This window comes from Monodelphis domestica, chromosome 2 (genome assembly GCF_027887165.1).
Source record: "Monodelphis domestica isolate mMonDom1 chromosome 2, mMonDom1.pri, whole genome shotgun sequence".
NCBI classification, from domain to species: Eukaryota; Metazoa; Chordata; class Mammalia; order Didelphimorphia; family Didelphidae; genus Monodelphis; species Monodelphis domestica.
The window spans coordinates 483,650,952-483,723,040 of NC_077228.1; the positions used below are offsets into that span (position 1 = coordinate 483,650,952).

The window sequence follows — 72,089 nt, forward strand, 5'->3', positions numbered from 1 at the left end:
TAAAAATCTCTGTATTCTATTGCATTTTTTGTTTAAGGTTTAACTTTGTGATTTTAAGTTCATATATTACTGGATTCAATACTCAGTTACACTGAAGGTTGATTGAATTTATTTTGAATGTACTGAGTTTTGAAATTCTGTTGTTTTTCCCCTATAACTGTGCTGAACAAATATTATTGTAAATAAGCCCATATATGAAAAAACAAAACAAAACAGCTTTTTTCTATTTTTGCCTTTGTCACCTAGAGATGGACTTCAGAACTGGTTACAATTGTATAACAACTTTGGAAAATTAATGTGCTAAATATCTCAACTGATTTTAAGGGTTTTTTAAATATGATTTTTGGAAAATTTTTTTTAACAATCTCTGGTTATTTTTGCCTGCCCCTACCACGAGGTAAGGCCAATTGTAGCTGAAGTGAAATGCATTTTATAACCCCCAATCTTTCTGCATTTCTAAATATGTGAATGGAAGTTGGGCAGTTAATCTCAGGGCATTTGTACCCCTAAAAAGCCTCCAAAAAATGGAGCACCCCTTTGTTTATACTCTTCAGCTCACTATTTTACTTCCACCAGAATGATATATAGATTTCTTGATTATGTTCTAAACCCAAAATGAGTTTTACTTTGTTTTAAAAATATGTTTAATTACCAAGGTTGAAAGATTGCTACATTTCTAAAAAACGTGTGACAAATGTCCATCAATTCATAGGTTTTTTAAAAAAATGCCATACAGCAACTTATGTGAAATATGATAGTATGTTTGTTTGCTATTGTAATTAATTGGGCTATTGAGAATTTTGGGGATATTGATATCTACATATTTGTACTACTGTATTTAAAAAAAATGCCTTCACTCACAGTAGATCATGGCCAGATACAAACAGGAAATGGATCTCATTTTTGGTGAGAAAGCCTTGTATTCTATATTTTCTTAGCTGACACAGTGTGTCAATGATTATAAGCTATATTTTTGAATTTTAAAGCTCTTTTATTATTATATTTTTCTTGCATGTGCAATATACTTTTTTAGTTTTTTTCTCTCTTTTTTATATTTCAAGCACATGTCACCAGCCTTGATTTTCTTTAACCTTTTGATTTTGCAGTACTACAAGTTTAAGATACATTTGCCAATGCATAACCCAAAAAAAGCTAGACTATAAAAACGATGCCACTAATTATTTAAATAAATTATGGTACTTTGCTTAATGATTCTGTCTGATTCCAGGACAAGATATACACACAAGAGCTATTGCACAGAGCCAAAGAAAAGCCAATCCAGTATGGATTGATGCACTTCTAGGCCAATACAAAGGACTTGAACCTAGTGTGAAGACTCGAGGTTACTGTGTTTATCATTGCTAGACATAGGCTTTCCTTGTGTCCACACTCACTCTGAAAATACTCACAGATGAGTATCCCCGAAACTTTGGCTCATATAATCTGGTCCCTTTTCTGCCTTTCATAGTGTGGTACTTTTCTGTAGACCTGGCTATTGACTGGGTAAATGCATCATTTTGATTGGGCCCTGATAGAAGGACCTGTTATAGATTTATTTTTCTTTTACTTGAAATTTTTACACATAAGACTTTGATAGTCTATATTTTCATCCAGAAATTTTTTCTTTTCTTTTGGATCTTTCTGATGTTTTTTTTTTAAATTTCTCTTGCCAATTGATTCATATACCTCATACCTCAGCCATGCATCCCTAAGTGATTCTGTATTTGTCAATCACCCTCTTAATGGGGGGAATGTAAAAAATATCATTATTTAAATTGCAAAGTTTAAATTCCTTTTGAGAAGAGTTTTAGGTAAAGAAGATGCTACCTCTCTGAATCCAGAACTGAACTGTTGGAGAAGATACTATGAAGAAGCCTCCAGACCAGCCAGATGCACAAAAATTGAACTTTGGGTGTAGTTGATTGACCATTTATTTGTATGTATACTTTTATGCCAAAGGGGACTGCCCCCTAACTGGCTTTTTGTCAATGCGTTTCAGCAATTATTGGTTTTATTCTTTTTTTCTCTTATCCTCAAATTATTGTAATCTTTAAATTGATTATGTTTTCATGATCCTTTGGAAAAAAATTAATTTTTTTCAAATGCTCAAATGGGGAATGTAAAAAATAGATTCAAACTCTGGACTTCAATTCCCACAAGCCTTTGCTCCACTTCCCCAGAATGCTTTGTAATCTCACACAATTCTGAGGTGGGCGAGATTGAGAAGGGATTTAACCTGATTGCAAAGGCTTTTGAGAGCTCTCTTGGACTTCCGTTTTGGGGCAGACGTGGCTCTTTCCATAATGTAGGTGAGGTCTTGTCTAGGCCTCCCTGGCCTAGGCATGTTTTCTTTATCCTGTATTTTCTTTTAATCCTTAACTTTTAATAAACCTCTAAAAATATAATACTCCTTGTAGAGAGAAACTAATTTCTACCTGCCTCAGTCTCCCCTAAATTTTAACTGTTACACTCTTCTTAATTCTAGTGCCTTCTTTCTTTTAACTATTCCTTACTCATCTTCTGTTGGATATTCAGGGAGAACTGGCACGTCTAATCTGAGGGTTTACTTACTGATGAGGTGCTCATCCCCCTTTGGTGTCTACTTTCACCCAACTCTCAATGGTGACTCCAAGAAGTGTAATGGTGAAAATTTCACCTTTTTAAGATTGATGTAATATTGAACAATGGCCGCCAAGGAATTTACTTATGAAATTTCTAAAATGAAACACTCAAGTCAGAATGGAGTTTATGGAGGTTTAATCACAATGGGAGTAGGGAAAGGAGAGGGAGAGAAGGAGAGAAGAGAAAAGGGAAAGGGGCTACTCAACCTCTGACCAAGGCAGAGGGAGTTTTAGGCCCAAAGGGCCAAGGTGGAAAGAATCAGTCCTTATCTGAAAGGATCTGAAGGAAAGCTGTCTGCGGGCGTCCTCCCTGTCCAAGCTCCTAACACCCACTCGTGTCTAGTTCTCTCCACAGGAAGAGAGCGAATTCCAGAGACTGTTCCCTACCTCACTTCCTGTGTCTCACAAGTGCCAATGGTTGGCTCTAGCTTGGCTTAGGACAGCCCAGGTGGGCAGTTAGTTATTTCTGATTTGTCATTGACTAGCACATGCCCGTGTAGTGTGGGTGTGCACAATTTTTGGGTGCTAAACCAAGATGGAGACTTTTAAAATTCACAGAAGCCATAGCATGTTCAGCAGCCATATCCCAGTAAAACCATCTACAGAATAAGGGGCAACACAATTTGGGGAGTGAGGGTGCAAAGGAGAGTGGGAGAGATCAAAAAGGTTCTCTGAGGAACAAGAATCAACAAGAGCCCCTAAAATGTTTGCATGGCTTCTTGCTTTCTCCCTATTAAATTGTGAAGGTCCTAGACTTGCTCTTAAAAGAAATACCTATTAAAGAATGGGGTGTGCTATTATGCTCTATTTTTAACTGAAGGGTCCAGGTCCTACTCTACCTCCCAGAGTTGTTGGAGATAATATTTGTAAAGTATTTAGTATAGTGCCTTGCACATAGTAGGTGTTATAGATCCCCTTCCCTCTCCCCTCCCCCCAGTCACATTTTCATTTACACAGTGGGGGAAAAAGTCTCAATTCAGCCTGTGGAAATTACTGCTCTGGTTTGCAAACTTGAAGAGATTGAGAGCCATTCTATTGAGATGATATCTGAAGTCTCTTCTAGCTCCAAAATCTTACAATCCTATAAAGGAGGTAATAAAGTGCACAAAGTTTTCATCCTCACTTTCTCTTCCAGAGTCAGTGAAGTCCAGACAAAAATCAGGAAAAAATTGGCACAAGGTTAAACAGGCGGAAATCAGGCTAATCAGAGCCATTACAGACGGAACTATTGAAGTCCAGGCTTGAGATGTGTATGGAGCAGTATCTTTTCTTGGAGCTCCTACTCAGTTTCTGGGAGAATTCCTTTGTGAAGCAAGTGTGCCAAGTGGGAGGGTCAGTCTCCTCCTTGGCTCTTGGAACACAAAGTGTGCCTTGGACAGGCTCCTGCCCCTGCAGGCCCCCACCCAAGCTCTTGGGGAGTCCTGGGAATGACCTTTATTCCAAGAAGTGTAAAAGAGTTTCCGAAAAGCCATAACGGAGCAGACGAAGCTAGAGAAACGGCACCGTTAGCCAGGCTTTAGGGAGTGAGGAAAGTCTACTTAGGCTCTTCTGCCAGCCCTGTCGTTGGCTTTGTCCTTGACCTGGGACAGTCATAGTGGCACTAAGGCTCCTTTCCCCCATATCTGGAGGGAGCCTTGCCGCGCTCATAGGATTTAATGGATGGATGGGAGAAGGCAGGCATCTGTAAGACTGCCACCTACATAGAAGGATTGTCCCCAAAGCCCAATTTCATAACCTTGAAGTGACACACTAGGCTGGGTCAGAGGCAGGGTATCAAAACCCCAGGCTCGGGATGATCGAGCGGCTGTACCGAACCTCTGCTCCAAGATAAATACGAATTTCCCAGCACTCTTCCTCCCACCCACTAAGCCGCAGGCCCTTGAATTTGGGTGGGTCTTCATCCAAGCCAGCAGTCCTTAAATCAGTGAAGGCGAAGAAAGGTGGGAACACACCCTGAGAAGTGAACTCTTTTCTTTCCCAGATGCTCAGAGAAGGTGATCGACTTCCCGGAGGTCACACAGCACCTGGAGTTTAACTAGGGCTTTGAGATCCTCTCCGTCTCTTGATCACCTTTTCCAGTATTCTAGAGAATCTAGAGGAGACAGGGGACCTGGAGTTTGGGAAAGATAGAGGAGGGTGTGGCAAGAAAGGGGCGGTGGGCACTGAAGATGATAGAGCAAAGGGTGTGAAAGAGAAGTTGGCTCCGCCTCTAGAAAGGGAGGCCTGCGGTGGCTCCGCCCCTACCCCTCCGCCCCGCCCTAGGAAGTTCCGCCCCCTAGGAGCGCTCTCTTCCTCGAGGAGTAGATTGGCTGGCGCCCTTGCGTGCACACGTTCCGTCGTGGGGTGGGTTCGGAGGGTTGCGTCGCCTCCGCCCCCCTCCCGGGCCTCACCGCCTCACCGCCGCCGCCGCCGCCGCTGTACGCAGCGCCCCTCCCCCTCACCCCGTGCAGGCCGCAGCCGGGGCCTCCAGTGGATCGCGCGGCCGCTCTAAGTCCCTCGGGAGCCGCTTTAGCTAGAGGCCCTGCTCGTGTCGGGGAGAAGATGGCGGCTTCGCTTCAGCCTAGCCCGTGGAAGCTGCTCGTGGCTGTGCTCGCGTCGGGGCCGCTGCTCCGGCTCCTCCTCCTCTTTCAGACTGTTCTGCTCCTCCTGCCTGCCGCCGCCACCCGGGCGGGCCTCTGTCCCGTGCCCTGCTCCTGCTCTTTCCCGCTGCTCGACTGCAGCTGGAGGAAACCGGACTGGAGGGCGCTCTCAGGCCCTCTGCCTCCCGGTACCACCAGCCTGTGAGTGTGCGGGCCCGGGGCGGGGGATGACGACCAATGAACAGGGGATCTCTATGCAGGGGGTGGGGGGGAAGGGCAGCACCCCCATGGAGAGGAATAGCCCTTATGGAGAGAAGGGGAGAAAAGGAGGCATTCCTACAGAGAAGAGAGGGCACCCCATGGAGAGGTGGGAGGGGGAAAGAGGGAGAACTCCCCATGGAGGGAGAGGAAGGGGATACCTCCGAGGAGAGGGAGGGAAGGGAACATTGCTTCTAGAGAGGAGAGGAGAAAGGGGGCATCTCCTAGAGAGGACGACTGAGAGGACACCCTCATGAAGGGGAGAGAGACACCCCTTGAGAACAAGGGGAGGGGAGCGTCCCAAGGAAAAGGGGGAGGGAACACCCCACTCATGGACTGCAGGGGAAGGACATACCTGAGCATCAGAGAGGGAGTGTCGTGGGGTGTCTAGGGGTCAGAAACTAACAAGACAACAGAAACACCGTGTGGTAGTAGATTTTGAACAATTGCTATTAGAAGCTGAATCCTGAATGGTTGGGGTTCACTTGGTCTTTCCTTCTGCAGCCACTTTCTCTGTTCTGAAAGTTCCAGAGAAAGAAGGGGGGGGGGAATAAATTTGTGGTCGAGGTCGTCTAGAAAACACTTCAACCTCCCTCCACCTCTAAAAAGCATTCCCAGGATTTTGGGTTAGACTGTGACTTTGGAGTGAGTAGTGGGTGTGAAACATCTGATCCCTTGTTCTTTTTTGGTTTCCTGGAATCATAATGCAGAACAAACATCAGGATAGGTGTTAGTCCTATTAGTTATTCCTAAGGTTGTGATAAAAGTATTTTCAATACATTTCCATCCCCTTTCCCTATGTCTTTTATAATTGTATGAAAGAAAATAAAAACCTTAGATGAAACTACTTGACTTTTGGCTATTCTTCACATAAGTATGACAATGGCATCTGGAGAGCTCACTAACCTGACTCAGAGAGGATCAGCATTAGGTATTAAGTGCTGCAATTATGGGCCTTTTAAAATGACTACTAATATTCAGTTATTTCTTTGCCGCTAGTTTTGGTTGAATTCTCATAGTTTACTCTTAGTCAAAGTAGAAAGTTAGGCAGTGATAAAAGTTTCAAATTCTGGGGTTCTAAGAAGCAAAAGATGAGGAGAATCTCTTCTAATAGCAAAATATCCAGTTAAAAGTCCTTGTGGAACTCAGATGTTGCTTGCTGTTAAAGAAAGAAACCAGTGCTTGTTAAATGCTTACTATGTACCTGCCTCTGTGCTGCTAAATAAATAAAGAGAGCTTATGGTCAGTCTCTTCTTTTCTCTTCCCTCCTGCAAATGGAGGAACATTTTTAAATGACCAAATAATAAAGCATCCCCAGTAGTGCTGGTTATTCTGTGTTCTTTGGACATGGAGTGACACTTGTGGCTGATTCAGTGTCTATAGTCTTATGCATATATAGTTTAAAAAAATTATTAGAATGCAGCAAAATCCAAAGTCAGCACATGTTCTTAAGCATTGACTAGAGCTTTCTAAGTATTTATTGTTGATCTAGTGTTGATGTGTTTGCCTCTTCATGACCCCATTTGGGGTTCTTGCGGAAATACTGGAGGGGCTTGCCATTTCCTTCTTTCATTTTGCAGATGAGGAAACTGAGGGAAATATGTTAAGTGTCTTGCCCAGAGGTCACAAAGCTGTCTGAGGCCAGATTTGAACTGGGAAAGATGAGTCTTCCTGATTCCAGACCCAGCAGTATCTACTATGCCACTTAGCTGCCCTGCAAAGATGTTTCTTTCTTCCCTCTCTTCTTCCCTTCCTTTCTCTCCCTTCCCTTTCCTTCTTAGAATTGGTCCTGAATATCAATTCCCAGGCAGAAGACTAGGCAAGGACTAGGAGATTGAGGTTGTGACTTGCCTAGGGTGGAACAGCTAGGAAGTGCCCAAGGTCACATTTTAACCCCAAACCTCCTGTCTTAAAGCCTGGCTCTATCCACTGCACTACCTAGCTGCCCCCTGCAAGGATTTCTTAATATTTTCTGATTATGATGGAATGATATGTGGTCTAGCCTTCAAAGTAGCAAGGTTACATCCAGCCTTAATTGTAACATATGTGTTTCCTTTTAAAAAGTATTGTGTGTGGGGTGTATTTAAAAATAGTTTCATTTGAGCTACACTCTGTATCCAAATTTGGTTTTCATTTCGTGACTTAGTGTTGGCCTGTGGGGTGATAGCTTTTATAGAAATATAATGAAATTGACATTTAGTTATTCAAACCTCTTTGAGAAGAATCTTGCCATAAAAATGGGATTGTAATAAGGTCTTATAGTAGAGTTACACTCTTAGAATATAAAAAAAGTAGATCTTTTAATATATTTTTTAGTACTTGCCAGATATATAACTATTATTAGTCAAATAGATTTTTTTAAAAATTAGAATTTTATTCAATAGATGTATCATGTGTGAATTACAGATGCAATTAGACTTTAGATATTCATTCTTGTAGCCACTAAGAAGAAAAGGCCTTCTAAATTTTGTGACCCTGAACAAAATCTCTCATAAAGAAGTTACTTTTTTTTTTTAAGCAGAGTATTTCAAATAGCGGTCTAGTTTCAGTTTTTCTTGGCCTAGAACCTAAAGTTTTATTTTGCTATAGTAACTGATTACTATTTGTAGAATTAAAAAAATTATATATAAATTTCTATTATTGTTTGTTTCTCTACATTCCTACATAATCGAAAGTTATTTGCATTTTTTTTTACCTTACAATAGTTTGGAATAAGATAGAGACCCTTAAAGGATAATACAATAGAAAGAGCACTGATTTGAGAGTGAAAGGTCCTGGATTCAAAATTCATTTGCGATACTTATTTCCTGTGTGACCCAGAGCCTTCAGTTTACATGGGTAACTTCCCTGGACCTCAATTTCCTCATCTGTAAAATGAGAGTTTGACCAGATAACTTCTCAGTTCCCTTCCAACACTAATCCTATAATTCCCCCCCCCACCCCCCCAAAACCAGGTCAGTTCACCCTTTGTGTAAACTCCATTGATATAGATTGGAAGGTCCTTAGTAGTTTATATTCTTAGAGAGGTGCCTAGCATACTTGAGAGTTTAAGTGATTTACTTGTAGTACATGCATGCTCTTCCTATTTGTTGAACACCTGAGGTTTTGTCAAACACTTTCTTCACCACAGTTCCTGTGTGGTTGATAGAACAGGTATTTTTATTCTCATTTTATAGGTGACTATGGGAAAGAGAGATTGGGACTTGCCCACAATTACACAGCTAATAAATATATAACTGAATTTAGGCATTCTATATACTATGGATTAACCATTTTATAGTAACTGATTTGAATTTATCACTTTCTCTTTTGCCTTGTTTTCACTGTTTGTAGTGAGCTTGGGATTTCATCAGCATCTGATCTCTGCCTTCTTTGCAAATTAAGTACTGGAGAGTTATTCCAGTGTAGTTAGAGGTTAAATTACTTCTTCTGGGGTCACATAGCCAGGACTATCAGAAATAGGATTTGAATCCAGTCTGTCTTTGTATCCATTATATTATTAAATTTCCTCTATCAATTAAATCATAGGACCAGTCCCTGTCACTATCCACTTTGTCATCTATATCAGAGCCATTGTTAATGTTTTCTTAATGAGGTGAACTACAGAATTCTGGGTATGTTTCTAGAGATGATGATCTGAATTCAGATCATTATTAATTGTGTGGAAATTAATATTGAGCTCTCTAAGAACCCTGAGTCATCTTCCATTCACTTCTGTGATATACACAGAACCATATCAATGCACATGACTTAGATTCCCATCTTTAAAAAGCAGGTAATTCAGCAATTCATTCTATTCTATCTTTTGTATGTGTGAGGATAACAGTACTCTCATTTGCAAAATATTTCTGAGGTTTTAGAAGGATAATATGGTAGGGGAACCTGGGCCTTCAGGTTCTATATTCTTTATTTTTCTGAAAATGAACTTTACTCTTCTTGTGCAGAGATACAGGAAATAAAGTTAGTGAATAATAAAGTTTCTTAAGAATGTAGCTTGCTATAACACTTGACATTCAGTTTTCCATTGCAAGATAATCCAGTTGACCTTAAGTTCTGCTTGGGAAAAAATTACTTCAGATTTAACAAATATTTTCTAAGCTTTCATACATTTATTAGGCACTGGGAATAAGCAGTTATATGGCTCATTGGATTGAGAGCAAGGCCTAGAGATGGGAGGTCCTGGGTTCAAATGTGGCCTTAGACATTTGCTAGCTATATGACCCCGGGCAAGTCACTTAACCCCAGTCACCTAGCCCTTATTGGTTCTAAGACAGAAGGTAGGAGTTAAAAAAAAAAGAACAATAAAACAATGTGAAGGAAGGGCTCAAGAAAAGTGCTATGAAAAATTTAAGGAGAAATCATTTAGATAAGATTGACTGAGGAATCTATGAAAGGTCTCAGTTTGATCCAGAGGTCAGTTTACAAAGAAATGGTTGATCATATAGGGAAAACCTGCTGCATGATTAATAAATCATAGTAATTCCTTAATTCTCTATCCCCCCAACCCAGACTTCTTCCACTCTGGCTTATTACTTGTCCTTGTGGCATGTGTCTTTTACATGATCATAGAGCCAAAGCTAAAATGGTCATAGAGCATCAGAAGTCATCTAGTTTAACATCTTCATTTTCTAGACATAGACACTGAGACCCAAGGAGGTAGAATAACTTGCCTTGAGTCATAAAAGAAGAGCTGAGATTTCAAGCCCCCAGACCCTGCTAAAACCAACAAGGACCCTCAAACAAGATTCTGACACAACCTCCCTTTCCTAATTCTTCTAATTCTTTGTAGTTTCCTTCCCTCCTTCTATTAGTTTTTGTTTTATTTTCTACTCTTTGGGGGAAAAGGTTCTGAGGAATAGTAGGTTCTAGTGTCATTCTTTTTTAGGAGGTTTATGTTAAACCTACATTTTATCTCTCATTTTCTATTCTGTCTACCACCATCCAGTCCTTCTTACCTTACCATTCCTCACTTTCTTGTGAGTCCTTGATATTTTCTTGATATAACCTTTCTGAAGAGATTAGGGATGATTAGGGAGAGAATAAGCATTGATTAGTGAATAAAAATATATGAGGAAAGGTATATTAATTGTCAATAATATTAAGGGTAATCATAGGAATAACTTCAGAGAAGCCCTTTTCCTATATTTCTCATCTATTTCTCAAAGATATATAATACAATTCAATTCAGCATACACTAAGTGCGAAACTTGTGGCATCTTAGCATAGTGGATATAGTACCAGTCTTAAAGTAAGGGAGAATTGAGTTATTAATTCCTGCTTCTAAAACATAATAATCGTGTGGCTATTTAATCCTAGGCCATTCCTCTTGAAATGCTTAGGGCAGGAGTTCTTAGCGATTTTTTGTGTGTGTCATGGTTTCCTTTGGCATTCTGGTAAAACCTATGATTCCCTCCCAGAATATCTTTAAATTAATAAAAATAAAATATAGAATGAAAAAATTATAAATTATAGGATTATAAAATTACATCTAAAGTTAGTAAAAGAAAAGACCCCACCCCACCCCATTTAAATCCACAGACCTCTTGGAATGTATCTCTTTGGGGATGATGAGGGGGAGGTAGTCTATGGCCCCAGGTTAAGAGCCTCTTGGTCTAGGAAGGTTTTATACCAGTACATCAAAATTAGAACTATAAGGGGCTCTAAAAGGCATCTTGTTGAATCTCTTTATCTGGAGATGAGAAAAATAAGGCCCAGAGATGGTGATTTCCCTAAAGTCAAACCAGGTAGGAAGTGATGAAGTCAGAATTCAAAGCTAGGTTTTCTCAATCAATTCAGTTCTCTTCCTGTATTGCATTGTTCTCCTCTCAGCAATGAAACCACAGGTCTCCACTTCTTCTTATCAAATTGGCAAAGCATTCTGCTAGACTAGAGGTGATCAGAGGAAACAGTTTCTGAGCTGAACCTTGAAAGTCAAGGATTCTCAGAGACAGAGAGAAAGTGGGAGTGGTTTATGCTTAGTGTGAATGGGGGAGAGGGAAGATGGAGTGTCTGTTTAAAGGGATGGTATTCTAGGTTAAAATGTGAAGTTTATGAAAGTTAGTAGTATTAAGTAAAGCTTGGGAGGGAGGGAGGGAGAGAGAGACAGAGGGAGCCATTGAAGATGTAACTGTCAGCTAAAAGGTTTGAACAGAGGAGAGACTAAAAACAAAGAGAACTAAAGCATTTGGGTTGTCAAATGAGGTAATGAAGGGCTTGAACCATGGTTGTAGCTATGTGAAGAGAGGAATGGGCATGTGTTGGGCCAAATTAGGAAGGAATCTCAGAGATCATCTCATTGACTGTCTCTTCCCCACTTCCTTTTTCCTATTTCTTATTTTACAGATTAAGAAATGAGGTCTAGGGAGAATGAGTGACATGTCTAAGGTCACATAGTAAATTTATGCTTAATTGTTTTAATAAATAGTTGTGCTTTAAAAAACTCAAGATAGAAAATAAGTACTAATCTTCATTTTAGCTATCAATGATTAATAAAATTTAAATCTGTTAGTATTTGCCATGGCCCCCATTGCTGGCTGGTGATACTGTAGAATAAACATAAAAAAAAAAAACCAAACCTACAGGATGTCTTTCAAATGATAAAATGGAAAATCCCAAATTACAAATGTCATATAATGACTTTATTTGTTTTTTCTTCTACCTCAGCCCGAGACTTTGTATCTTCCATGTAGTTCGATGCCTTATTTCTCTTCATCTATTTATAGATCACCATGCCCTTGTGATGAAGTTGACATTCTGAGTGGTAAAAGGTACTTTTGGCTTATTCCTTAAAATCTATTAAGGGTTTCCATACTCTGAACAGGCAACAGAAGTAGTACTATAAATCTGATGGTCAGGTTGTAGAGATTGTTTATGTTCCATTTTTCTGGATGCTCTTGACTTTATTTTTAAATCATTCAAATATGTATACACCTGGTCTATTTTAAACATTAGAGTAAACAAGTGAACTGGTCCAGAAATTTGTGGGTGGCCACTCAAATCTCCAGAGGTTAGTTTTGGTGCTATCCAATTAAGGCAGCTAGATAGTTGCACAGTGGATAGAGCCCTGGGCCTGGAGTCATGAAGATATATGAGTTAATCTCCAGTCTCAGATACTTCCTAGCCGTGTAACTCTAGGCAAGGCACTTAACCTCTGCATACATTTCCTCTACTTTGACAAGAGGATAATAATAGCACCTACTTTCCAGGATTATTGTGAAGATCAAATGAACTAATATATGTAAAGCACTTAGCCTGGTGCTTAGCACATAGTAGGCTTTTATTGCATGCTTAAATAAAGGAAGCCCTTCTTTACTACTCTATTGCTTCCTGATATGCTAGCTAAACTATGTACTTGGTGTCCTACTAATGAGGATATTGACCCTTAGTCCTTGTTCTTGGAAGACTGACCTTGGCTTAGTGTAGAAATGAGGTGAGGAATCAGGAAGAAGTAAAGCCAAGAAAGAGAAACTCAGAGAGGGTAGCTATCACTTTGCTATCCTCTTTCAACTAATGGCTTCTAGCACTAATCCAGAATTCTGTTTCTAGACATGTCCAAGAATCACTTTTCTTACTAATATCACCTTTACTGCATTGAATAAGCATCTGCTTTGGGCCAGATGCTCAATGAGATAAAAAGCCTAGTTGACATGAAGTCCCTGCACTTATGCTTCTGACAGACTTGTAAGAGAATCTCTCCTTTCCTCTTCCCTTCTCTCTCTTTCTTTCCCTTTCACCTTCTTTCCCTCTTTCATTTCCTTCTCCCTGTCTTCCCCTTTTCTCCATGTCCCTTCTTCCCTCCCCTCCCCTTTTTTTTCCTGCCTCTACATTTTTTTCTTAGACTCCTCTCTCTGTCAGGTTTATCTCTGCCTTCTTTCTGTCTTTTCTCTGTGTGTCTCTTCTCTATCTCTTTCTCTGTCTCCCTTTCTCTGCCTCTGCCTCTTTCCCCTTCTCTTTTTCTTTCACACATTTGTAGTGTACTTTAAGGTTTGCAAGGCACTTTACAATTACTGTCTTATTTGATCCTTAAAACAACCCTGGCAAGTAGGTGCTATTGTTTTCAACCGAAGTGGAGGGATTAGAGTGCACAATGAATGAATGTCTGAGACAGGAGTTGAACTCAGACCTTCTTAGGAGTTGTACTCAGACCTTCTTAACTCCCACATCTAGCACTCTGTCCACTGTGCCACCTAGCCATAACTCAGTAATTTCTTAGTGTGTCAGAGAGGGGCATGTGGAGTATAATATGAGATCACTGGCATAAAAAAAATTATTAATAACTTAGAGGATGGGCAAAGGCTTCCTAAAAGGTGACACAGGAGCAATATGAGAAGAAAAAGAAAATTTGAAGAACAGAGTTTTCAGATGGGAAGGGGAGGTAGTAGTATTAAGTTTTATATGAAGTAGTGCCTTACAGGAGATAAGCTTTGAATGCCAGGCTCAGTAGTTTACTACCTTTAAACTAAGAGTTTTCCTCTGTGCTGAATAGAAATCAAGGTAGATTCTCTCATAATGAAGGAGCCTTTCGTTTCTCCCTATGGGAATTTGCTTGGGAGGGGAATCATTGCTATTTGGAATTAATGATTCATTAACCCAGAGCCTCAGACTTAGACCTCCCTATCTCACAAGGATGTTGTGAGAAAAGTTCTCTGTAAACTCCTAAAGTATAAATTCTATTATCATATGGCCTTATCCTCACCCTTTGGCCATACCAGCAGTGTTGGCATTCTAACAAATACTGGTTCATAATGGGTTTATTGTTATCACTGTGTGATTCTGTCCTGTGCCCTCTTGCCTCCCATTATTTACTGTTTACTTTGTTGTTTTATGTGCAGTAGTCCTCCCAGAGAGGATGGGTTGAGTAGCTGCATGAGCCCTTTTCTTTGTCCTCATTCAGGTCATATTCAAGCAGGGATTTCCATAAGGCACCTCTTTAACATGCCCATTTTACAGTTGGTAAGATAACTTGCTTCTTTGACTGAATAAATATCTTGGCAGGTTGCTGCAAGAAAAGTAGCCATTTCTGAGCGTAATTGTTCTTGTTGGAGGAATATGGTATTAGACTTTGCCAGGTAGTACTGTATAGTTGTAAGGAATGACATACTACACAAATAACAGATTTATCAGATGCTTGTCTATGATTAAATCTCTGCCACTCATAATGGGAATAGGAAGATTCCTAGTTTTAACACCTAGCCACTTCTAAAAACCTTTATAGCAAGTGCTTAATTACTGTATCACCAGGTACAAAGCAAGGTGCCTAATAAATATTTTGTAATGATGATTTAAAATGTTAAAGGCCTTCTCTTTCTTCAGATTTATGAGTATCACTATTTGTTCCACAGCTGCAAAACTATCACTTCATTTTTATTTGAAAGATGAAGAGAACTGTTGGTCACTTCGAAGCAAATAGGTATTATAAAATTGTTCTTTATGGTCAGCTAAAAAGGTGAAAGGATGAAAAGAATAATAGATTTCAAACTGGAAGAGACCATAAGAAGCCATTTTACCCAGCTCCCTCATTTTATGGTTAAGGAAACTGAGGCCCAGAGGAGTTAAATAAATGTTTTACACCAGGTTACACAGTAAGTGAGAGGCCCAGGTTTTAAGCCTGAATCTTCTGATTCTGATAATGTCTTCCACATCATGTTGCTGAAGTACAGATCAAATATCCCAAAATTGAAGTGTCTCACTTGATTTATGGAACATCAAAATTGTTGAAATTGAGGTAGCTAGCCTTTTATTCTATCCCTCACTTCTTTTGTTTTCTATTTTTTCAATTAAAATGTAGAAACAAATTTTGGCAATTGCTTTTTGACATTTTGAGACTCAGATTCTGTCCTTCCCTTCCTCCCCAAGTTGACATATAGGTCCATCATAGGTTATACCAGTGCTTTCATGCAATACATATTTCTATGTTCCCCATATCAAGACTGAAGGCATATCACATATACAATTAAAAATCTCATGAAGAATGGCATGCTTTGATCTGCAATCAGATTGGTTGTGGATAGTGTTTTTTGGGGTGAGTCCCTTTGGAACTTTGGAACTTTGCTTTTGTTGAATAATAGTTTAATCCTTCACAGTTGATCACTATACAATATTTCTATTATTGTATACTGTTCTGGTTCTGCTCATGTCACTTTGCTTCAGTTCATGTAAGTCTTTTCAGCATTTTCTGAACTTATCCTGTTAATCATTTCTTGTAGTGTAATAGTTTTCCATTATACAACCATATACTACAGCTTGTTCATCCATTCCTCAGTTGAGGACACCCCTTCGATTCTGATTCTTTGCCACTACAAAAATAACTTGATTTTTTGTACAAGTAGATTCTTTTTCCCTAACTTTGATATCTTTGGGATATAGATGCAATAGTGATATTGCTGGATCAAAGAGTATGCCCGGTTTTATGGCCTGTGGGGTGTGGTTCTTGTTCTCCAGAATGATTGTATCAGTTCACAGTTTATCAACAGTACATTAATGTCCTAATTTGCCCACATCCCCTCCAACATTTATCATTTTCTTTATTGGTCAAAGTAGCCACTTTGATAGGTGTGAAGTGGTATCTCAAGAGTTGTTTTAGTTTGCATTTCTCTAATCAATAGTGATTTAGATCATTTCTGCTTATGACTCGATAGTTTTAATTTTTTCATCTGAGAACTGCCTGTTCATATTCTTTGACCATTTATCAATTGGGAATACTTTGAATATCTACTTACTTTTGAAGTCTGCCTAGTTATTATTTCTTTTTTTTTGTCCAGTGTCATATTTACTCTATCTTAGTTTTTAGTTGTATTTGTTGGCATAATGATTCAGAAAGAAATTTTTGCCGATGGAGAGACCTAATTCTTAAAAAGAAAGATGGTCATTTTCATTGTTCTAATTCAGATTTCATAGAGTCTTGTGGAAAGAAAGAAATTGTCTCCATTTCTTACTTGGCTGTAAAGAGCTGGAATTCAGGAAAGATGCTTAGACAGAATATATAAATTTGTGAGTGATGTGTGTCCCATGGAAGATGATGAGAATTTGGGAGTAGTTAGATGGCTCAATGGATTGAGAGCCAGGCCTACAGATGGGAGATCCTAGGTTTAAATCTGGCCTCAGACACTTCCTAACTGTGTGACCCTGGGCAAGTCACTTCCATTGCCTAGCCTTTACCACTCTTCAACCTTGGAACCAATACATAGTATTGATTCTAAGACAGAAGGTAAGGATTAAAAAAAAAAAAGATGATAAGAATTTCAGTAGTGGGCATGTATAGAAAGAGAAAAAGAGAAGGCTCAGCACTGTGCCTCAGAGAAACAGTGTTTGATAGTAGAGGAGACAAAGATGATGATCTAGCAAAGATGATTTCAGAAGGAGCAGATAGGTTAAGAGAAGCAAAAAAGGGGGCAACTGGGTAGCTCAGTGGATTGAGAACCAGGCTTAGAGACTGGAGGTCCTAGGTTCAATTCTGGCCTCAGATACTTCCCGGCTCTGTGACCCTGGGCAAGTCACTTGACCCCCATTGCCTAGCCCTTACCACTCTTCTGCCTTGGAGCCAATACACAGTATTGATTCCAAGATGGAAGGTAAGGGTTTAAAAAAAAAAAAAGAGAAGCAAAAGAGAGGGTTACTTTAGCAAAGTATACAAGTAATATCAGCTGGGATTAAGGTGGTAGATAGAGGAAGCTTGGGTAGTTAAGAAGATATTGACTTTTGCAGGTTTTTAAGAATATGCTTCCCTTAAAAGAGCTTCTTTGATAGAGTGGTAGAGTTCAATTAATTATTTTAATGAAACAGTAACAATCTGTGACAATTTATCTAATACATTTACCGAGAAAAGGTGGTTCTAAACCACACTACTACAGATCACTAAATTTTTAAAATTAAGCCTTACAATAGAAAGAATGTAATTATGATTTATCAGTAGCAGATCAGTGAATATTTACTTACCTTCTTAAATAATCTTAATCTTAACTACTAAAGATAAAAATAAAACACTAAAAGATCTCAATTATTCCTGGGTATGCTCCATTATGTGAATTTTTTTTTCCAGTGGTAGATCAACATTGTTACAGATGTATTTTTTAAACGATAGACAAGTTAAATGTGGTTTAGAATAGAATAATTTATATTACAGTAATATCACTTAACCTGCAACCTAAGCTACCTGTAACATGGTAACAAGCAAAACAAACAAAAAAACCCAAACTAAAACTACTAACCAATATGTGAAGGATTGCATAAAATCTTTAATAATAGGAGAAATGCAAATCAAAACAATTATAAGATCAGTGTTGTAGTGGTTGTGAAAGGTGCACTAATATATACTGTTGATGGAGTGAGTCTATAGATTGATTCAACCAAACTGAGAAGTAATGTGGAATTATGTCCAAGAAAAAAGGAACTGTAAACTCATAACTTTTGATCAGAGATACCATTGCTAACTAGGCCATATGCACCAAAATATTTGTAGCAGCACTTTTTTAAAAATTGAAAACTTAAAACAGGATAGATGGCTTTTGATTATGGGTACATGAATATACTGCACTATAAGAAATAATGACTGTGAAGAATTTGAAGAAACAGGAAAAATTTGTGAACTGAATGAAGTCCAGTGAAATCAGCCAGTCCAAACAAACAAAATGCACAATGATGACAACAATGTAAATGGAAGAACAATAGTCATCAAAAAGAAACCTAGTGCCTGGTTATTACCATGACTACACATTGTGTCTAAGGAAGAGATGAGGAAATGCACCTTCCTCCCTTCCTTGAAGAGGATTGGAGAGGGGGAGGGGCAAGGAGGCACAGTTGAAGTTCCTGTTGAATTGCTGAAGAGCTTTTCATATTTTTAATTGTTTTTTCAAGGAGTACCTTGCTGTTTAGGGGAATAGGGGCAGGATTTATGTAGATATGAAGATAAAATAAAAGTTAGCAACAGAAACATTAAAAAAAATGAACATATGCTTTATTGATGCCTTTTATTTTTATTATATCATAGTAATTCCTGGAAAGGGGGAAAAACTCTCCCGCCACCCCCAGAATGAACCCTTTCTAACTAAGAAAAATACCCATATAGTGGCCATAGCTGCCACTATACCCCATGCTTTGTTCTTGTAGTCTCCTAGTTCTCTGCTATAAGAAGGGGAGGGCATGTTTCATAATCTCTCCTGGGATAACCTTCATTTGTTTTTCAGTTAGTCAGCTTTCAGCTTCCCTTATTATAATAGTGAATTTTTTATTTGTTGTAATCATTGTGAATCTTGTTCTTTTGTTTCCACTTATTTTGCTATGCATCAGTTCAAATAAATCTGTCCTTGCTTCCCTGAATTCCTCATATTTTTCATTTTTTAACGTTAATTTCATGTGCCACGGTTGTTTTCTTTCGGCGCTTACTCAGTCTTTGGACAGTCACTTCAGTTCTAGTTTTTTGATAACCATAAGGAATACTTACTGCTGTAGTTATTTTGGTTAATATTGGGATCTTATTTTCTAATTCCTTTGGCATTCCTTAGGGCTTATGTACTAATGAATCAAAGGGTATGGAGAATTTAATTCCATTTCTTTTATAATTCCAAATTGACATCCAGGATGGTTGGACCATTTCACAGCCCCACCACCAGTGAATTAAAATTAATGTCTCTAAATTCCCAGTATGTTTACCTTGATTTTTTTCTTTTTTGGTCATCTCCATTAATTATCATGGTGTTAAGGGGAAACCTCAAAGTTATTTTAATTTTCATTTCCCTTAGTAATAGGGATTTGTGCCACTTTTTTTTTTAATATGGTCATGTATAGATTATAGTTCTTTGGAAAATGTCATCTTTTGACCACTCATCTAAGTAATTCTAAATAAAATATGCAAATAGGGAAGTAGATCTTGATATATTTGTGTTAATTCCGTGTTTGTTTGACTTTTATAAGTAATATTTGGTACAAATATTTCCCTCACTCTTATTTAATCATAAACTACACACAGTTACATTTAATTATTTGGTTTCCCAAGCTATGAATTTGAATCAACAAGTTGTAGGGCTACTAGAGTTTAGCACACAGATAGTAGCAGGAAACAACTTTGATGGCCTGATATTGAGAGTAGAGATTGAAAAACTGTTAAAAAAAACAATTGAACAAACTTTTAGAAGTACAGCAGTCTGGGGTTACACATATCCTAATGTTCCCTACAACATTATTATAATACAGCAAGGTTTGATGATTCATAAAATGAATATCTTGGAGTCTTCAAGAAAAGGTCTAATTATGATTAGTTTGTTCCAAGACATCAGGGAAGCTCCAAGTACATTTTAGATAACCTTTTTTTTTCATTTTTTAAATATGAGGTCTAATAAGGTTAGAAAGTTTTAAAAAGCTTTGATTCTTAGAAGTGGATTGGATGGTATTGGAGGGGGGTCTGTTCCAGTTAATTGAGGATTTATTGTAAGAAGTGAGTCCTTGTGTCATTGAGTAGATACCCCTGGTAGTTGTTTTGTAAGTTCTTTTGGGCCAAAAACCTCATTCCCTGTAATGCTGGGTAAGTTATACTTGATTTTATAGATATCTATATCTATTTTTTTTACAAGATTTTGAAAAAAAAGAATGAATTTTGTTAAGTCCCCCCCAAGTAATAGTAGCCCTGTTAATTTTGTAAAAGGGGTTACTTGTTTTTATAATGATTATTATCTCCAAAATCTATGCTGCATAGCACTTGAAACAGAAAAGAGAAGTATTTAATCATTGAAGGTGATTAAAAAATTTACTTTTTTGAGACTATGTCAAAGAAACCCCTCCCTGCTTCTCTCCTGCCTAAGGTCTTTGTAATTACCTTGTGGAACAGTTCTTCCTTTTCTAACCTGTTGTGATTGCTCTGCAGATCCTATAAATTATTTACACTCTGATGGCACTAAATGACTACATTAATGGCACCTCTGGCTCCACAGGATATCAAGAACCTTAATAATTCATCATTTATTACAGCTTTATCCCTGTAGATTAGCATGAGGGGAAGCTTAGTTCACAACACTGAGAAGACTGGCTCTTAAGACTTCTACTTTTCAATTATCTTATCCATAAATATTCAGATATCAGTGGTGTTAGAAGCTGAAAAGATGAGATATTAAGTTGTAATAGTGACTGTTGCAACATTGGATTTTTTGAGATTTAATATAGCAATACTAGGTCATTTCATTAAGTACTTGAATGTTTGATAGTAGCCTATGAAGAGGAAAAAATCTGGAGACAAAAGAATTCTGTTTTCAGGTGGATTCAGAATTTCATTTTTTTAAAAAGAGCTAAACTTGGGTTATGACCTTTACTTTAACTGATTTGAAAGATTATTGAAGACTTGTACCTACTTTTGAGTGTTAAACCATAGCAAACTACTCTGAATTGTTTCTCCTGAAACTTCTAGTTCATATAAATTTGAGCTTGTTGAGGCTAAACATTTTTTTAAATGTGTGGTTTGTTGAGGATTTTTTCCTCCTTTTTCCTAATTGTTACTTTTGCATTAAGTGTGTCAATGTGTTTAATTGTTATGGAAAAGAAATCCTGAGAATAATCCAATTCTCTGGATTTTAGAATTTTGATCAAAAGGCATGGGCAAATTGAAGGAATCTGAAACTTTTAGGTTCTTGGTGTATCACTGGAACTGACCTATCATTTTCTTTATATCTATAGGTATATATTTGATAAATTCTACTAGTTAGTATATGGTAATTCACATAATCTAGTTAGGCTAGAAAGGAGGAATTGAATGTTAGCAGGTACCTGCCTATATCCTGCTACAGGAAGGATGGTTGTTCTAGAGCATGTAAATTACAGACATGTTATGTTTTCTGTTTTGTTGCATATATTATTTTGAAAATAAGGTGGTGGGGGTGGGTGGAAAGGAGTGGTGCAGCTGGATGGCTCAGTGAATTGAGCGCCAGGCCTAGAGATGGGAGGTCCTAGGTTCAAATTTGGTCTTAGACATTTTCTAGCTGTTTGACCTTGGGTAAGTCATTTAATCCCCATTGCCTAGCTCTTACCACTTTTCTGCCTTGCAACCAATACACAGTATTGTTTCTAAAATGGAAGGTATGGGGAAAGAAAAGAAGGAAGGAAGGAAGAGGGAGGGAGGAAAGAAGGAAGGAAAAGATTAGATTGATAAAGAGCCCTAAGTCTTCTCTCAGTACCTTGCCAGAGTATTAGCTGTAGAATAGATGGAAGGAGGTGGGAGTTGGATGAGAAAATCTCCCAAACCGTTTATTATAAGGCAGTAGTCATCTTGCCTTCATGGCTGATGAGACTCCAGTTATGTTTCAGTTCAGAGTATAAGACTTTGTATGAGGGGTTCTCAAGTGTCTGTTAACTTCAAAATAGATATATGTATAGTTTCACAATTGTATTTTACTTTGGTTTCCTTTGCAATCCCTTATATTTTGTACATTTAAAAAGATTCTGAAAAGAAGATCAATAGGCTTTAACAGACTTGGCATATCAAAAAAGTTAAGAACCCCTGCTTTAGATTTGAAAGAAAAGTAATTAGGCCCTTCCCACCTTCTTATCTTCCTTAGCTGTGACATATATCACTTTTCCCTGGGACTAAGTTTAAAGACAATGTTTCTATTAAAGTCTTTTGTTTTTATTGTTTTGTCTATGATGAAAAGTGTTGGTATTTCTTTTTTTTTTTTGTTTTTAAACCCTTACCTTCCACCTTGGAATCAATACTGTGTATTGGTTCCAAGGTAGAAGAGTGGTAAGGGCTAGGCAATGGGGGTCAAGTGACTTGCCCAGGGTCACACAGCCGGGAAGTGGCTGAGGCCAGATTTGAACCTAGGACCTCCTGTCTCTAGACCTGGCTCTCAATCTACTGAGGCACCCAGCTGCCCCTGAGTGTTGGTATTTCTTGTACTTAATAAAAACTAAATTAGTAGTTGACAAGAATTTTAAGAAACTTTTAAATAGAATGGGATAAATGAAGGAAAGTCATTGGTAGCATGGAATGATACTATATTGGGAGTCAGAGGACTTGGGTTTAAATCTTAACTCCACCATTTATCAGTTGTAAGACCTTGTGCAGATCATATCCCCTCATTGCCCTTGTCACTTGAGACCAGTCAAATGAGCAGAGCCATATTTATTGTCATCTAGTATATAGAAAATGCCAAGTGAAACAAAGACTTAGCCAGAAGTAGAAAGGAGGATTGTGTGAACACAATTTAAATAAAAAAGAAAACAGCCAAATCTTTAAGCTTTAGGGAAAAGAATAAGAGGCCTGAGGAGGTAGACATCTAGAACTGGAACACTGTTGGTGTTACCTGTTTGCTTGCCTGAATTCTCAATTAGGAGCAAGGCAGAGAAGGACTAACCTAAATTAGAGCAGTGGTTCACAATTTCTATACTTGTTGAAACTCCATAGAATTAGAGTAAAAACTCATCTCTTTTCACAATTATGTGACATTTCATGTTTTCCTTTTGGCTTGGGGGCAAAAAATCTGATTTAGATTTTTTATGTCGGGCATATTTCATCATCTACATTTGTCCCCACCCTCTTCTCCACCCTTTAATGCCTTTGAGCTGATAACTGTTGCCAGACTTCAGCCTAAAGCAAAGGTGTTAGAATCTTTATAGAAAAAAGGGTGAGGATTTTTGGCATGTCCTTAAGTGATATTAGGGCGTAATTCACATTTGTGAGTGAAAGTTTCCTTGACAGACATAACTGGCTGAAATTGCTTGTTTGGCTGTAATAAAGACATTGTTTAAACCTGCATGCATCTGTCAACAATTCGGTATCACAGTGAGATAAACTCTTCCTTCTCCTCTTGTAGTGATCTGTAATGCTTCACCAGCATGTTCCTATTGCCAGCCATATTGTAGCATCTCTTAAAGCACTTGTGCAGACAGCTTGTGTGGGCTGGATTCCACCTCAGCCTTGTAAAGGTGCCAGAAGAGAACAAGCAGTAAGGGAGTTCCTTAAAGCTTATTGAAATGTTTAGCTCTCTCATTGCAGATTTGTTCAAAACTGGACTGTACTTTAAACCAAAAGTGGACTGTAGAGTTTAGAATTTATTTTTTATTTCATCCATTTTTTTTTACCCATTATTAATGCGATTTGGGCTGAGACGACAGTTGCTATGATGGAACAAAGAAAAGATGGATTTGGAGGCAAAAGATTTGCTTTTGAATCCAGGCTCTGTCACTACCTATGTAAAATGAAGGGATTAGACTCAATTTTGAGTCCTTTTCTATCTCTATATTCCATGATCTTATGAAATGAATTTCCTATTCTGGGTTCTGGAGTATAATTTAGAAATGCCTTCCCTGTAAGAAGATGGATTCATTTTGAACATTGGTAGCTTTGTTCTATGAACTATACCGTTTTCAGGGTTTTACTCCAAAGATGTTTTCCTATAGAATATGTTTTTTTCTTCATTTCATCTTATAAACATTGGATGTAATGTGAATAGAGTTTTCTCTATTACTTTTTATTTTATATTCACCTGACAGTTACACCTTATTCCCCTTTAAAGGACTAAGATGAAAACCGAGTAACTTTGTTTTTTAGGGATCTGAGTCATAATCGGTTGTCTAACTGGAGCATCAGCCTGGATTCAAAGGTGTTACAGGAAGTGTAAGTTATTCTTATTTGTATTTTTGTAACCTAATAAACATTGCCAGTTTGGGGATTGCCAATCCAAATGTGGTAGGGAAAGTAGGATGAGGGTGTGTGAAGGAATTAAAATTTTAAAGCAGTGATTAAACACCAGAATAGTTTGTTTGAATTTGTTATATCATAAAGTCTCTGGGCATTATGCCATTTTATTGTTGCTTTCAAGTTGCAATCAGCAACTGTACTTTTCTTTGAATCACAAGTGAAAAGCTCTGCTTTGTGGTATTAAGTATTACAGTATTTTCGTTATCTAGACCCAAAGAAATGAAAAATTCCCCAATATTATGTAAACATTGAGATGCCAATTATTTGGCATCCAAAAAAAGTGTATGATCTAAAAAGAAAAGGTTTATGTACAGTTATACACCATTTATTGGTGGGTATTGGAGAATGAGGTTTTCCTGTTTTGGTATTTTCTTTTAAACCCTAGAGTCAACACTCTTCCAAGGCAGAAGAGTGTTAATAGCTAGTCAATAGGGGCTAACTAACTTGCCAAGAGTCTCACAGCTAGAAGTGTCTGAGGTCAGATTTGAACCCAGAACCTCCCATCTCCAGGCGTGGCTCTCTATCTGCGAGCCATCTAGCTGCCCCCTGTTTTGGTGTTTTTGATAAATTGGAGTCCCTTCCACCCTCTTTAAGCTTAATTCATTTCAATAAGCATTCATTTATTGACTGCTATGTGCAGAACATTTAAAAACATGCCTAATTCAAGGAGTCCACAGTCTACTTAGATAACTTTTTATGAGTTTTATACTTCCATGTACTGAAAATGATTTAATTTTGTTTTGATTATTGAGAGTCATCATTATGAACATCATTTATTACATTGTGATTCCTCAAGGATTATTGTGTATAAGTTTGGAAAAGAGAGCTGTTTGCCCAGATCTAAAATGGTTCCTAACTACTTTGCTTAGGGGAGTCTTACATATAACTTAGGTATGGGCTTTCTCTTTTTTCTCAGTGTTATATTTTCTCATGACATTTTTTGTTATTCTCAGTTGCCTATATCTTTTAAGCTACTCTTGTTCATCTTATTTTCTGCTTTTAATCCTCTTCACCAAGCTTTATTTCAATTTTAAATAAAATGATAGTAAATGGACTCTTTCACCTATAAAAATGTACAAACATGTTGTTACAAAGAGCTTGGATCATCAGAGGCCTTTTTTTCCTTTAAAAATGTGGACTATTTCAGAAGCTTAGAGAGCATTCAGTGCAGTCCTTGGATTCCCTCTAACACATCCTAAGATAAGATCTATCTTGCCTTTCTCTAAGTAATTCTTATCACAGGAAATTCAAGTCTATATGAGGTAGATTTTTTGATGAAGTGTATGCATACGTAAACACATATTAATCATCTGTAGTATTTCCTAAAATGGATATCATAAACACAGATAATTGGTTTTAGACATGCAGCAAAATTAAGAGAAATATGAATTTACACAATTTTCCCCAGCCTTTTTTCAAGCTTACCATTGTCACAATGATAATAGACTTACAGTCTTAAAATGAGCAGTCATAATTTTTAGTCCTAGTCCAATTTATTTTGAGCTATGAACTTTTTTCTATGTTAGCTAATCATTTAGTCAATCATAAAAATTTATTAAGCACATCACATGTCCTAGAGACTGAACATTTTCCACTTGAAAACTAGAGAAGAAGAAAATCACTAAAGAATCAAATATTTTCCTTTTACTTCCCCAGGAAAATGAATTATAATCAATTAACAGAAATTCCATATTTTGGAGAACCAACTTCTAACATCACTCTTCTCTCATTGTAAGTAAATGCGTAAGGATTTTTCAATTTATCTTTCAAATCTTTTAAAAAAGGTACCATATTATTCCTAATTCTTTTACCTCCAGTGATATAGGTAATACTTAAATGATAGGTGATAGATAACTTCTAGAGTGCTCTTTTTTTGTTTTAAGATTTTTGCATCTATGTTCATTAAGGAGATTGGTCTATAGTTTTCTTTCTCTGTTTTTGGTCTGCCTGGCTTTGGAATCAGTACCATATTTGTGTCATAAAAAGAATTTGGTAACATAGAGTGCCATTTTTTTTGGTCTTCAGAGTACACAATGTAATTCCAGAAGTTAATGCAGAACAACTCCTGTTTTACCTCTCTCTGGAGACATTGGATCTCAGTTCAAACCAAATCTCAGAAATCAAGACATCCTCATTTCCTAGAATGCAACTGAAATACTTGTAAGTAAAAAAAGAGTTCCACTTTAAAAAATGCCTTTTAAAATATGTGTTTATATAACAACCTATTGCAGTGTTGGCAAACCTTTTAGAGATCGTGTGTCCAAATTGCACCCTCAAGCAGAAAGGGCTGTAGGTTGCAGGCAGGAAGCGGCGGGGCAGGTCCGGAGCCTGTAGCAGCTTTGCGAGGGTAGAAAACCTTGGCCAGAGAGATATGGCTCAAAAAAAAATTTTTTTTTTCTAGGTACTAGATATTAAAACTGAATTTAAGATCAGAAAAGAAATCAGAAGACTGAAAGTTCTTTATCCCTTCGTGGTTGCCAAACTGTAAAGATTAAAATTTAGGGGAGAGAAGGGAATAGGGCTTAAATACCCCTTCTGTTTAGGCTGGGCCAAAAGGCCCAAGCCCTTAGATAGCTGGGGCAAAGAAAAGAGATCAGTCCCTATTACTCACGTGTCCAAAATGGAGAAACAGTCTCAGAGGCCCCCACCTTCAGCTTCCTTCAGAGCAAGCTTCCTCAGAGCCCAGGAACCACACCGACCCAAAAACTCAACAACCACCCCTCGAGTCTCCAGACCCTCCTATCTTTAAGGAAACCATCCAAGTTGCCTCCCCTCAGTCCTCACATCTACCAATCACTCTTCATCAATTTCCCTGTCAATGGAGGCTCTCGCTTAACCCAGGACCGCCCAGAGGTCTCTGGCTTTTGCACATGTCTGTTGAAGGTCATATTTTTCAAATGATTAAATCTTTACTCCTTTGTTCCAGCCCTTTCTAAATCCTGTTAACTTGAGTATGGTAGAGATTGCAATAATTAAATTTTGATCTAGGCTGCAGTCCTTACTCAATCCTATTAGGACTGAATAGGGTGGAGTATCTCCATTGTATCAATTCTAAAATCAATCAAGACTCAAAGAAATTCCTGTTCTATGCTCAAGCATAGGTCAAAGTCCTTTCCATTGTTCAGCAAAGGGTTTCTGTCCTAAAGTAATCTTAAGAAGGGAAGAGAAGGAACCTCCCATGCCAATGGAGTTCCCATTCCAATAGACTATCAGTAAGAAATTTTCCAAGTATGAAATATCCCAATGGTGAAATTTTCAACAATTATAAGTCTAAGGAAATTTGAGGTTTACAATGTGAGCCCCCTTGCATTAGGCTTCTGGGCAGGGGCAGGGCATGTGGAAAATGTCCTTGGACACTGTGGAGAAGGGGAACAGAGCAGCCCCCTCTGGCAAACGGGGGTACAAGTGTCATGGGTTCACCAACATGGACCTATTGTATACTATTTGTATTTTCAAAGATAGATAATAGTATGTATCTATATAATATACATAGAATATATATGTAGTATATAAAATATAGTATATATGCAATTTTAAGTATATTTAGTATATTTACATATAGTATATATTTATTTAGGAAAATATATTGTGTGTGTGTGTGTGTGTATATATATATATATATATGTATGTATGGAGAGGTTTTTATGGTAGAATTCTTGTTTAGTATATATTTTCATTTTGCTTATTTCAGGAACCTGAGTAATAACAGAATAGCCACCTTGGAAGCTGGCTGCTTTGATAATTTGTCCAGTTCTCTAATAGTGGTCAAGTTAAATAGAAACAGAATTAGCATGATTCCGCCCAAGATCTTTAAGTTGCCTCATCTTCAGTTTTTGTAAGTAGTTAATTGAAGAGGTCTTTTTCTTCTACACAACTCTTTTTTTTTTTTTAAAGCAAATTATTCTGAACTGTGCATTAACTTTTGTTCATTTCTCTTAAAGGGAACTTAAAAGAAACAGGATTAAAACTGTGGAAAGCCTTACATTCCAAGGACTTGATTCCTTAAAATCTTTGAAAATGCAGCGAAATGGAATTAGTAGACTTATGGATGGAGCTTTCTTTGGCTTGGTGAACATGGAAGAATTGTAAGTCCACAGCAGGGGAGTATTGACTAGGGCTTCTGACTAGGACATCTAAGGCTCTGGAGTAGAGTCTTTAATTATACAGTTTCTACTAAGGAGTTCTTTGTTCTGATCCCTGAGGCAGTTGATGTACAAAGTTGACATACTTTGTAAAATGTTGTCATTGGATTTTGCTGCTCTACCCATGAGTACTCTATCGAAAGCTTACTAAATTTACTTATTAGGTGAGGAAGATTATCAGAACACATCAAGACTGGGCATAGTTGATAGTTTGGTCACATTTACTTGAACGTTTAGGTTTTGAAGATATGACTCAGTTCCTTAGCCCTCTTGCTATATTGTTCAGTCTTAAATAGATTGTTGAGTTCATTAATAGGTACTCCTAAATTCAGGTATTGTAGGAGTGAGTGAAATGAGAAGTATGTGAAGGGAGTGAAGAAGAGAACACCTTCCAGCACTAAGGCTTGGTAAAGAATTAAGAATCTTTTCATTGACTGTCTTTTCTCTTATAACCTATTTTTTGCTCTCTTTCTCTAATTCTGCAGAGAACTAGAACACAATAACTTAATAGAAGTTAACAAGGGCTGGCTCTATGGCTTGAGGACATTACAACAGCTCTATGTCAGCCAGAATGCTATTGACAGAATCAGCCCTGATGCCTGGGAGTTCTGCCAGCAGCTATCTGAACTGTAAGTGTTAAACTCAATTTCAGTGATGACTTTGCAGTTTATATCAGATTGAAATGAATAATTGCCATAGTTGGTAACAAATGGTAGAAATTCCTAACCTACATGCTAGGAGTTTGAAAGCTCTAGAATAAATGTATCTTGTAAGAATGATGCGAATTATAAAGTTGAACTGAAGTATAATGAATTCCTTACTGTTACCAAAATCTTACTTACAGTGACTTGTCCTATAATCAGTTGACACGCCTGGATGAATCTGCCTTTGTGGGTCTAAGCTTATTGGAGAAGTTGAATTTGGGGGACAACAGGGTCACTCACATTGCTGATGGGGTTTTTAAAGACCTTTCAAATCTTCAGACACTGTAAGTATACTGGTTCAACAAAGTTGGCTTTTGCTTCAATGAAAAAGACTGGAAATAAAAGTAACTAATATGTACTCCCAGTATAATTTTATAGTCCCTTGTGCCTTGCCTAATGCTAAATTTGAAGATCAAACTATAACAAATTTCTCAACACTTTTAGATCACTCAATCAACAAGTATTTGCTGACTATCCACTTTGTGCCTACCATTATGCTAGGCACTACTGAGGTGATATAGTAAGACACATCATTCTTATCCAAAGGGAACTTAGAATCTTCAATCATAGCAATACATTTGAGCTTTTGTCATTTAGAAAGTCATTGACATGAAGTCCTGATTGTTGGTTTGTTAAGAAGATACATTCATTAGAAAAAATTATAGGAGGTTTTGGTGAATTGTCATGTTCTATTAATCTTAATGCATTTTAATGAAATAAAAGTAGTCACAAAAATGTATGACAAAAGGAGAGTGAACAAAGTGATTAATTAGCAGAATTTGTATGATTTTAAAGGACTCTAAATAAGGGACTCTGGTCATCAAATTCCAAATTGACAAATGCTTTAAGACAAGGGGCCCTGCTGATTAATCAGGTTATAAACACTGGTGCTTAGCCATGCATGAGAATGGTAATTTAGATGTTATACAGAGGCTTTTGTCTGAATTTTAAAATAGATGTTTGGCTGATTTTCAAGAGTTTTTTAGTATCTTGTCTCAGAGTAAATAGACTAGCATAGATTGGATTTACTTGTTACAGTCCTTTTAGGAGGGTTGGCAAAATAAAGGAAATCCCAGCTATGCTTGATTTCCAGAATCCTGTATGTTACCAAGGGACTGGGGAGTCTGGGGAAAGGTTCCATGTTCAATCATTCTCTACTACTTTTAGTATTTTTGGAGGGGGGCAGCATAGCTTTAAAAAGGAAAAAAAAAACTGTCCAGAACTATTAAGAGAGAATGGAGATCCTGGTCCTGGGATTGGATTTATCCTGTGGCTTCTTTTATAATTTGGAAAGAAGGGCAGGAGATGAGCATTCTTAAATAAACAGAGTTAGTGGGAGAGAGAAAAAAAGATTCCTATTTAATCCTAAAATTTCGTAAGGTGGGCCATTGACGATTCTAATAATCTGATGTTTGGTTTTTAGGAAAGTTAACTAAACCACATGCCTTTAAAATAGCCTATAAAAGTGGAAATTTTGGGGGTTTCAGCACAAGTAGTCTTGAAGGGATACAAAATTCTAATAGAATATTCACTTGCTGACCTTTTTCATCTAGCACACTCACATGATTGCATTTCCTCTGAGGATGGAATAGTGGATTTAAAAAGACCCATAATTTTCATTTTAAAGAAAATACTTAGGCATTGTTATTCTCATGGGTACATCATCCTTGCTTCCCAGGGGAAGAGTCTAATTGCTTTTGAGCTGTGAAATGCTGTATTGGTATTACTCTTAGTCAGCCTTTCTAAGCTGAGGACCCTGGGGATACACATAGGTCACAAAGAAATCCCATTAGCCAGTAACTAGATTTGTGAGCTATATTCCCTGAACTAGGAAAAACCTACTACTGCTTGCCCAGCAGCTTTGTACTGTTCTCTTCCTATAATCTTTTAATATGTTAACACAATTAGGAACTGTTAGCCAGGAAGATTAACATTCTTAGCATATTGCTTAATTTACTTATCCAGGCTTGCCTATGGAATCTTTTAGCTTGTGACAAACAGCAATCTCTCTCACATGTCTATCTTTCAGATGATCCATTTAACCTCCTTCCTAAGTAACTAATGCACAGGATAGTTTTTATTAGAAATATTCTGTAATTTTTAGGTAAAGGATCACCCTGGAGTAGATACTTGGCATAGCCATGTCAGGATGCTAACCATTAAGCTGCCACGTTAGCTAATGTTAGTGGTAGTCTTTGGCCTCTCCCTAAATGAAAAAAGTGGTTTCATTCTTGCAGAGATTTACGGAACAACGAAATCTCCTGGGCCATAGAAGATGCAAGTGAAGCCTTTGTAGGACTCACCAAGCTCACTAAATTGTATGTATTCATGGTTTTGTGTCTATGCAAAATACGTTTAGCCTCTAAGACTTTCAAAGCTGATGTCCTTTTCCCTTATCCACCTTGAGAAAGTTTAGTCCTGGATTTGCTTTCTTTTTTGGGTCCCTCTTTTTGAAAGATCATTATCTCCTAAAGGTACAGGCACCTATATTAGAGAAGCTACTTGTGCTTGGATTTTTTAAAAAAGGTGCTAAGTAATATGAATTGTAGCAATGGAACAAAAACATTTAACTCCATGAAGTTTTCATCAGTTGTATCTAGTAATTGGGGCTGTTGAATTTATTCTCACACCCGAATGTGAGCTTCTGTGAGATAATGCATGTAAATTTGATTTAACAAGTATATGTTAAGCAAATCTCACTGGTAAGACAAAGATAGGTAAAGCAGGCCGGGCCTTTCTAGCAGCTTGTCTCTGAGGAGTCTGCTTGCCTAGGTATACAGAAGCCAGGATTCCTGAGTTCCTTTCTTAACTTTACTACTTCTTCCCATGTAGTTTTGGAAACTCACTTAACCTCTTAGGTTTCAGTTTCTTCACCTTCACAATGAAGGAGCTGCACTAGACAACTCTGTGGTCCCTTCAGCTCTATATATAGGATCTCCTCTGAGAACTTGGATTTGATGCCAAAGGGGGAAAGACCTAGGAACAAGGAGGACAGCTCAACTCTTGAAAATTGAAAGTTTAAAAAAAATTAATTCTGGCCTTGTTTTATAGGTTAGTTTATTGGATTTTTTTTTTTGCATGGAGAACTTTATTAGGAAGGTTTGTTTGTGTTTCAGAATCTTACAAGGAAACCATATTAAGTCGGTTACAAAGAAGGCATTCATTGGTCTTGAAGCCCTTGAGCATCTGTAAGTAATTTGCATGCATTAGGATCCACTGGATAAATAACCTTTGTTGTTAGCAGACTTTTTTGGGACTACTTAAAATGTTTTGATCCCATTTGTACAAATGATGAGAGGTAAAAAGTGTTTTGTTTCTTTTGGTTGCAGAGACTTAAACAATAATGCTATAATGTCTATCCAAGAAAATGCTTTTGCTCAAACACATCTGAAAGAATTGTAAGTACCTTCTTTCTTTCCTGTCCTCCTCAATCTCCAGTCTTTATTGTCTTTACTATAAGCTTGATCAAAAATGTGTTTAGGTATTGAGAGTATAATAAACTAGACATCCTTTGAGTTAACTTTTAATTATGTCCACCCATGAAAATAGCCAGGCATGGACTTTTTCAGTGCTATTGCCTCAGAGTTTATCTTTTTCTTTGTTTTTTTACTTTCTCTGTTCTCTTTCATCCCACCACTGATCTATGCTCATGGCTTCTGGCTCTAATGGGTGGTATGTAGGCTGTAGTTGGAGTGTGAAGGGAAGGGAATGCATAGCTTTTAGGTGTCTGTTGTGTCCACGCACATGCTAAGCACTTTCCAGATGTGATCTCATTTGATGATGTAGAGCTTTCCACTGATAATATCTGTTTCTAGTAACAGTTCTGGTTCAAACTGATATATTACTTAAAACTGCTATACTTGTGGGGGAAGAAATACAAGGTGATTTTCTTCTATTCAGTCTTTATGATATTGTGCAAATAAGTGCAAGGTTTTTATGGTAATTGATCATGCTTTTTACTTTATTTAATAATGCTACGAAGGCCAGAATTAGCTATTTTTTATCCATACTTAATTAGAAAATAGTTTTCTCCATGTTTTAAAAATGGTCCTCCTTCTGGGTATTGGGAAATACAGATTTCTATTTCTAATATACTTTTTATATGGGCATTCATTAGCAGCCACTCAAAGAAAGTGGGTCACTAGAGCAGAGATTTGACTCTGCTGCTTGTAGTTTGAAGCATTGCTTAGAAACACAGAAAGTAAATAGTTCCACTTGATCCCCAAAATTATATTTGAGTTTCTTAGGGGGAAAAAAAGAAAATCCTCTAAAGGTATATTAACCTTTTGACTCCATACTATTAGTAAAAGTGAATTATTTAATGGGGGGGGAAGCATGAATTAAATACTTTGCTAAGTGTTGGGGATATGCCTTAAAAAATAAGATAGTTCTTGTTCTCAAGGAGCTTATGTTCTTTTTTTTTTTTGCACTGAATGTGATGACTATTGATGGTACACAAGATGGGATTTATGCTCCTCCTCCCCACTATAGGGGTGCTTTGGGGCAGGGATGTGAATGGGGCATGGGATTTCCTAGAATAGGGACATAGGTCATTATGGATAAGGGTTCCCCAGTGGTGGAACTACTCTTTTTTTTGGCTGGGGATGAATATCCATGATTTTCCACTTTACTCCTTGGAGGGCATGTACATCATGAGGTCTACTACATGGTGGCTGCAACCATACTCATTGTCATACCAAGAAATGAGCTTGACAAAATGGTTGTTGAGGGCAATGCCAGTGCTATCATCGAAGGTAGAAGAGTGGGTGTCACTGTTAAAGTCACAGGATACAACCTGATCCTCTGTGTAGCCCAAGATGCCCTTCAACGGTCCCTCTGCAGCTTGCTTCACCATCTTCTTAATATCATATTTGGCAGCTTTCTCTAGGCGGCAAGTTAGATCCACTACAGACACATTGGGAGTAGGAACACCGAAGGCCATGCCTGTGAGCTTCCCATTCAAGGGAGCTTGTGTTCTAACAGGGGATAGGAATTGGACCTCTGATGTCATTGGTACAGGGAACTCTCAGGGGAGGAAACTGCCGGTTCAGGTGTAACTTCTAGTCTTAGAGATTTGCCTCATATTGGGGGAGAGAATGGGGTGTTACTTGCCTAGAGGATAGCCAGCCAGGACAGATTGGAGGTGAGTCTTGAATCCAAGAATAGATTTTTCATTGAACAGTTATTAAGAGTCCACTTAAATTCTACTTTATACTTGTGCTTAATAAATATTTATTTGTTGAGTGATAGAAAGTAGTGTGCTAATAAGAAGTCCCTTGCAGTGAGATAACAAAAATAAGAGAAATAGTTTTCCTTTTACTTGAGCTTATCTCATTGAAAAAACAGTATGTACAAGAAAACAAAGAATATAGTTAATATCTTCTTTTAGCAAAATTACCCCCTAAAAATATTCACTTTGGGCTTGTGAAAAAGATGAAGGAAACCTTTCTATACCTTGGTAGGGAAACAAGCACTAACATTTTGAGCTACGTGCTAATAGGAGCAGTTGTTTAGGCAAATCCTTCTTTTTCAGGCATGCCTAACAAGTTTCTTGTAGGCCAAGAGGCACACCTCCAGTGGCATTCCCTTTGTTCTTATTGGAAGTGAGACCCTAGGTACTTTGGTCTTTTGGAAAGAATTTGAAAGTAATTTTTCCTCATTAGGGATGACAGCATAGTCCCTACTTAGGGAGACATTGAGCAGTAATGTATGAAGCAGGCATTTGGCAGTGTAAAGAGTAAAAGGAATAGGTTTCACTCTTATCTATCTCTGTTTCTCCTTCTGTGTAGGATGTTGAACACCAGCAGTTTGCTCTGTGATTGCCAGCTGAGGTGGCTGATGCAGTGGCTGGTGGACAGTCACTTAGAACAGGCTGTGAATGTGAGCTGTGCTCACCCTGAGTGGCTGGCGGGGCAGAGCATCCTTAATGTGGATCCCAAAGATTTAGTCTGCGGTTTGTATATTTAATGCATTTTCTAGAAGAATCCAGAGTGGCAGGGCCTGTGATGCTTTGGAAACATGTTCTTAACTGCCTGATTGGGTGGTCTAGGAGCTGCCACTTACTTGGGACTCTGATTCCTCTATTATACCTTTTTTTGTATTTAGCAAATTCTCCTTTTAAAGTAAAATAGTCTTGGAAACTACTAGAGAAACTGATAATTTAAAGTTCCTTTTCCTTGTCATCTTTTCTTTAATACTCTTCTCCTTTCCTCCCTGCCAGTTATGCTACTATTAACATAAAGATACTCATGCTTGCATGACAGCCCTGCCCTGTATAATATTGTCAAATAACTTCTTTTAGTGGTAGCTATTCCCTATGAAATAGGTAAGAGTTTAATCCCCATTTTATATATGAGGAAATAAACACATAGTGGTTAGATTGCTTGGGTTTTTATAGCCAGTGGTGAGACTAGCTTAGAATGTTGGGCCAATAAATGTTTATCCCTTTTTCTAGTAGCTCCTGGTGATGAACTAGTGGTAATGGAAATTCCATCTAGATAACGAGATAAAGGTTTGACAATCCAAACAAATTGCAACAATTGGTGTGTACATTTGATTATTTGTATTTTGCCCTTTTGGTTTCTAGTTGAATTTATTGACTATTCCAAAAAAGCAAATTAAATTGAAAACACTAGAGAGTATAGGAACAGAAGAGCCTTTCCTAAAAATAATAAGCAGCATATATTTAAAACCATCAGCAAGCATCATCTGCAATGGAGATAAAAAAAAAAGCTGCCTATCAGGATCTATCAAGTTCAGGAGTGAAACAAGGATGCCCATTATCACTTGTATTATTTAACATTATACTAGAAACAATAGTAGTAGCAATTAGAGAAGAAAAAGAAATCGAAGGCATTAAAATAGGCAACGGAGACTAAACTATCACTCTTTGCAGATGATATGATGGTCCATTTAAAGAATCCTAGAGAATCAACTAAAAAGCTAGTGGTAATAACAACTTTAGCAAAGTTGCAGGATACAAGATAAACCCACATAAATCATCAACATTTCTATATATTTCCAACACAACTCAGTAGCAGGTGTTAGAAAGAGAAATTCCATTATTTTAAATGGTGATTTTGAACCCTAGACAATATAAAATATTTAAGAATCTATTTGCCAAGACAAACACAGGAATTTTATGAACACAACTACAAAACACTTTCCACACAATCAAAACTAGATCTAAATAATTAGAAAAACATTAATTGCTCATGAGTAGGTTGAGCTAACATAATAAAAATGACAATCCTACCCAAATTAATTTACTTATTCAGTGTCATACCTATCAAACTACTGAGAAACTTTTTACTGAATTAGAAAAAATTATAACAAAGTTCATTTGGAAGAACAAAAGATCAAGAATATGAAGGGAAATGATGAAAAAAATGTGAAGGATAGGGGCCTAACAGTACCAGATCTTAAACTGTACTATAAAGCAGTGGTCATCAAAACAATATGGTACTGGCTAAGAGATAGAAGGGAGGAACAATGAAATAGATTTGGGGTAAATGTCCTCAGCAAAATCATATATAATAAATCCAAAGATCACAGCTTTTGAGACAAGAACCCACTGTTTGACAAAAACTGCTGGGAAAACTGGAAAATAGTATGGGAGAGATTAGGTCTAGATCAATATCTCACACCCTATATCAAGATAAATTCTGAATGGGTAAATGACTTAAACATAAAGAAGGAAACTATAAATTAGGTGAACATAGAATAGTATACCTGTTAGATATATGGGAAAGAAAAGAATTTAAGACCAAGCTAGAAATAGAGATTATCACAAAATGTAAAATGAATAATTTCAATTGCATTAAATTTAAAAAAGTTTTGTACAAACAAAACTAATGCATCCACAATTAGAAGGGAAGCAACAAATTGGGTAAAAATATTTATAACAAAAACCTCTGATAGAGGTCTAATTTCTCAAATATATAAGGAACTAAATCAATTGTGCAAAAAATCAAGCCATTCCCCAATTGATAAATGGGCAAGGGACATTAATAAGTAGTTTTCAGATAAAGAAATCAAAACTATCAATAAGCACATGAAACAGTGTTCTAAATCTCTTATAATTAGAGAAATGCAAATCAAAACAACACCTCCCACCTAGCAGACTGGCCTATATGACAGCAAAGGAAAGTAGGGGGTGTGACAGAATTTGGACACTAATGGTGGGATTGTGAATTGATCCAACCATTTTGGAGTGCAATTTGGAATTATGCCCAAAGGGCTTTAAAAGACTGCCTGCCCTTAGATGCAGCCATACCACTGCTGGATTAATACCCAAAAGAGATTATAAGGAAAAATAATTGTACAAAAATATTCATAGCTACGTTCTTTGTGGTGGCAAAAAAAAAATTGGAAAAATAGGGGATGCCCATCAATTGGGGAATGGCAGAACAAATGATCTGTTGGTGATGGAATACTATTGTGCTCAAAGAAATAATGAACTGGAGGAATTCCATGTGAACTAGAAAGACCTCCAGGAATTGATGCAGAGTGAAAGGAGCAGAACCAGGAGGACATTATAGAGACTGATACACTGTGGCACAATTGAATGTAATGGACTTCTCTACCAGTAGCAATGCAATGATCCAGGACAATTCTGAGGGACTTATGTGAAAGAATGCTATCCACATCCAGAGGAAGAACTGTGGGAATAGAAACAGAAGGAAAACAATTGCTTGATCACATGGGTCGATGGGGATATGATTGGGGATGTAGATTCTAAATGATCAGCCTAGCGCAAATATTAATAATATGGAAATAGGTCTTGATCAGTGATATGTGTGAAACCCAGTTGAATTGCTTGTTGGCTACAAGAGGGGAGAGGGAAAGAACATGAATCATATAACGATGGAAAAATATCCTAAATTAATTAAATTTTTAAAAAGCAAGTTAATTTATTTAGCTCCTATTGCTCTTTTCCACAGATGATTTTCCCAAGCCCCAGATAAGGACACACCCAGAGACCACAATTGCTTTAAAAGGTGTCAATGTGACCCTTACTTGTACTGCAGTGAGCAGCAGTGACTCACCAATGTCGACAGCATGGCGCAAAGACAGTGAAATCTTGTATGATGCAGACATTGAGAATTTTGCTCGCTATCGGCAGCAGGGTGGAGAAGCCTTGGAGTACACTACTGTTTTACATCTTTTCAATGTGAATTTCACAGATGAAGGAAAATATCAGTGCATTGTTACTAATCACTTTGGTTCTAATTATTCTCATAAAGCCCGATTAATTGTGAATGGTAAGGAACCATTTTCTTTGATATCTTTTAAGTTTGAGAAAAGTCAACAACTTCATTCTTTTGCCTTTATTCATTTGACCAAGAAAATTAGAGTGCCTAATATATGGGAGAATATTATTGTATTAATGATAGAGTTGTGTGAACAGGAAGGTTCCCTAATTGATTTAGCCTACCCATTTACTCTCTTTTGGGGGTCTATAACTTTGAAGGAGTTTTTTAAAAGGGCAATATAACAATTTCTATAACACTTTAAGATTTACCAAGTGCTTTCTTCACAACCACTTGAGATACACATAATATTCTCCTCATTTCACAGATGAAGAAAAAAGACTCAAGTGATTTGCCAGCTGTTAAATGATAGAACCAGGGCTTGAACCCCCAAATCTTTGGAGTCCAAGAATGGTAGTCTTTCCTCTAGGCCAGGTGACCTCCCTTAGAACCCTGACTCCCTCTACTCTGGTATATCAGAGAAGGACTTTTGGATACCAAAACCCAGTTCTAAACACCATCACATTTGTTTCTGGCCCTACTTTGGGGATCTCCTGATATTGGGGAATGTCATTACCCATCTAGTAAGCTGAACTTTGCTTATTGAGGTTTGGTCACAGAATAATCAATGAAATTTGTTTACCTTTTGCTGTTTCAAATCCTATAGCTCCCAGCAGTCCCTATGGCCTTCCTGTATCACCTTATGACAAGAGCAGTACTTGCTGGGATTATTTTCTTGGTGTCCCTCACCAATGTGGAAAGTAACTTCCACCTCCAGTGTCTTTTGCAGCCTTTGTGTGTTAGCAAAGAAAATGCTTATTTATAGTTAAAACCATAATGATCAAGTGGATACCTTGTTTCAAATGGCTTTAAGTGTGTGTGTGTGTGTGTGTGTGTGTGTGTGTGTGTGTGCATACCCACATAGACTTTAGGTCATTCTGCTTTTTCTTCTGTTAATGAGTGTAGGCAGCTGGTTTTAGATGTTATTGTGTCTCTACATTGCAAAGACTTAAGTCTTGGTGGTAACTGGGATAGTAGGTTCAGTTTGGAGTCAGGAAGATGAGTTCAAATCTGTACTCAGACCCTTACCAGCTTTGTGACCCTGAAAAAGTCTCTTAACCTCTGTCAGTTTTAGTTTCCTTACCTGTAAAATGGGAATATCAGCACATACCTCCCAGGTTAAGGGGATGATCAAGTGATATAGGTGCTTATTCCCTTCCATTCCCCCTGCCTTAAATGGAAGAATGAATGAGAATTTGTTATGCACTTACTACAGCAGTCATTTGTTACATGCCTGCCTGTGAGCCAGGTGCCATGCTGGGGTTTGAGCACACAGAGAAGCAGTCACCGTCCCTACCATCCAGGCGCTCCTGTCTCACAGCGAGGTGCACATGACAGGCAGTGTAGGCAGACGATGACCTTGGAGGAGATGGCCGCTGCGAAGGGGCTCCTTGAGGGGGATCTGAAGGGAGTTATGAAACGAGGGTCTAGGGAGGGCATGTCACTTGGGGGCAAGTAGAGCAGGGACACTGAGCAGGGAGTGTCATGCCACATACAAGGCCTGGTGAGCAGATCACTGGAGGGGAGGAAGCTCTGAGAAGTGCTGGCAGTACAGACAGGGGCTCTGCTCCCACTCCAGTGTGGGCAATCCTGGAGCCTGTGTGTGAGTGAGCAGTAGGGATCCGGCCTGTGCAGGTGCAAGGAATTGGATGGGCTGTGTCCAGGGAAAGGAGCCTCAGGAATAGTCACATCACTGGTGTTTTTTCGGATTGGTAGAGCCATGCTTGTTTCTGAATTGGAAGCAGTGAGCCCTGCTGGGGGCTTTGGTGACAGCAACTCTTCCAGATGTTTAGTAGCTGAGGCTGCATTGCTGGGAGGCAGCTGCTGGAGCCATAGCTTCTCGGAGTCACTTCCTGGCAGGTTGTTGTGGGATCGTGCTGTTGTCAGGGCCAGAGGCTGGGGTAGGGTGCTACTCCCCACAGGGTTCTTGGCATGAGGGTCTGATCTCCTGGACCTTCCCCAGACGGCCTCTCTGGGCCCTTCATCAGGGTGCCTTTGTCTCTTCTGATGGAGAAGCACACGCCTCTGCGGGTTAGTGTTTGGTAGTAAGGATGAATTCATGTTCTTTGGCTCATTCTTGCCTTGTCCTTTTTTGATGCAGAGCTACCTTCATTTCTGAAAACCCCGATGGACCTAACTATCCGCACCGGAGCCATGGCCAGACTAGAATGTGCTGCAGAAGGTCACCCGGCACCTCAGATTTCCTGGCAGAAAGATGGCGGCACAGACTTCCCTGCAGCAAGAGAAAGGCGTATGCATGTTATGCCTGAGGATGATGTCTTCTTCATTGCCAATGTGAAGATTGAAGACATGGGAATATATAGCTGCATGGCACAAAACATTGCAGGTGGTCTCTCAGCAAATGCCACGTTAACAGTGTTAGGTGAGCAAAAAATCACATTTGTATTTGGCCAAAGCCTCTTGATTCAGTAGCTATCCTTGGTCTTGTTGGAAAGAAACCACTCCAATGAGGTAGATGCACTCGGGTCTTCTGGTCCTTCTATTATTTTTGACCTTCTGATGTTCTATTGTTCTTGACTCATGTTGGTTTGAGAACAAAATTGGTGGACTGTAGGAAGTTTAGATATGGTTATTCTACTCTCATGATAGAACTAATCCCTTTTGCTCTTGGAAAGAGAGACAAGAACCTTCCTTTTCTACCTGTGTGCTGTCCAACTTTAAGTGAACTCATTGACTTAGCTGATGCTTTTCTTTGGTTATATTGGAATTTGAAGCAGTATTAGCAGTATTGTACCAAAGAGCTTAAATGATATTAGAAAAATGTTTCTCTTCCTATTCTTAAGGCAGTTGGGAGTAAAGTGGCTTAACTTAAAATGTGATTCATGGGGGCAGCTGGGTGGCTCAGTAGATTGAGATCCAAGCCTAGAGATAGGAAGTCCTGGGTTCAAATCTGCCCTTAGACACTTCCTATTTGTGTGTCCCTGGGTGAGTCACTTAACTCCCATTGCCTAGCCCTAACCACTCTTCTACCTTGGAACCAATACACAGTATTGGATTCTAAGATGGAAGGTAAGGGCTTAAAAAAATAAAATGGGATTCTTTTTTTTTTCCCTTCCAGAAACACCTTCTTTTATTAGACCTTTGGAAGACAGAACTGTTACTCGAGGTGAGACAGCTGTCCTGCAGTGTATTGCTGGAGGAAGTCCAGCTCCTCGACTCAATTGGACCAAAGATGATGGTCCTCTGATGGTGACAGAAAGGCACTTCTTTGCAGCAGCCAATCAGCTTCTCATCATTGTAGATACTGGACTAGACGATGCTGGGAAATATACCTGTATCATGTCTAACACCTTGGGGACAGAACGTGGTCACATTTACTTAAATGTCATCTCTTCCTCCAATTGTGATTCCTCCCAAAATAGCATTGGACATGAAGACGATGGCTGGACCACAGTTGGTATTGTTATCATTGTAGTGGTGTGCTGTGTTGTAGGCACCTCTCTGATTTGGGTCATTGTGATTTACCATATGAGAAGGAAGAATGAAGACTATAGTATCACCAATACAGGTAAGAAGTGTTTGCAGAGGTGAACTTTGTTTTTTATGTTTTAATAATTGCTGTACAGGAGAATATATAAAATATGAATGAACTGAGGGACTTGATCATACATCTGTAATTTGTGAGAGGGGAAAAAAAGCTTGAGCTTTTCTGGCTTCTTTGATATATCAGGAAGTTTGGGTCTAGGGAGCATTCTGAAGTGGACATTAATCTTCCAAAGCCTCTCCTTGGGCAAAGAATGTATTCCTGACACTTTTGAGTTGCATTAACCCCTTTGTCTTGATCTATTTCCTCTTATTTGTATTAGAGGGGAGAAATAGAGTTTTGATTTAACTGATTTTATGCACCTGCTATACTGAAAGTCTGTTTTAGAAAACAAGTTGAAAAAATCATGAATGGATATAATTTTTGCTTTTTTTTTTTCTTTGCCAAACTTTTAAAGGAGAGAAGTAGAACTGGTAACTGGCCAGCAGTGATAGATTTTAAGTGCATTTATAGTCTGGGACTAGCAATCAATCAATATTTATTGAATGCTTACTAACATTCCAGGCACTGTGCTAAGTGATGAAAATACAAAGGGTCAAAAGACAATTTTTGCCTTCAAGGAGCTTACAGTCTGATAGGGGAGACGACATATAAATAAATATGCAAAGCAAGCTATCTACAGGATAAATGTGAAGTAATTCAATGAAGAAAAGCCCTGGAATTAAGAGGAGTTGGGGATGACTTTCAGTAGGGCGGGGGGAGGATTTTAGTTGGCATTTAAAGGAAACCAGGGAGGTCAGTAATCAGAGCAGAGGAGGAGAACTTCTGTTCTAGTCATGTGAGACAGTGAGAGAAAATGCCCCAGGCCAAGAAATGTGGTAGAATTCTTGGTATCTCTAGGTGACAGCTCCTCAGTGGTGAATAATTATTTGATATTTGAGCTCCCTTTTCATAGGCTGGGCATGCACAGTGGGGTTTTTTGAGTGTTGACTTGAAAGTTGCTTGTGTGTCTGTCTCCACAGAAGAACTGAACTTGCCAGCTGACATCCCCAGCTACCTATCTTCTCAGGGAACACTGTCTGAACCGCAGGAAGGTTATAGCAATTCGGAGGCTGGGAGCCATCAGCAGCTCATGCCGCCTGCAAATGGATACATACATAAAGGCCCAGAAGGTAAATACATCTGCTTGGTCATCATTCCAGCCTAACTTGAACCTAACTGGGACAATTCACTATATATGGAAGAGATATGTTTGGGAAAAGTTGACTTTTAAACATTTTCTTGCATTATTTCAAAGATAGGATCCTAGAGGAAAAAACCATTGGCTATAAAGAAAATAAGAATCAGATTTTGAGCGCAAAGGACCTTAGAGGTCACCAATTCAGCACCTTCATTTTATAGATCTAGAGAGAGGTCTTGAGAGGAAACTTGGTTTTCCAGGTAGAGCAAAAGAGCTGAGATTTGAACCCAAATACTTTGACTCTTATAGCCATATGACTGCTTTCTGACAGAAATGTTTGAGAGGAAGAGGTCATGAGATCATAAATTAAGGATCTCAAAGAAACTGGGATTCCCAAGAAGTTCCTGAACCTAACCAAGATTATATTGGTAACAACGTAAGAAGTAAAAGTCTTTCTTGACCACAGAGCCAAGGTTATTTCTACTGGACTGTGCTGACTCCTGTAAGGAACTCTTAATTGCCAGAAATAGGCAGAATATCTACTTGCCAAGGATAGGAATGAAGCATTGGTTGAGCTTGCCAAACCAAAGTATCATCCTAGGAAGGGGGAAATTGTGTAATATAGGAGATTGTCTCCCTATCCCAGATCCTTCCAAGTTGGCATCCAGAAGCTGTGTTGCTTAGTTTGATGTGGGGTTTTGGTGAATGAGCTCATAAGTCCTTATTCCTTGCTTTGTTTTGCACAACTCAGAGATGTGTTTTGGGTTCTCATGCCAACTTTGACTTAGCTCCCTTGATCTCATCATAATGAAGCAGAGAGTCTAGGGTGTTTGGCTGCTTACTCTTAAGTGTGGAATGTTTTCTTTTTTCTCATGTTGTCATTCATTAGGTGGCAGTGGTAGCCGTGTGATCTGTTCAGATTGTTATGACAATGCCAACATCTACTCCAGAACCAGAGAATATTGTCCATACACCTATATCACTGAAGAAGATGGTCTGGACCAAACGCTGTCCAGCCTCATGGTTCAGGTGCCCAAAGAACCTTGCTTGTCACATCCTTCCCCAGAAACAGCAGCTCTGGACCCCTTGATATCATCAGGAGACATGTCAGTTTTCCTTACCAATCATGACAGGATAAATGAGAAGGCCCTTTCTTCTACACAGATGAGCAGTGGTAAGGCATCTGTGATCTTTTATTTTCTTCTCTTGAGTATAACTTTTTTTCTCTTTAAGTTTCTAACTTTGGACCTTATGTAGCCTTGTCAGCTGGCATTGTGCAAAAGTAAATTGGTTTGATGGAGGATTTAGGTACTTCAGTAAATCTGAATTTTGTGTTATAAACTAGAGCCAGAGATTTCAAGTATTGGGATATCAACAAATTCCGTTTTTGTAGGAGTGAGAATAAAACTTTTGGCTGCTAACACGATGACATTATTTAAACTTCACAGGGTATACAGGAATTTGAGCTTAGTTTAAAAAAATGTTTGTTCCCTCCCTTTCTCATCCTTTTGTTTAATAACAATGAATATTTAAAGTTAAAATTGTAATAGGAAGATTGAAAGCTTTCCCTTTTGGTAGTTTCATTGAGAAGAGTAAAAAGTTTCCACTCAATTTGGTCATAGCAGCTATTATAATACTGTGAGATAAATATGAAATATTTTTATCATCTGCTAGTTTCCTGATTTCTTTTGTGGGATATAATCAGAATTGCTATGATTTGGGAGCACACTGTAGCACTTCAGAAAGGGAGTATGGCAGTAATTTCCTTAAACACAGCCAAAGGAGAACACCTAATACCTCATCCTTGGGTTCTTGCACATCTTTGTTGGTTGACTGAGTGAATGAATGAAACCGAACTCTTTTTGGCCCTGAACAGCACCTTTAAAGGACAATTCTTCTAGGCAACACATTGGCCTCTTTGCCAACCCAAATCCTCTAGTAAAGGGCCTGGAGCAGCAGAGGAGGAGGAGAAGATAGAGGGAATTTGTACATTGAATATTTGCAAAATGTGTGGATCTGCCCCTGGGGATAGTTTCTCCTGTGAAAATAGCCTAAACTATAACTCAAGTTATGTTCAGTTATCAGACAGGAAGCATTTCTTTAGGCTTTTGTGAGCAAGAAACTACTTTGTTATTTTATCTTTCCAGATAGGGAGTCCTTTGACTTTTATTTATCCATCTAGAATTGTTTGGGTTTTTTAAACCCTTACTTTCTGTCTGAGTAACAAGCCTAAGTCAGAAGGACAAAGGGTAGGGTATGGGGGTTGGGTGACTTGCCCAGGGTCACACAGCTAGGAAGTGTCTGGGACCAGATTTCAATCCATGACCTCCAGGCCTGGCTCTCAATCCACTGAGCCACCGAGCTGCCCCTTTAATTGTTCTAAGGGTCTTCCAGTCCTTACTTTGTTCCATTTGTGTGTGAGTAGTTCTCTCCGGGGGTGTCTGGCTGTAACCTGCAGGCAATGCAGCATATTTTTAATAGTGGCATAAGAGGGAAGAATTTACCTTACCTCTGCCTATCACTGTACTATGAGTAAGTAGAGGAAAAATATAATTTAAATATTTATGTGGGGAAAGCTTTCTTACAAGAGCCTTTTTAGGAGCAGCTGGGTGGCTCAACAGTTAGAGAGCCAGGCCCAGAGCCTGGATTGGTTCTAGGTTCACATATGACCTCAAACACTTCCTACCTATGTGACCCTGGACAAATCACTTAGCTCCAATTGCCTGACCCTCACCGCTCTTCCACCTTAAAACTGATACTTAGAATGGATTCTAAGATAAAAGATGAAGTCTCTCTTTTTTTTTTTTAATGAAACTATTTAGATAGTTGTGCCAGGTAAAGTGGAAGGAGAGTTGGTGAATCCTTTCTACTGTGAGTTGTTTTTTTTGTCAAGTGAACCGTCTGTACAGAAGAATTTATAGTCTTATGGCATGATATTCTTAATAAATCAATACTATGAGTTCTGCAGCTGCTTGGAGAGTTGTGATTAATGTCATTTGGAGTCTAACACTTCGATGTACTTTAAGGGGAATATTTTTATTTTTATGAGAGACTTGCCAAGGAAGACTTTCACTCCTGCTTTAAGTGGAGGAAGTGGGAACGGGATTTCCCTCAGTATATCTTTATTCAAGAATATTAAAGAGCTTTATTTTAAAAATGTATATTTGCTTCAAAAGGAAAAGGAAAAAATCATTTAAAATGAATTTTGATCTTACATTGGCTTCTTTGATATTCTGTTCTCAGAAACCTCACAGCGGCCATTATGGGGCATAAACAAAGAACTAGGACTCCCACCACCTCACTTTTCCCAGCAGCCAGTGCTCGAGTCACCACAACTTCTTCGAAATGAGAGCCTGACAGAGAATGACGAGGACCACACCACTTCTCCCAGACCCTGCCAAAGGCTGCCAGGTCGCCCCTGTGACTTCAGCAGGACTCAGAATGGACAGGATGGCAGCGAAGCGACATGAAACGTGCCCCACTCAGACTGACACATGGGCACACGCTCCAGTGCCCAGCTGTGTACGCACTACCTCAGAGCTCAGAGGAAACCCCGAGGGTCACCTTTGCTTTCCTGTCATGTTTACAAGGACAAACCGAGTAGGCCGAGCAAGTGGGTCACGACGGAGGACGCAGGAGGCCAGCCCGCTCTTGTCTGAGGTCGCGTCAGATCGAGAGAGGGCCGGAGCTGATAGACCAAGTACAGGACTAGTACAACAGCCTTTCCTTTGGGGCCCAGCGGGACATGGCCAGGTTTGTGGTGAAAAGAGGCTGGAAGAATGAGATTGCTGCTTGCTCTCTGGAGAGAACCTGGCTACTTCACTTGGCTGTCTGAGGAGCCCTTCCAAAGTAAGCATCAAGTTCTGTCACCAAAAGCCTGCCTTCAGCTGGTGCTTTCTTATTCGTGGCTACAAACAAGAATCACATCCTTGTTTTGACAGATTGGTACCAAGTTTAGGGCATTCTGTTCCTGTCACACTGGAACAGCAGTTGTAAATATGTTTTCATTTATAAATATATTTTGTATTCACTACATGTAAAATGTCAGCTTAATGTAAATATTTTTTAATATGCCAAAATTATGTAATATTATTCTATGTTATTTTGACAGCTGCTTAACAGACCAGAAATGAATTTTGTAGAACTTGGAAAGTTTAAAGAATTTGCATCGAAAACTTCTTACTGATTAAGGAGTCTATGTATGTAAGCAGGGTACCAAATGATAATTTACACATACATGGCAGTCCTAGTGTGGCAAATACTTTTCTGTATTCTTTTCATTGGCAGAGAGTCACTTTTTTGTTTTTATCTGTAAACTGATCATTTGTCCTCAGTTATTCTTTTCCATTTTGTACACCTCCAGTAGTATTGTGCTTTAGATACAAAAGGACTAGCCCTCTCCAAAAAATTGAGATTGACAGTCTTGTTCTACATGCCATATACATGTGGAGTTGAGGGAACAACCAAAGACATTCCTTTCAAATTTAACTGGAGAATGATTTTTTTTTTAAGAACAAAAATATATTAAACATAGATAAGATTTTACTTTAGGTGAAGAGGGAAGGAGAATAAAAGGAAGCTGTAGATGGAAAAGCTATTGCCCTGCGAGGTCTTTGGCTCAGTGTTGTGTAAATGGTATTTAAGGCTGATGAACTTTCCTCGACAAATGATATTTCTGGTTACTAAAGATTTTGTTTATAAGCTAATGATTTAAGTAGGCAAAGAAAAATAATGTTTCAGAATTCTCTTTTCCTTATAGTTTCTAAGTCTCTTCTTATGGTCAAATTCAGTACCCTAATCCAATTATGTTTTGAGCCATTAAAAGGGAGGTCAGTCACACCATGTAAGAATTTTCTTTTTTATTGTGCTTTCTTAAGATCTAAATTCTCACAGAGATTTCTAAGCTTTCCACCAGTAATTTTAGCTAAGTTTCATAGATTTATTTCTAATACTTATATTTCCCTTACTCTACCAGCACTTTTGATTGAATAATGTTGCTCTTCCCTTGTTATTTCCTTTTCCCTTCAATACACACTACCAAGTGGACCCTTTCACTTAAAATCTCAAAAAAGCTCTTCATTTAAAAAGTTTTTGAAAGACAATTCTACTTCTTATCTCTCTCCTTCTTGTCCCTCTCATTACACTATGAGCCATTTTAAAAGGCTCCCTTTCTGAACTAAAAAAGACCAAGGGACTCTCTTCCTCTATGGCAGGAACAATAGTATAGAAACAAGCCTGAAGGAGTGGGAAAAGATACTCTTCCTTTCTGTGGTAGGGTTCTTCCCCTACTCCATTGCACATGACTTAGCTGCTGCTTATTTCTAGGCTATAACTTACCCACTTTGTGCTGTTCCAATAATTAACCTACAATTAACCTCCAATCAATGGTTCTTTTCTTCCTAGGGGGGTTATTTCTTTTATTGGCACCAAGGGAGAGTGCCTTCTCATTGGTCAGCTTAAAATATTTGCACTCTATTTCTAGGATCTTTAGGTCTCTTCAATAACTTTTTTTCATGGGATGATTATTGTATTTTTTTTTCCCAATTACATGTAGAAACAATTTTTTCCAGTTCATTTTTGAAGAATTGCAAATTCTCTCCCTTCCCTCCCTTTTTTCCTAACCCCCCTTGAGAAGGCAAGCAATTTTGTATAGATTATACATGCAAAACATTTCCGTATTAGCCACCTAGTGAAAGAAAATATAGACTGAAAGAAAGGAAGGAAGGAAGAAAGAAAAATTTAAAAGTATGCTTCAGTCTGTATTCAGATTCCATCAGTTCTTTCTCTAGAGGTAGATAGCTTTTTCCACCATAGTTCCTTTGGGCATTATCTTGGATCCTTATATTGCTGAGAATAACTAAGTCATTCATAGTCAGTCATTGTACAATGTTGCTGTTCCTGTGTCCAATGTGCTCCTGGTTCTGCTCACTTCACTTTGCAACAGTTCATCTAAGTCTTCACAGGTTTTTCCTCTTCAGTAATTTCTGGTGGATCTGAAGAATTGATAAAGTTAGTTTAGCTCTAAAAAGAAGCGAATCTGACTAGTTTAATGTCTTGGTGCTTGCCCTAGAAGCAGACATTACGGAGACTTCATTGTCCGTAGGGTTTTGACCTAATGGACAGTACTAATGCTCTGGGAGCAATTTAACCACACAGTTTAAACAGATTTAGTGGCCTTTCAGTGTTACAAATAATCTAATGCCTTCCTAATGCTAATATAACAGGCATCCTTGCTTAGCTCCAGGCAAACTGAAGTGCTCAGGGTTGTAGTTTTCTGATTGCTATGTTTTGGTAGGGATAAGCAAGTGTTTCTAATTCAACTATTTGTGTCTCTTGACTGATGGATTACTTAATTGCACCTGGAAAAAATGCATTTATTTTCCTAGTTACCCATGGCTTACTGTAGCACAGGTTTTTAGGCCTCGCAGAGCTATTTGACTTCCTGTTGCAAATCATTTTTCTCAATCTCATTCTCTAACAACTCAAGCTTCTCTAAGATAGAAGGTATTACGAGACCAATTAAATATATATATATGCCCCTTGAGTGCTATCTTCAGTGTATTTAAAATACAGAAGTCATTTCAGAATAGGTAATTAACCTGTGCAAGATCAATTGCTTCCATATGTCACTTTGAAGATGAAAAGGAACCTCAGGACATTGGCAGTTCAGATTTTATCCCAATCTACCCCAAATGGGGGGATGGGAATTAGACAGGATAAAGTCAGAGTGCTGCACTAGAAGCCTTAAGTGATGGGTTCATGGGTTTAGAAGAGGAAGAGACCTCATATATCACCTAGTCCAACCATTTCCAGCTGAAGAAATAGAACCAAAGATTATAGCTTGCCAAGGTCACATAGGTACTAAGCAGAAATTTGAATCCAGATCTTATCAATGCAAATTCAGCGGATACCAGTCAGTTCACTGTAAAGGAAGAGGGGTTTTTTTGTTTTTGTTTTTGTTTTAATCAGAATGACACAAAAATGGAGTAGTCTGCCTTCGAGGAGTGAGAGATTGTTGGAGCAAAGGCTGGATGATACTCTGTTAGGGATATTTTAGAAGAGATTCCTACATTAGGAAGGAGGTCTGACATAGGTGACCTTTAAGGTCCCTTCTATTATGATTTCTATGAAATTCCCAGATTTTTAAGGGATTTTAATAATCCCACTATTTTCTTGTTCTCCCACATGGATTTTGCCCCATATAAAACCATGGTTTAGATCTTTTTTTTTTTCCTGTAACTATCTTAGTCTTTGAATCCACAAAATGTGAGTTAGTGAAAAGTTTTGGCATTAGAGGAATGAGGTTCAAATTTTGGGCTCTGCTGTTTATTACCTTTGTGTCCTAGGGCAAGTCACTTAAGCTCTCTTGTTTCCTCATCTATAAAATAGGGAGTAAGACTAGGTAAGCTCTAAGGTCCTACCAAGCTAGTTCTAAGTCGAATGAATCTGCAGAAAATGTGATATTGGTGGGGAAAGTAGAATTAGAAGCTTAGCATAATTAAAAAATATATATAGAGAGATCATATGTTTTGTATGTCCCATGCTGCTCTTGAGCTAAAAGGGACCTTAGAGGTCGTCTTCTCCAGTCATCTGTCTGGTGAATGAAAACCCTCTACGATAACCCAAACGAATGGCGATGTTCAATGTCTGCTAAAGCTTTCCGAGGTTTTCGTAGCTTTGTAATTGTGACAGTGCTCACTTTCATTCTTCTTAGTCCAGAACTATTTGTATTCTTCAGTGCTGTACCTGGATACTCTGATCATTTCAAACCTTTTTCTGTTTACATGCTGAAATGTAAAATTGCCAGAATTGAAAGGCAATGTTTTACCTCCCTTATTTTGTTTTTATATTATTTAACGGTCGCAATGACATTGTAAAGTTGAGCTGATATCTGATATCTCTTTATTTGGAAATATTTTGTTTTTCTTATCATTTCGCCTTTTGCTTGACAAATGAATTTGTTCTATCCCTCCGACCTTCCCCTTTTTTTTCTGGAAGTAACCAACCTCTAGGCTCTTTTGTTTTCTGACAACTTTCACTGACTTACAGAATAAAAAGTTTCAAGTTAACTAATATTCTGGAGGCAACTCAAACAGTGCTTGAAAACCCAGACCCCCCCCCCCCCCCCAGCAAGGAATAGATGGTGAACTCCTTGACAAGCCCTGAAAGTCTATTCTGTAGATAGAACAGGCAAAGCAAACTTTCTTTTATCACCAGCTGTAACTGTAACTTCAAGAAAATGGGTATCTATCCAAGATGGAGCTCAAGGCTATTTCAGCTGGCGATAAAGAATGTGACTTGTAATGGACACATTTCTAACCTTCACTTCTCTTCTCTTTCCCCCTCCCATCTCTTATCAGAGGATGCCAAAGTAATAGCAGCTATGGAAGTAGTTGTACCCAAAGAGAGGTGTAAGTCAAGTGGTCCTTGTTCAACGTCGCCCTTTCCTAGTATTTATATTTTCTCACCTATAAGAATGTATATTTTGTATAGCATGTGAAACATTTGTCTACTGTAATATGTCTTCAATAAAACAAGCGTACTGTTGCGAGCCCCTTGTCACTGTGCCTTCTGTATGCATTTTAAGGGCATTTCGTTCAGTTTTTAAAACTACCACTGTAAGAAAAAAAGAGAGCTTCTCCTGTTTTCTTATTGTTATAATGGGCTAATCGTAGACTATCAGAACTGAAAAGACTTTAGAGAGCGATCATCTGGTCTAATTCCTCCATTTTTACAGATGCAGAAACAGTTCCAGAAAGGACAGACAATTGATCGACATTACATTGGTAATAAGTGGAAGATCCCTGGCCTTGCAATATTAAATTACTATTCATGGCTTTTTTATTTTTATTTTAAGAATTATCCTTCATAGGTGAAGCTGACTTTTGTACTTCAGAGTGAATATTCATCGAGTGAATGAAAAAAAATGGTATCCAGCACATTTTAGATACAATGGGGACTCAATAATTACTTTTCTTAGGGAAAAATACTCAGGGTACAAAGGCCAGAGGAAGACATTTGAAGGAATCTTTAACTAAACTTCAGTAATGTGCAGAAAATAAAGTATTCTTACTCATTTTTATTTTGTGGTTAACATTTCCTTCAAGTTTTCCTAAAATGTAGTTCATCCCCCCTAGTACTGTACCAAGTGCAAAGAATCTTTTGGACTAGTGCCTTAAGGTCATAGTGAATGGCAGGCAGCAGTAGTATCCAATTTAAATTTAAAAATCTCTGCAGGCAGCATAGTGACAGAAAACCAGAAAATAATGTATATTTTATTGTATTTTCATTTTGTTAAATATTTCCCAATTATATATTTTTAAACCTTTACTTTTGTTCTTAGAATTCATATTAAGTATTGATTCCAAGGCAGAAAAGGGATAAGAGCCAGGCAGTTGGGGTTAAGTGACTTGCCCAGGGTCACGAAGCTTGAAAGTATCCAAGGTCAGATTTGAACTTAGTCGTCCAGACTAGGTCCAGTGCCTACTGTGCTACCTGGCTGCTCCAAAGTTTTATTGTAGTTTTATATATTTTAAAAAATATTTCCCAATTATATTTTCATCTGGTTTGGGCCACAGTGGGGAATATTATAGTGTTTGATACCTTTGGACCAGGAATTCTCTTAAGCTCTCTCACTTTAATCTCATCTCACAATAGGAGGTACTTGGCTCAGAGACAAAAAATAATTTGTCCTGGGTCACCCAGCAAACTGTTATCTGACTAAAGTCGGGGCTCTTCCCATTCTTTTATGGGAACCAGGTTTTTTGATGTTCTTTGTGAATATCTGTAAAATGAGCTGGAGAATGAAATGGCAAATGACTAGTATCTTTGCAAAGAAAACTTCAAATGGGGTCACGAAGAGTAGGACGTGGCTGAAACGGCTGATCAACAAAATATTGGCGGATCAATTTTCTCATGGATACAGAATCCAAACCTACACTTGTCTGCTTACTCGTATCCCCTCAAATACTCCACTGGGAATTGCTCATTGGAGGGGAGAGGGAGGAGGGGAGGGAAAGAACATCAATCATGTAACCATGGGAAAATATTCTAAAATAAATATAAATAAACAAATGGGGGGGGGGCACTGGGGCCAACCCACCATTCCAGATTCTTGTCTATAGTTCATCATTGCCCAGAGACTCATGGCTATGCGTGTAAGCAAGCCATCAGTTAGGCTTCCCTCTTGCCACATGCCCAGCCAGCTCCCTGAAGACTAAGTCTCTTCTTGCAACTCTTGCTTGCTAATGTATTGAGGATCTCACTCTCCAAACGCAAGGCTTTGTTGCTGAGATCTCATCTCCAGAGGGGGGACTTGGGCCAGATGGATGCGCCCCATCTACTGGATTTATTGCTTTGACAGGCAGCCGTACAGTAAAAATCCAAACCTGTGCACGGTGCTTCCTGAGGCTCGCATGAGTCTGGAGAACAGACAGGACTACAATAGAAAAGATGAGCTGCAGAGCAGCTCTGGGAATGAAGCATGGAGTGATGTAGGGTAGTCAGTGAAGTGCTTTAAGGCAATAAAGTCTGTCAACGCAGCCCAGGAGAAATTGGATATTTAAATAGGCACAATTAATTCCCCACGTGGAACAGAGGCTCTTTACTCCATCAGCTACGGCCACGTAAGCTTCATCAAAGCAAATTTGAATCCCTTCAAAAGAAAAACAGCAGGGCAGGGTCAGTGGCGATCATCTTAGTAGGAGTTATCTGGGGGTGGCATTAGACACACGTGCCCTGGGATGTGTTTGACAGCCAACAGAACAGCTGAGCAGTATAAGTGCAGAGGAGTATAAATGAGGACTGACGTCCCAATATACCATGAATAACTGCTGCCTCGGACACAAATCTTTCAAGGCTGTGTGGTCATTAAATACGCACGCTTTTAGTAAAGGAACATGGAGTTAGAATTTCCCATGATGGTCCTATGTCTTTCTGCCCTTTGTAGTTCCCCCCAAAAAGTACTTAATCTCTGTTCACTCTCTTCTTAAAAAAAAAAAATATATATATATATATATATACACACAAATATATAATAATAATTATAAAAAAGATGAAAGAGAAAGAAGGAAGAAAGAAAGAGAAAGAGAGAAAGAAAGAAGAAATAAGGAAGGAAGGAAGAAAGAAAAGAAAAGAAAAGAAAAGAAAAGAAAAGAAAAGAAAAGAAAAGAAAAGAAAAGAAAAGAAAAGAAAAGAAAAGAAAAGAAAAGAAAAGAAAAGAAAAAAAGAGGTTAAATGACTTGCCCTTCCCATCTCCAGATCTCCAGGCTTGGCTCTCCCATTTTGCTGCGCTGGCTCACTCTTCTTAACCCTTTACAATCTGGCTTCTAACCTTATTCTATTGAAATTGCTCTGTCTAGAGTTACTAATGATCTCTTAGTTGCCATTTTTCTCAGTCTTTATCAAGATCTCCTTGATCTCTGCAACCTTTGACCCTTAGTCACTCATTCCTAGGCACTATCTTTTTAGAGATTTTGGGACCCCACTGTCTCCTGGTCCTCTTCCCTATCCCACCACTTCTCCGTCTCCCCGTCTCCTTTGCTGGATCATCTGCAAGCTCGTATCTCGAACCAGTGCTGTCCTCCCTGGGTCCTGTCCTGGACCCTCTCCCCTTCTTCCTTTATAGCTCTTCACTTGACTATTTCATCAACTCCATGGATGTGTTTCTTTATTTAGGGTAACAAGAGAAGCCATTTATTGGCAATGTATGTCTCAAAACTAGACATACATTATTTTTTATTTAGTCACTGATTTAGATTCTCCATGGGACATCCTCCTTTTCCATTAGAACAGACAGTCCAATGACAGACTGTCACAAAGGTCGAGAATCAGTCCACTGATGATGCAAAGGAACTCCATGGCTTGAATGACCGTTTCTATACTGATGGAGGCTAGAGAACCCAGACTCACCTTCCTAGTTCAAATCTGGCCTCAGACTCTTACTGACTGTGGGACTCTGGGCAAGTCACTTCACCCAGTTTTCCTCAGTTTCCTCATCTGTTGAAAGAGCTAGAGAAGGAAATGGCCAGCTGTTCCAGCATCTCTGCCAAGAAAACCCCAAATGGGGTCCCAAAGAGCTGGACACGACTGAACCGCAGCACTTTTTGCTTTTGCCTTGTCTGAGACGGTGATGGCTCCTCCTGCACTCTGGCCATAGCATAATTGATTCTGCTCTCCAGCCCTTTAATTCTGCGTGTTTTTAAAAGCAGGTTTCCTAAAAGACCAGGCACAGCAGATAGAAAAGCAAGAGAGTGAGCAAGTTCTGAGAGCTCCCACTGGAAATGGGGATGGGGGTGAAAGCAGTCCAAAGGACCCCAGGAGCCCAAGGATGCACCTCCAAATTTCTCCTGGGTTGTGATTACACTCTATAGCCTTAAAGCATTTAACTCTGACTTCTCTGCAAGTCAGTGGACAATGCCAGGAGGCTGGAGGGCACAGTGGCAGGACAGACTAATGGCAAGGGCTTTGATACTTCTGGCTAGATGCTAACTCCTTCCTTTGCCCATCTTCTTCCCTGTGAAAAGGAATCCAGAGTCCTTAGGTTGGCAGGAAGGTTGAGGAAAAACCTGGAAAGGACTGGATAGTGAAGGGCTTTAAATGCCAAATAGGAGAGTTTGTATTTGATTCTAAAGGTAATAAGGAGCCACTGGAGTTTAATAAGAAGGGCACTGACATAGTCAAACACTTCTTAAAAATAGGCCTAGATGGCTCAGTGAACTGAAAGCCAGGCCTATAGATGAGAAGTCCTAGATTCAAATCTAGCCTCAGATATTTGCTAGCTGTATGACGCTGGGCAAGTCACTTATTCCCCATTGCCTAGTCTTTGCCACTATTCTGCCTTGGAACTAATACTTAGAATTGATTACAAGATCAAAGGTGAGGGCTTAAAACAATATAAAACAAAAGTATCACTTTGTAACTGTGTGATAAAAAAAATCCTGGGCAAGTCACTTGCTCTTCATTACCCAGCTCTTACCATTCTTCTGCCTTGGAATTAATACTTAGTATTGATTCCAAGATAGAAGGTGAGGGCTAAAAACAAAACAAAACATTTTTTTAAAGTATCACTTTGTAACTGTGTGACCCTGGATAAGTCACTTACCCTTCATTGCCCAGCCCTTACCAGTATTCTGCCTTGGAATTAATACTTAGTATTGATTCCAAGATCAAAGGTGAGAGTTTTTAAAAAATATTTCTTAAAAGTATCACTTTGTAACTGTGTGATCCTGGGCAAGTCACTTAACCCCCATTGCCTAGCCCTCACCACTCTTCTGCTTTGGAGCTAATGCACAGTATTGATTCTAAGATGGGGAAAGATTTAAACTTCAAACCTGAACTAGTCTTACAATGCTCCTCCTTTACTCTATTTTACTTTTCTTTCTTTTAAACTCTTACCTTCTGTCTTAGAATCAATGCTGTGTAGTGGTTTCAAGGCAGAAGAGTGGTGATACTTTAAATTAATAATTAAAAAAAAACTCAAGTCAATCTAGGAGCAGCTAGGTGTTACAGTGGATAGAGCACCAGGATTGGAGTCAGGAGGACCTGGGTTCAAATTTGGCTTCAGACACTTTCTAGCTTTGTGAGCCTGGGCAAGTCATTTAACCCTGTTTGCCTCACCCGTGGCCTTCTGTCTTAAGAGTTGCTACTAAGTCAGAAAGTGAGGGCTATTAAAAAAATGTAAGTCAGTCTAAAACTTACAAAGAGAATAACTATCCCAGCAAAGGAACTAAAAGCAGAAAGATTTAAAGAGATGAATATTTTCTTCCATCAGAGAAGAGAGAAGCTAATAATCAAAGTGGTTTCTTTATGTCCGGCATTGTGCCAGGCTGTTGTTGTTTAGTCATTTTTCAGCTGTCTCTGACTCTTCCTGACCCAATTTGGGGTTTTCTTGGCAAAGATACTGGAGTGGTTTGCCATTTCATTCTCGAACCAATTTTACAAATGAGGAAACTAAGGCAAAGAGGGTTAAGTGACTTGACTAGGATCATACAGCTAGAAAGTGTGCCAAGCTGACTTGAAGTCATACAGATGAGTCTTCCTGACTCCAAGCCCAGTGCTCTATCCACTATGCCACTTAGCTGCCCCATACTGTGCTAAGCAATGGGGACATAAATGTAAGCCTAAGGGCAGATAATCCTTACTCTCAGGTTGCTTACATTTTAATGGAAGAAGATAATGTTCAAAGGAAGCTGGAAGGGAAAAATAGGGATGGAAGAGGGGTAATGCTAGAAAAGCCTGGAGAAGGAAGAGTGCAGTGTTAGGGGTAAAATTAGGGTTGTTGATTGATTATATTATATTAGTGGTCACCAGGGATTTAAATTCAATCCCAATAAAATACTCAAGTCAGTTTGGGATTTTTATAGTTTACAATTACAATAGAAGGAAGAAATTAAGAAGGAGAAGAGGGAAAGGGGTATAAGGTTTTCTCTGACCTAGCCTAAGCCAAGGGATGTTCAGAAGCCTTGGCCAAGGGGCCTTCTCAGAAGATTAAATCTAGCTCAGCTTCTAGCCATGAGGTCTCCTCTGAGATGAGGGACCTCTTTGGAGAATAGTGCCTTTCAGGAGGTCAAGGAAAGGAGGAATCAGCCTAACCAATCACCAAGGTTGCTCAGGTAAGACGCCTCACCTAAACCACTCTACAGAACCAAAACGCTGCCCCGAGCTCCCAACATGACCAAGAGAGCCCAATTGAGAGAACCCAGAGAGAGGAGGTGACTCGAAATAGGCAGTTCTTTACATCACTTCCTGCGTTTCACATGTACCAATGGTAGCTTAAGCTTGGCGTAGGACAGCCCAAGGGGTCTGTCAGTTGATTCTGATTTGTCTCTTGCTAGCAGATGGTGGTCAGAGGCCATCCCCCTCACAGTTAATCCTTAAGTGGGTGTGAATACATTCCTAGTTGCTAAAATTCTAAAGACTAAGCAGGGTGGAGTAAAACTAAAATTCACAGCAGTACAGCCTGGGTATCCTCAAAATGGAGAGTCTGGGAGGAAGCAGCCATTCAGGGGAAGTGGATACTGGGATGGAGGATACTTTCAACAGGAGACATCCTATGATGATGTGGACTTTCAGGGTAAGGATATTTGTATGCCTTGGATGAGAGAGTCTGGAGAGTCACAGGCGTGCAACCTGAAGAGAAATTGGGAAAAGTTATAGTCTTGGCCCTGATTTCGTTAATGTAGCATTTGAACTCCCCTTTGGTCCTTGGTTGGCTAAGATGATTGGATCATCAATTTTGCAGACTTATAAAATACAAGCCTGGAAAGGGACCTTGAGCACTTCTACAAACATCCCAGACAAATGTTTATCCACTCTCTGTCTGAAGACCTCCTGAGCGGAGAACCCCACTCCCTCTGGAGGCAGCTTAGAAGAGGTTCATGGGTCCTTTCTATCTGACTTGGAGCTGAAGCTTCCTGTTGGCTCTCTCATTAGAATGTGATGCCTTTAAGCACAGAAACTCTCTTGCTTTTTCTATTTAGCTCAGTGCTTTGCACATAGTAACTATTTAATCATTCATTCATTCATTCATTCATTCATTCATTCATTCATTCATTCATTCATTCATTCATTCATTCTCTGATGCCCTGAGTTTTCAGTGCCATTACTCTTGTTCTAGAAAAATTATTTGGAATTCACTTTATGTATATTTTATATTTTCTTATCTGTACACATGCAGGCAGCTAGGTGGCATCACAGTGCATAGAGCACTGGCCTTGAAATTAGACCTACTCATCTTTCCTGAGTTCAAATGTGACCTCAGTCACTTCCCAGCTGTGTGACCCTGGGCAAGTCACTTAACCCCCATTGCCTAGCCCTTTCCTTGGAACCAATACACAGTATTGATTCTAAAATGGAAGGTAAGGGTTAAAAATTAAAAAAAAAATAATATAATATAGAAATAGGCTTTGAACAACGATACATGTATAACAACCCAGTGGAATTGTTCATCAACTGGGGGGCTGGTTTTGTCTTCATATCTCTATTGCTTAACAGATATATAGTAGGCAATTAATAAAGGTTTAATTGAATCAAATAACTGCTTTGAATATGCTAGGTGGTATGATAGAAGGCTGGACTTGGAGTGAGGAAGACCTGAGTTCAAATTCTGCCTCAGACACTTATGAACTATTTGACTCTAAGCAAGGAATTTTACTTCTCTGTCTCAGTTTTGTCATTTGTAAAATGGGGATAATAATAACACCTTCCTTCTGAGATTATTGTAAGGATAATAGATGTAAAGTGCCTTGTAAAATTTAAAGTGTTATATAAATGTTAGTTATTATTGGAGAAGTACAATGAAAAGAACATTGGTTTTAGAGTCAAAAGATGAGTTCCAGGCTTGACATTCACAGACATCTTGAATAAAGTTCTCCTTGGGGCAGGAAGGGAACCCTGGACTCAAGAAGGTCTAATCAATCTAGATAAGTGTTGTGTATCTTATCTATCAACTAAGAAGCAGCTTGGATAGATTGTTTTAATCCCAGCCCCACAGGGCTAAATGGAGAAAATATTGAGATCTGGGTCCGTGGAACTTTGGGTCCTTGGAGGGTGATCGCTCTTCCTGTGGGCAGCGGAGCAAATTAACTGGCTGCCTCATCAAGGATGGGATCCATGGAACAGATTTTGTAACTGATTCTTCTCTGGCCTGAGCCAGCACAGACAGATGTGTACTGAGCTGGGAGAGTCCTGTCATCATTCGTCCGGAGAGCGATTGAGGGGCCTGATCTTTCGAAAAATCATTAGCCTCCTCACCCCCTGGCGTCCTTTGATCTTTTCTCCACCTCCCCCGTCCCTGGCAACCCCCTTAACTGGCTAGTCCCTTTGGAACTGACCGCCGCTAGGTGGCAGCTTAGCCCTGAGGATGCAGCCTCAGCCCTGCCTGGCCCGGGCCCCGGGAGGACTTCGCTTCTGCGGAGCCGCCCGACTCCCGGGCTCCAGAGGGAGGTAATGCTGCTTCCCCAGAAGGCAGCAGAAGGCAGGGAAAAGAGGCTGTCGGGATTATTTGATAACCCGTGCTAAGAAATGGATGAAGCAAAGGGCTGGGTGGGGAGCGTTAGCTTCTGCCACCAAAAAATGAAAGGCAGGGCTCTTTAAGTCCCAGCTTCTGGCTCCCTCCAGACCAGAAGCCAGCCTAGTCCAGCTAGGCAAAGGGCGAACAGCCCCTCTCCAAGACTCTTAAAGGGCCACCTCCATGAAAAAAGCATCACTGAAAGGCATCACTTAAACACCTCCCCCACTCCCTTCTACCCCCTCTCTTCTACCCATATTCTCTCCTTCCCTTTTTCCATCTCTTCCTTTCTCTCTCCCTTCCTTCCTTCTCCCACAGGACCCATTCACTTAAAAAAAAACACAAAAAACAACAACCCCAAACCAAAAACCCTCATCTCCTGTCTTATAATCAATACAAAGTATCAGTTCCAAGTCAGAAGGGTGGGTAGGCCTAGGCAATTGGGGTTAAGTGACCTGGCCAGGGTCACACAACTAAGAAATATCTGAGGTCTGATTTGAACCTAGGACCTCTAGGCCTGCCTCTCAATCCAGTGAGCCACCTAGCTGCACCCCCACCCCCACCCCCAGCCATTCACTCCCCCCCCATCTAAGGTTTTTTTTTCCAGATTATTCATTTCTGTAAGTGCATAATCTTATAAAACCAAAACCCCTAAACATATACCCAAATAAACAAATGATAAATCATATGTTTTCATCTGCATTTCCACTCCGACAGTTCTTTCTCTGGATGTGGATAGCGTTCTTTCCCATAAGTCCCTCTGAATTGTCCTGGATCATTGCATTACTGGTAGTAGGGAAGTCATTCACATTTGATCATTCTACAATAGTTCAGTCACTGTGTGCACTGTTCTCCTGGGTCTGCTCATTTCACTCTGCATCAGTTCATGGAGGTCTTCCCAGCTCTTTCTGAAATCATCCTGTTCATCATAGTACAGTAGTTTTCCATCACAATTTGTTCAGCAGTTCCCCAATTGAGGGACATCCCTTTTGTTTCCAATTCTTTGCCACCACAAAAAGAGCAGCTATAAATATGTTTGTATAAACAGGTTCTTTCCCATTAAAAAAAAATGTCTTTGAGATACAGACCTAGTAATGGTATGACTGGATCAAAGGGAATGCATTCTTTTAAAGCCCTTTGGGCATAATTCCAAATTGCACTCCAGAATGGTTGGATCAATTCACAATCCCACTAGCAATGCATTAATGTCCCTATTTTGCCACATCCCTTCAACATTTATTATTCCATTTACTTTTTAAAAGAAATCCTTATCTTCTGTCTTAGAAATGATACTAAGTATTGCTTCCAAGGCAGAAGAGTGGTAAGGGCTTGGCAATGGGGGTTAAGTGACTTGCCCAGAGTCACACAGCTAGTAAATGTCTGAGTTCAGATTTGAACCCAAGACCTCCAGTCTCTGGGCTTCTCAATCCACTGAGCCACCCAGCTTCCCCCTTTATTCACTTTTGACAGCTCTAACCATCAAGTATTTTTCCTCTTTGCAATTTCTATTCACTGTTTCTGCTTTTGTTCTATGTGATCAAACTAAACAAACCTAAGCACTCTTGGACTCAGCTAGACTGGCATAGTGGATAGAGCACCAACCCTGGAGTCAGACATTCACTAACTGTGGCCCTGGATAAGGCACTTAACCTTTGTCTGCTTCAGTTTCCTCATCTGTAAAATGTGCATAATAACAGCACTAATTCCCAGGGTTATGTGAGGATAGAATAAGATGATATTTTTAAGTTGCCTAGCAAAGTATCTGGCATGTAGCAGGTGCTTAATAAATGCTTATTCCCTCCTTCTCCTTCCTTGTTCCACACAACAGCTCTCCAACACTTAAGAACCTATGATGCAAAACTGAACATGGATATAGAATAATAAATGACATTTAGGTAGTGTTTTAAGGTATGAAGAGATTTTTTTTTTAAACCCTTACCTTCTGTCTTGGAGTCAATACTGTGTATTAGCTCCAAGGCAGAAGAGTGGTAAGGGCTAGGCAATGGGGGTTAAGTGACTTGCCCAGGGTCACACAGCTGGGAAGTGTCTGAGGCCAGATTTGAACCTAAGACCTCCTGTCTCTAGGCCTGACTCTCAATCCACTGAGCTACCCAGCTGCCCTCATGAAGAGATTTTTGTCTACCTTTTTTAAGTCCCATACCTACCCTGCAAAGCAGACAACATAGTATTATACCCATTTTACAACTGAGGAAACTGAGGTTCATGAAGGTTAAATAATTGATCCGCGGTTGCATGCTGTAGGATTTGTCTAATGTAGGATTTGAACTCAGATCTCTGCTTCTTTAAGTCCAGTACTCTTCCTACCATATCAAGGGCAAAGGAGAGCTACAAACAAAGTGATTTTCTGGGCCAGAGGAAGGAAAGATAATTTCTTCTGGTGCGACAACAGTGATAAGATCATGGAAAGCTTCATGGGTATAGTTAACAAGTTGATTCCTTTCTGTGTGTCTCAGTTTCATTATCTGTAAAAGAAAGAGGCTGGTTCATGTGATCTCTAATTATAAGTGTCTGTGAGGGATTCTGCTGAAGAGTAAAATGTTTACAGTTATCGGTCAAGTTGATTTTGGATAGAAATGGCATAGGAGAGACTATAAGATTAATTGGGGACAGAGTTCACTTCCAGTTTGTAGGAGGGACAGAAGATCAGGGAGGAATTTTGTTTAAGTTGGGGCTTGAAAAATGGAGAATATGTCAAAAGGCTCAGGCTGGGGGTAGAGAGGAGAGGAGGAAGAGGGAGATTCCAGATAGAAGGAACAGCATTGGCAAAGACTGGAAGATGGAGAAACAGGCACAAGTTAGTCAGTTAGAAACTCCCACTTGGTGAGACCAGCATATGGTACTGCTGTCAACACATGAGTCAGTTACAATACCAAAGGCTGTTACATCCTTACCTGGCCAGCTGCTGGGCAGCTGTGTTTTAAGCAAGAAGATAGTGTGGAGAACCAGTGAAAATCCTCCCTTCTGCAGGAGTACCAGAACATTAATATTTCCATACATCTCCAGACCCCTGGCTCCGCCCAGCCCAGTATATCATCCTTGACTGTTGCCCAGGAAGTCTTAAGCGGTTGGTTGGATGTCTTAACCATTATGGATAAACTATCCCAAACATCCTTAGTCTCTATCTCTACCACATAAAATCCTGGTTTCCCCTCCAAGTTCAGTTTAAATGCTTTGTCCCCTCTTACACCCACTTTTAATATTACTTTGTATACATCTTGTAGTGTACTCCATCTTTTGGGAGAACATGGACAAGAATTTCTCAAGATGGACAGGTATGAATAGGTTGTAGTCTGAATTCTTTAAAAAACATTTTTTTCAAACCCATCTTAGAATCAATATTGTGTATTGGCTCCAAGGCAGAAGAGTGGTAAGGGCTAGGCGATGGGAGTTAAGTGACTTGCCCAAGGTCACCCAGCTAGGAAGTGTCTGAGTCCAAATTTGAACCCAGGACCTCCTGTCTCTAGGCCTGGCTCTCAATCCACTGAGCTACCCAGCTCTCCCCCTAAGCTTTTCTTTTGAAGTTTCAAAAGATTATCCTCTGGCCAATGGGGGCACAAGAGAGAAATTCTTTATCCCTCAAGGTCAATTCCCTCTGAGGCATCTTTCATCAATGGAGTCAATCACCATTTCACTAGATCTGTTTTAGTTTTAGTTTGCTGTTTTAGATTAGTTTGCTGTTCTTATGCATACCACCACAGGGCATAACTTCCACCAGGCACAAGATATTTCCTGGGTGGTTATCTTATTCTTTCATCCAGTGAGCCAAATCTTCTTATAATCCTTTCAGATTGATTCAGAATTTATTCCCGCCTATTGCTTTTGATTGACTAATTTAAGCTAGATCTTCTGGGGCTAAGGGTAGTAGGTAGAACCTCACCTTTACATGGAAAACCCACATTCACCTCCATATCATTTATGGTTTTTTTTTTATTTAAACCCTTGCCTTCTATTTTAGGATCAGTGTCCTCACCTACCTATCTGCTAGGGGGTATTGTGAAAAAAATTCTGGGTAAATATTGACGCATTAAATTTGCGAGTTGGAATTATTACAACTAGTGGGGCTTGGGGGCTCCTTCTTTCTGTATGAAGGACAATAACATAAGCTAATCTAGATAGACAAGGTCCCTATAGAGGAGAAACTCTTCCCTGGTGATCTCATGACTAAGTGAGGAAATCACCATGGAAATATGATCAGCCTGGAGGAGCAGAGGGAGAATGGAGAAGCTGGAGCTCTTAGATACCCAGCTAAAGAGATTACTGATGCTTTTTTGGAGCACCACCCCCATCCTTATTGACTTTTTCCCTTTTTACACTGTCCAAGACTAAGTTGCTTCCAAGGCATCTATCTCACGGTTTTTGTCAAGCAATGGATTTGTAGGGATTCTATTGAAACAGGATGGGATGAGTGTCAGATAGGTTCCTAGATTTTTAGCTGAAAGGAACTGCAGAAGCCATCAAATTCAACCCCATCTTTTTGAAGGGAAAAAAATGGAGACAAAGAGAGTTCAAGTGATTTTTTTCAAGGTCACAGATTAAGTGCCTGAGGCATGATTTGAACTCATTTTTTTCCTGATTTCCTTGGGGGGGGGGGATTTTACAATTTAGTGTGCCTCTCGACTATACTTCAAGGCTATAAGAAGTCAGAAATCACAGAATTTAGAATTGGAAGGGACCTTAGAGATCATCTAAACTAAGCCTTTCAAGTTACAGGTAAGGAAATCAGTCCTTGAAAGACTGACTTACCATAGGACAGTGATGGGGAACCTATGGCCTGGGTGCCAAAGATGGCATACAGAGTGCACTCTGTGGGCACACGGCTATCTGCTTCTTCTTCCCTGCCCTGTGGGGTGAGAGAGGGTAGGGTTTGCTTGACACCCTCAGGTGGGAAGATGGGTATGGCCCTCAATTTTGGGTGTGTGTGTGGGCATGGTGCTTGGTTGGGGATGGGTGGGGGTACAGTTGGGGATGAGCCCTGACACTCCGCCTCTAAAAGGTTCACCATCACTGCCTTAGGACATACAGCTACATAATGGCAGTCCACTGTCCTTTCCCCAATAGAAGACTGAAAAGGACCATTTGAAGGGTTCTGATACTGACCAATTAATTCTCTGAACCTCAGTTTTTCCTTTGTAAAATAGAAATAAAATTCCTTTTACTAGTTGCTTTGAACGTGCTTTGAACACTTCGAATCACCCTAAGAATAAATGAAGGCAGTTAAGTGACTCAATGGGTAGAGAGCCAGGTCAAATAAGAGGTCCTGGGTTCAAAATTTGGACTCAGATACATTCTAACTGTGTGGTCCTGGGCAAGTCACTTAACCTCCATTGTCTACCCTTTACCATTCTTCTGCCTTGGAAATGATACTTAGTATAAATTCCAAGATAGATAGTAAGAGTTTTCTTAAAAAAAAAAAAAGAATAAATGTGAGTTATTATTATAATCCTCTGATTCAGCTGGGTTAAAGTTTTTGTTTCCATAGCTGCTCAAGAGAAGGAGGCTATTTATTGTTCTGACAAAGATAAGTGATGCACATCATGGTACTATTTTTGTGTGTATACTATTGCCCAGCCAATCCATGTTGAAAGACATAGTAGGACTGTGGAAAAAGCAATGAATTTAGAATCAGAAGGCTAGAGTTCAAATCCTGCCCGTCCCTTGATATTTATATATATACTTCTATGTTACATAATTGTATTAATCACTTTATATATATCTATATGTATCTCTCTATGATCTATATATCTATATGTATACATGTCTATGTACATCTATCTGTGATTATAGAGCTATATACATATTCATGTATGTAAATAGTTATAGGCATACAAATCATTTACCCCTCTAAACCTCAGTTTCCTCATCTGTAAAATGACAGCGTTTGACCTTTAAGGTCCTTTTCAGAGCTAAAGGCTCTCTGGTACAAAAGAAACTCCTATGGTCAGCGATTGTGTCATTTTTGTCTTGGTATCTCCACCACCAAACGTAATCCCTGTAACTGAATAATAAATTCTTTGATGAGTTGACTTGCTCTGGATTTCTACTTTGCTGGGTTAATTTGTAAGAATAAAGGCTCAATGATTGAAAATAGAAAGTGATGAGATGAGCTCAGTCTGAATTGTTTGGAGTGGCACTTCAATAACTGAACTAGAACAATAGCAATTATTTGGCAACTTCACTTGGTGCCCCTGGGGTGCGGGGAGCAAAGAAGCAATGGAGAAATCAGAGGGGATCCAGAGTAGACTTGCTAAGGACTGACATCAGCTGACGTTGGGATTTATGAAGTTATAATGAGGGGGATATTGGTCAGTTCTTCTTTGTAACCCCAGACAACAGAACTAGGAAAAAAGATTCTAAATTGCAAGAGTGGAGATTTGGCTTAATCATCAGCGTTGTCCTGAAGAAAGTTCCTTCTTCTAGGTTTAAATAATAGAATAAGTCATTTAACTCTAGTGGGCTCTCAATAATTGCCTTGACTTTTGACTGGAATTGAATGTGTACTTTTGATAGCCTTAAAAATGAGATTGATTAGTTCAATTCAATGGGTTTTTATTATTTAAAGTGAATATTAAGGGGCACCTGGGTAGCTTAGTGGATTGAGAGTCAGGCCTAGAGAAGGGAGGTCCTAGGTTCAAATTGGACCTCAGAGAATTCTCAGCTGTGTGACCCTGGGCAAGTCACTTGACCCCCATTGTCTAGCCCTTACTACTCTTCTTCCTTAGAACCAGTACATAGCATTGATTCTAAGGTGGAAGGTAAGGGCTTAAAAAAAAAGAATATGAAGTGTCTATTGTATGCAAGGCCCTCTGTTAGATGATTCACAAAATCTGGCAGTTCCAATCCTGATTTCTCCACTGAACTTCAGCTCCATGTCGCCAACTCCCACTTTTCCAACTGGATGTCACACTAACATTTCAAATGCTATATGTTGCAAATAGGATATTAGTTCCCTTTATAACCAACTATATCACCCCTACCTCCTCCAAACTTTCCTATTTCTGTTGAGCATATCTCCACCCTTCTGGATTTTCATGTTCCTACCTTAATCACCATTGATTCTTTTCATTTTCTCATTCTATCCTCCATATCTAATAATTGTCTTGTTATTCTGCCTCCTCAATATACATTACATTGTCCTCCTTCACCCATATAAACACCAGCCCTAGTTAAGCTTCTTCTTTCTTCTAAATTATTGAAATTATCTCTTAATTGGTTTCCCTGCTTCCAAAGTCTTTCTTCTCTCTAATCAATCCATCAGTCAGTCAACTAGCATGAATTAAATTTCTTATGTGAGACAACCACCATCGATTCACTGCCTTCTTTCCTACTCACATGCTGCCAAATGAAGCTGGAAAAAAAATCATAAAATCTTACTGAATGGATCTTCCAACAAATGTATGTTATGTAATCTCAACTGGGTCCTCACTGAAACAAGGCAATCTTTTAATACCTTCCTAACTGACTTACTATCCTACTCACCACAGTGGCTCTTCCAAACCTTTTCATTCCTTCTCCAACTTCTCTTGATACTCCCTTTCCCCACCCTCTTGATTGGTGACCTAACCTCATATTTCACTGGGAAAAAAATGAGGTCATTTAGCAAGAACTTCTCTCCTCTTCCTCAACTCACATCTCCCTTCTGTCACTGTTCCCAGTGTTACCCCTGTCTCACATAATGAAATGACACCTCACCAAGGTAAACCCCTCTACAAGGATAAATGATGCCATTTTAGCTTGTCTTCTCCAGCAGACTACCCATTCTATCATTCCTGCTCTCTTAGCTTCAATATCTCCTTGTCTACAGGGCTGCTTCCTTATTTCCTACAGGCATATCCATGCCTCCCTTCTCCTCAAAACCTCTCATTTGATCCATCCATCATCCATCACCATTAATTATTACTTCTTGTTATCTCCCATTTTTCCTTTCTTTTTGCGGCTAAATTCCTTGAGAATGTCTTCTGCATTGGGTGCCTCTCCTTCATTTCCTCTCAGTCTCTTCTGAATTCCCTACAGTCTGCCTTTTGACCTCATCATTCAAGCCAAACTGCCTTCTTCAAAGTTACTAATGCCCTTTTTTTTTAAAGACCTAATTTTCATCTTAGAATCAATACTGTGTATTGGTTCCAAGGCAGAAGACTGGTAAGAACTAAGTAATGGGGGTTAATTGACTTGCCCAGGGTCACACAGCTAGGAAATGTTTCAGGTCAAATTTGAACCCATGACTTCCCTTCTCTGACTCTCAATCCACTGAGTCACCTAGCTGTCCCCCAATGTTCTTTTAATTGCCAAATCTAATGGCCCTTTCTTTATCGACTTCCTTTTTGTAATCTTGGACATTGTTGATCCTTCTTCATAATCCTCTACTCTTTCTCTGTTTTCAGGACACTATTCTCTCCTGATTATCCTCCTACCTATCTGACCACTCCTCTGTCTTTTTTGTTGGATTTTCATCTGGATCACACCCACAGTGTCATAGGACTCTTTACTGGACCCCCTTCTCCTCTCCACTTATATTATCTCTCTGGACAATCTCATCATTCCCCATGGATTATCATCTTTTGCAAATGATTCTTGAATCTTCTTATCCAGTACTAAATTCATTGATAACCTCTTGTCTTGATGCTATTGGATATTTAAAGCAAGAGTCCTGTTAACATATTAAACTTAACATGCCCCCAAACTGAACTTATCTTTGCCCTACAACATTTTCCTCTTCCTAAATTCCCTCTTTTTTTAATTTTTGGAAAATTGTATTTAATTAATTAACTAATTTAGAATATTTTTCCATGGTTACAAGATTCATGTTCTTTCTCTCCCCTCTTCCCACCCCTCTCCCATACCCAACGAGCAATTCCATTGTGTTTTGCATGTGTCATTGATCAAGACCTAGTTTCATATTATTGATATTTACACTAGGGTGATCCTAAGTTCCCTCTTAATGTTCAGGTTACCACCTGTCTCCCAGTCACCCAGGCTTGCAATAGAGGTTCCATCCTTGACTCTTCACTTACTCTTGTAAAATATAGACTCGAATACAGGACTACAATCCCCATGAGACTTTGCTCCACTTCCCCAAAATGCCCTGTAATCTCACCTGGGCCAAGATCGAGAAGGTATTTAAGCTGATTCAAAGGCTTTTGAGGGCTCGCTTTTTTGGACTTCCATTTTGGAGCAGACATGGCTTTTTTTCAGAATGTAGGTGAGGTTATGTCTAGGCCTCTCTATGGCCTGGACACGTGTCTCTTATCCTGTATTTTCTTTAATCCTTAATCTTCAATAAACCTCTAAAAAATATAATACTCCTTGCAGAGAGAAACTAATTTCTACCTGCCTCAGTCTCCCGTCTCCCCTAAATTTTAATCTTTACACTCTGACCTCCTTATTGGTTGCCAAGGTCTATTGATTTTACCTTGTAACATCTGTCACCCTTTGAATGAGATATCACTTTGTAATATACCCAACTTTCTCTCCTCTGACACTGCCACCATCCTGGTGCAAGCCATCATCACCTGACACTCAAATTATGAGAGTAGCCTACTGGTTAGTCTCCTTGTCCCAAGTCTCTCCCCATCTTCTATTCAGTTGGCAAAATCATTTTCCTTGGCTGAACAAGTTGTGGTGTAGGATTGTAATGGAATACTATGGTGCTATAAGAAATGATGAGCAGGAGGATTTCAGAAAAACATGGAAAGATTTACATGAACCGATGCAAGGTGAAGTGAGCAGAACCAGGAGAACATTATACACAACAACAGCAATGATGTATGATGAACAACTATGAATGATTTAGCTATTCTCAGCAATACAATGAGCCAAGATAATCCTAAAGGACTTGTGATGAAATATGCTATCCATCTCCAGAGGAAGAACTGATAGAGTCTGAATGCATTAAAGCAGGCCAATCTTCACTTTGTTTTTATCGTGTATATGTGTGTGTGTGTGTGTCTTCTTCTACAACTTGAGAATATGGAAAAATGTTTCATATGATAGCACATGTATAACCAATTGAAGGGGTAGAGAGAATGTGGAACTTGAAATGTTCGAAAACTAATGCCAAAAATTATCTTACATGTAGGAGGGAAAAAATAAAACATTTACTGAAGGGAAAAGCAAAACAAAAAACCAAACCAAAAACTATTTTCCTTAAGTATGGGTTTGACATGTTATTCTCTACTCAATAAATTCCAGTGGTTCTCCATCACAGCCAGGATCAAATAGAAAATTCTCTGCTTGGCATTCAAAACACATTTTGTTTTTCTTTTTGTTGAAAGGAGTTCACAGAACAAAAATCACTGGGGATTACTGGACTGGATGATCTTTAAATTTTCTTCTTGTAGTAAATCTATGATGATGTAATTGAGTATTCTCTAAAATAACTAAGTCTAAAATGGCATGATTGTTTCTGATTCTGATGCCCTCTCCCCCATTTTATAGATGAGGAAACTAAGGTAAAGTATTTTACCCAAGGTCTATAAGTGACAGAGTTGGGATATACCAAGCAGTGCTCTAATTAGCTTTGTGAGAGCCAGTTGTTAAATTCTCTTTGTGATCATTTCCACCTTAGAAATCAGAAAATGTTTCAAATCAGGGCTTGATTTAATTATAATTTTTTTTGTCATCTAGACTCAAGAAAGTGATGGAGAAAATTGTTAATAATGTAAATTTAACTTTAAAATGCTTCCTGACTTTTGAAGAGCTGATTGTTAAATATTTGCTAGCACATTCCAGGTCTCAGGCTAGTACTTTCCAGCACATTGCTATGGCTTAAGTTAATACATTTTCAGGCCCCCTTACTGGTTGTTTGGCTGAGATCTGCATAGTGACTGCTGTTAGAAGAGACCAATTCATCTCAGCTGTAAGCCAATATTGATCTACCCTGCATGGGACCTATGTTGTTTAAACTGCGAATGTACACTGGTGAGTGCTAGAGTAAATCAAACAAAACAGAGTCCCTCTTCCACTCTGGTACAATCAATTGTTTTCATGGTATATCCACTGTCTTGCCCTTCACCTTGGACTTCCTCCAGGCTTTGGGGCAATCTCAGAAAGGGCCCCGCTCTATTATCACTTCTTGGTCAGAATATTCCTGCCTAGATCGTGTCCCTTGGCATTCAGGGTTATTTTCTCCTCTGCAGGAGGTATGAAGGGGATGTTAATACCCCTCATGGATCGGCCATGAGCTTGCCAGAACAGAATGGGAGGGGTAGTGGCATAGGTCTTTCTCCATTTACTAAAATTAGACAGCAAATCCATCTGGTCTTCCTGGGCAGCTGGAAGGAGAGACTACTAAAGGGCCCAGACAGTTAGCCTGGCTAACATCCCTGTGAAGTAGGTACTATCATTATCTCCATTTTACAGGTGAGAAAACGGAGTCAGAGGGCAGTTAAGAAACTTGCCTAGGGTCAAATAGCTGCTAAATATCTGAGGTAGAATTTGAACTCAGATCTTCCCAATTCTAACTCCACTCATCCAATCCCTATATCACCTATGGAGTCCCTTAACTATCATCCTTTGTTTCTGAGCCACTACTCTCCTTTTCCTCCCCTTCCCACTTCTCCCATTGAAGCCCCACTTCTAACAAAAGAGAAACCACTGAGGTAAAACCAACTGACACAAGGCCATATCTACCAGTGGTAGACCTAATATGCCTGGAATTGCATTCAAGCGATTCTAGGACACAAGGAACATTGTCCTGCCCTCAATGTATTTTCCACATTCATAGTCCTGTAACTCTACCAAAAGGTGGGAGATATATTTTATAATCAGTTCACTAGGACCAAGAATAGTCATTACAATTAACCCAAGTTTTATTTCCTTTTGGGATTGTTTTTGTCTATATTGTCATAATCGTTTATATGGGACAGGTAAATGGTGCATTGGATCCAGCGTCAGACAGTTACTAGTTTTGTGTGACCCTGGACATGTCACTTAACTCCTATTTGCCTCAGTTCCTCATCTGTAAAAGGCGACACACTGAAGAAGGAAATGACAAACCACTCCAGTATCTTTGCCAAGAAATCTCCACAGACATAGTCTAATGGGATCACGAAGAGGCAGACCCTTCTGAACAACAACTCATTTGTTAAA

The 72,089-nt window shown here is 39.0% G+C and overlaps 2 protein-coding genes across 2 annotated transcripts; one reads left to right on the forward strand and one right to left on the reverse strand.

Annotated features, from left to right (window-relative positions):
• Positions 1 to 4,918: 4,918 nt before the first annotated feature.
• Positions 4,919 to 51,527, forward strand: LRIG2 (leucine rich repeats and immunoglobulin like domains 2). The gene is made up of 18 exons (XM_007485159.3): positions 4,919 to 5,401; positions 23,985 to 24,050; positions 25,791 to 25,865; positions 26,160 to 26,294; positions 27,826 to 27,969; positions 28,076 to 28,219; positions 28,762 to 28,905; positions 29,121 to 29,264; positions 31,218 to 31,298; positions 32,097 to 32,168; positions 32,310 to 32,378; positions 34,770 to 34,933; positions 37,923 to 38,243; positions 40,393 to 40,674; positions 41,371 to 41,820; positions 42,819 to 42,968; positions 43,866 to 44,150; positions 46,220 to 51,527. The coding sequence occupies exons 1-18, from the start codon at positions 5,163 to 5,165 to the stop codon at positions 46,444 to 46,446; spliced, it is 3,192 nt and encodes a 1,063-aa protein (XP_007485221.1). The 5' UTR covers positions 4,919 to 5,162; the 3' UTR covers positions 46,447 to 51,527.
• Positions 33,608 to 33,922, reverse strand: LOC130457511 (glyceraldehyde-3-phosphate dehydrogenase-like). The gene has a single exon (XM_056819224.1). The coding sequence runs from the start codon at positions 33,920 to 33,922 to the stop codon at positions 33,608 to 33,610; it is 315 nt and encodes a 104-aa protein (XP_056675202.1).
• Positions 51,528 to 72,089: the final 20,562 nt, after the last annotated feature.

Excerpts from the sequence above, each read along its gene's own strand:
- LRIG2 (XM_007485159.3), top strand. The coding sequence starts at position 5,163 with ATGGCGGCTTCGCTTCAGCCTAGCCCGTGGAAGCTGCTCGTGGCTGTG. Across the intron at positions 40,675-41,370 it reads TGCCACGTTAACAGTGTTAG|AAACACCTTCTTTTATTAGA; the intron begins GTGAGCAAAAAA and ends TTTCCCTTCCAG. Across the intron at positions 41,821-42,818 it reads CTATAGTATCACCAATACAG|AAGAACTGAACTTGCCAGCT; the intron begins GTAAGAAGTGTT and ends CTGTCTCCACAG.
- LOC130457511 (XM_056819224.1), bottom strand. The coding sequence starts at position 33,922 with ATGGCCTTCGGTGTTCCTACTCCCAATGTGTCTGTAGTGGATCTAACT.